Source organism: Quercus suber, unplaced genomic scaffold (assembly GCF_002906115.3).
Source record: "Quercus suber isolate HL8 unplaced genomic scaffold, Cork oak 2.0 scaffold_96, whole genome shotgun sequence".
Lineage (NCBI taxonomy): Eukaryota > Viridiplantae > Streptophyta > Magnoliopsida > Fagales > Fagaceae > Quercus > Quercus suber.
The window spans coordinates 761,736-828,997 of record NW_027069561.1 but is presented as its reverse complement, the minus strand read 5'-3'; the positions used below and the strand labels follow the sequence as shown (position 1 = coordinate 828,997).

The following is a 67,262-nucleotide window of genomic DNA, read 5'->3' as shown; positions in this document are numbered from 1 at the left end:
TTTATCATTGCTCTCAATTATGCTCTGCTCCACTAATATTTTTCGTTTTCCATTGTAATTTAGTCTTTACAAAAAACTGAGGCTACAAAAGTAGTTCCTTTTTCCCTATTTTATTTGTCATTATGATATGAAACTGTATTGACTTGAATGCTCTTGAATATTCTTGTCAAATTTGCATCATGCAGCCGGGAAAAATTTGGGGAGATGCATGCTAGATTGTGGTGGGAAGAGAACCGTGCGAGGATACATGAACAATACTTGTGATTGAGCAAACAGGGCGCCTGCTTGGTGCTTTCCAGGGTGTGGAGGTGTTGCTTATTAGAGTGTTTTTTCATTTATTTTGCCACACTAGTAAAAAGTTTCGTCTATAGATAATTAGGTATGCAAACAGGTGCTACTAGCACCACTTGATGTTTTGGGGGCTGCACACAACATTTGTAAGTGAGTCACGCTTATGATTTTTTCTTTCTTACTTTTCTTTTTCCCCTTGATTGCGTCAAATATTCTCATGGGATGTGGGTGGTAAAATTTATAATCGATAAGTCAATATCAATGAAAAAAATATGTTCACTTCTTTTTGAGTAAATTATTTCTGAATTTTATTGTTATGATTTTACACCAAGTTTCAAGTGGTACACTCCGCCCCTTTTCCAAGTTGGTCTTATTAGTTCGCATATTTTGCCTTCCTTATGAGCAAGCGAATGACTAAAAAGTAAAAGCACTTTGTAAACAAATAGGTTCCATATTTGCACCGAATTTTGTTGCAATTCTTCCTAGTCTCCCTGAGCTGGGAGTTGCTTGTGTTGTGAGTGGGTCAAAACTCAAATCTAGTTCATCACTTTCACCAATTCCTTTTTCCAAATCTTGGTGAAGCTAATGAGGACAATGATGGATGGACACTGAAAGGCAAAGATGCTGTTGTCCATTTGTCTATTCTATTATGCTCATCTCATCTCTTTTGGTCGCCAAAAGGGAAGTTGAAATCTTTCCCTCCATTTGGATTCATTTGAGAGCATTTTTTTTTCCTTTTCCCCTAAGCACCTGTTGTTTTACTCCAAGTACTCAACCAACTATGCTCCCCATCCATGTGCAGTTGAGTTCATAGTTTATACTTTATACTTTATGCCTTACCCGTAAGCAAGATGCTCATTTCATAAGATGCTTCACTTGGATTAGGAAAATTCCAATACCAAGCAATGGCAAAAACGCCCTGCCCACTTGACCTGCCTTGTTTTGCATGGATTTTTCCTGCCTCAAAGAGGTGATGGGATGGAGACAATTTTTGCTTGCCCTATCCCGCCTTGAACGTATGTGTGTGTATTATATCGTCTCCAAAACAAACAATTAGTTCTCATCTCTTACTACTCTCACTGTTTCTCTTTCCCTTAACGTTTCATCTTTATCTTGTCAATGTTGAAACCATCTCATTAGGATTAATGAAACAAAAAAGAACTCACCTCAAACCTAACCTACCCTCCTTCCATCCCACTTTTTTCTGTTTTGAAGAGGGGATGTGGCACCCATGATCTGAGGCCCTCTACAGCCCATTTTTATCCCCTAAATGCAAGCTTGGCCATGGGCTTGTATCATATTTAACCCATTTGGATAGGGCTGAAAATGAATTGAGTTCGATAAGTAATATGCTGGTAAAGCATTTGGTAAATAATTTATTTTTATTTATTTTCTTAAAAATGAAAATAAATTAACTTGGTAGAAAGTAGAGTTAAGCTTGGTTTATTTAGCTCACAAAAAAAAAAAAAAAAAAATCTGTGATTGGTTGAGATGATTACCAAACTAGCTCACAGAGGCAAGTACAGCCTGCTACAGTCTTCTTAGACTGCTAAAAGATTTAGTAAGCACCGTGTTAAAAAAAAAAAAAAAAATTTGGGGGGGGGGGGTGGGGGGGGGTGTAGGGGTTAAAGGGGAAGGAGGTGGTGGGCGTGGGGAGAAATGGACCGATAGAGGACTTTACTATCAGCCTCACTTTGCTAGAAAGTGGCATTGGGGGAGCATGGACCAAGACACCAAGCCCAGATACGAAGAGAGTCCCAAGGCCCCAGTTAGACCGAACTGTAAGCCAATTAGATCTTAATAATTAAAGAACATGCTCTTTCCTGAGTTGTAAAGAACATTGAACAGTCCCTGTATGGGCTTGGACCATTGGACCTACATTAGCCCATACTTACCCACCATTGCATCATTTTGTAACTGGGAAGTAATTTTCTGATAGTGATTGATACCGAGCAGCTGTATAGCAATAACTTCCTTGGAACTAGGAAGTAGTGATACAAAATCTACAACATCAACATTTGGAATTATATCACTATACACCCTTGTTGTGATGGTTACTTTATAAGTATAAATATTTGTGGGGTGTGAGGGGTAAGGGTTGAGGTTCAAGTCTCTAAGAGGGAGCTGTACACACATATACACTTAGCTTATGTTAAAGTAGAATTTCTATCTTATGTTAAAAAAAAAAAATTTATCTTTTATTAAAATATATCTATCTATCTATTTATCTATCTATAAGGGATATATACTTTTGTTATTTCCACTCATCATATTGCTTAATTTGGCATTTCTAATTCTACACAAACCAGTGAAATTTTATTTTATTTATATATATTTTGTGAGGACCAGATTTGAGCTCATAACCCACTATGTGAAGAGACTTAAGCCCAAAAAGCCCAAAACAATGAATTTATAGCGAAATGGGTTAGAAAAACTGGGTTATAGTATATCAACCATACATTAGAGTGGATTCAAGTAAGAGAATGAAAAGAAATAGAATTATATTGACTAAAAATAGTCCTCGGCTAGATCCGAAGTGAACTATTCTTGTTTATTATTCTCAAATTGGGTTACAAGTTTGATTCTTGATTCTTAAATGATCTAGTGTTTTTCCTTTCTCTTTTTTGCGATCCCCTCTTCTGGTTGCCACCTTTCCATTATATACTCCATTTCTCTTTTATCACCGCCTTCCACGTGTATGCAGGATGATCGGTGTTAATACTTGTCCATTAACCCCTCCTATAAGTCTTCATATGGTAGTCGTAAGGCTGAAATGCACTGTTCAGGTATCACTTTCACATTAATGCGGCCAGAGAGTTAGCTGTAGAATATTTAATGCGGGAGTAGTAGTTTTTGTAGATATTTGTTGCTTTCCTCTACTCCTCTCCTCTCCTCTCCAATGTTTGACTTTTAATTGTGATGCAAACTGGTAGGATGTTCAGGGAGGTGGGGCTTCCTACTGATCTCGGATCCATATTTCCGACATGACTTCTCTCCTCAGACATCTTTTGGATTATCATGTATAATCCTTATCTCTTCCTCTTCTATCATTCCCGTCATAACATTGTTTGACCATCCTCGGACAAGTAAATATCCTCGGATTGGACCATAAGCCCAATATATACAGTTTTAACAGTGCCTTCTGGCTATCCAGCCCCCACATATTCTAAAAAAAAAAAAATTCATAGATATCAAAAATTTATTTTTTCTCTATATATATTAAGAAGATTCAAAAAGGTAGTTATTGTCTCTTTAACTGTCAAAAATACCCCTAATTAATTAATTTATCATTATTTCATGGGGTTAAAATAGTAAATTGACAAATTTTAAAAACAAAAAACCTACTAAGTAAAAACTCTCCCCTAAATAAATTCATACTAATTTCTAAAATTAAAAAAAAAAAAAAATCATGCTACCAATGTAGACCAACCTACCCCACGTCGAAACACCACTACATGGAAGTTACTTACATACCTAAAACACTCAACCACTTGAAATATCTTCCCACCCACTACAAACAGAAAACCCTCCCCACGTTGATAATGATAAAACACTCCCCACCCACTACCAAAAAAAAGAAAAACTTCTCAATAGATGAACTTTTTTTTGGGGGGGGTTGTAAAAGGAGATAATATTAAAGAAGCTAATGCACAATCAGGTTCACAGGACAAAGCTTGGTTAAGTACTGACCGGATAAATCAAAATCAATAAAACTGAACAAGTCCTTAGGAGGACTATCATAGAAAATTAAAGCGGTTCTTTGTGTTCCTCCCATTCTAGCAAGCCTATCCGCACATCTATTAGCTTCACGATAGCAGTGTTTAACATGTATCCGAGGAATTTGAGAAGCCAAAAGCCTACAATCATCCACCAAAGAATGAACAAAAAGGTTAGAGTTGTTGAGATTAGATATGACATCAATAACTGCTCTAGCATCTAATTCAACTTCAACTACCTCAAGGTTTCGGTTAATGCATAGCATAAGCCCATCACACAAAGCCCACAGCTTCGCCAAACAATAGTTAAACTTCTCACAAACAAAAACTCTTCCCAGTAGTTTGTGAACTTCAACATACCATTTGAATGCTATTTTGGTGTTCAATTTTTGAAGTAGGTCTCTTGAAATTTTGGCTGTATTAATAGTTTGCAAATGCGTAATATTATTAGACAAATATGTAAATCTCAAATTAGAATAATTGGCAAATTATAACACTAAACCCGAAAAAAAAAAAAAAAAAAAACCTTATGCGCGTGAAGTGCATGCAATGAAGCTAGTTGTAATTAAAGAGATGAAAAATAAAAAGTCTCAAACTATAAATGTCCATAAAGTCATGACTAATTTTTTAAATCTTTTCTCTCTTGCAACCAATAATAGTAGAATATCATCTATGTCTTTGTAAGTTGTAACTGAGAGTAATTATTGAGATTGGTGTCAATGTGACCGTTATTATTCTAAGTGATAAGTTGTTATTAATTGTAATTTGAACACACTATTGAATTTTTTTCCCCCTAATAACAAAAAGTAATAACATGCTATTTAAAATTTAATTTGCTGTAAAAATATATCATTTCTCATTATTTTAGCTTTTTTTTACAGGTATTATTTTAGGCTTTTTAGCTTTGTAATTAATAAAAATTTAAGTAATCCACCACTATAAGTTTGGTTGACAAATTAGACACTTATTATCCCATTGTCATATCATATCAATCAAAATTGTGATGTTACACTGTATGATTTGAGGTTAATAAAAGGGAAATGAAAGAATTTGAGACAAAGGAAAGCAAATCAATTATTTGGTTGAGTTGATATGACAATGGGATAAATGTCTTCTTTGTCAACTATTTTCTCTTAAAAAAATAAATTATTTGGTTGTGATAGACAGTGGTAGAGGAAAAGGAAACTAGAGGGATTTATTTTACTCTCTCGCCCACCATTATCTTTCCTTTCCAATTTGTGAGGAAAAGGAGAGAAAAGAAAGAGTTTTTTGGGTGTGGCTTGTTATGGGCATTTACACTGGTGCTTCTAAAATAGAAAAAAGTTATGTAATTTATACAAATTTGCCCAAAATTACTCACATTAGTGGGTGTATAAATGTGAAAATTTACACATTTGTTATAGTAACAATGTAAATATACACAATTATTGTAACTGTGTATACTTTAATTTATTTTTTTTCCTCTCTCACCACTAGGGGTGGCAATTCGTGTTCACAGGTCGGTTTGTGTCGTGTCAAGTCATGAGTATTCGGTTATATGGGTTAATTTGAATCAGACTTGTTTAGTAAACGTGTCAAGAATCCTCAACCCTAACATAACATGTTTATTAAACAAGTTTAACTCAACACGACACGTTTAACTCGTTTAATTAACAAGTCATGTAAAGGTCAATACAAATGACTCATTTAATAACCTGTTTGATTAATAGGTTATATCTAACATTTTTTTTTAATAGAGAATTTCAACCTATGGCATCTGCTTCTAATGATAGCTCTTTATCATTAGACCAAAACATCAATCGGTTTTTGGTTTAAGTGAGGATTGAACCCTAAATCTCTTATTCAACTATTAGAAACTTTACCAATTGAGCTAACTGGAACTCACAGGTCATACATAACCTAAATAACTTGTTATCAATTCCCATATATCTAAAATTAAAATACAATTACAACCATAAATATAGTAATAAACATCTAAATACAATCATAAATTAAGTAATAATAACAAAAACTGATAACTTTATAAGGTAAATGGGTCAAATGGATTTGCATGTTGAACATGAACAAAACCCGTTTATTAAGTGGGATAGCTGTGTCAACCCAAATATGAATCAAACCCATTTAATCTCAACCCATGGCCTGTTTATAAACGAGTTAGTCGTGTTGAGTCCGTGAATGGTGTCAAGTTTTGCCACCTCTACTAGCCACTATTGCTAGATTCTCTCTTCCTTAATGTTCACAACTCTTGAAAGAACACAACCATCAACCCAACCACCACCACTACAACCCAGCATCACCCATTGGAAAACCAAAATCAACTTAAAATAAACTCAAATCCATCCCAAACTCAACTTAAATCAACCTAATACACTGAAAACATAGCACTATCCAACCATCGCCACCACTACAACCTAGCACCACTTACCGGAAAACCAAAATCAACCCAAACCTAACTCAAAATCAACCCAAATCCACCAGAAACCAGACCCAATGTAAAAACAGACGAATCTGTTGTCAAATTTACCACTATTATCGCTGAATTTGTAGCTAGATCTACCGTTGGATCTGCTATTGTTGTCTTTGCTGTCGATATCACTTTCATCTGTGTGTGTGTGTGTGTGTGTGTGTGTGTGTGTGTGTTTGGGTTTGGGGTGTGAGATAGGCAGAGAGTTAAGAAGGAGGGACGTTTGAGATATAGTTTAGAGAGAGAATGAGCATTAAGATGAGAGAGACTTAAATGAATGAAAGAGAGAGATATTAAAAAAAGAAATAAAAAAATATTATTTAAATAAATAAAATGTATAATAGATAATATGATATGAGTGTTTTTGAAAAGTGATTGTGTAAAATAGTAAAAATAGGTTCATATGTTAAAATAGACAGAAAAGTTTGGACAGACTGACGTGAATGCTTTAATAAGCCATTTTCTTTCACTTTCCTTTTTCTTTCCTTTGCTTTTCTCTTCTCTCCCCCTTTTTCTTTTGTTTTCCTCCCCTTTTGTTTTCCAAATACAATGTTAAATAATAAGGTGAAATAAAAAAACCAGCTTGAAGATTTTGGAGGTTAGGGCTACTACTAGGCACTACCCGATCTTTTCAAAAATATGCAATTTACCCTTTTAACACAAAATACACTTAATATTATTTGAAAATTCTCTTGCTCAACAAAGTATTTTTCTGCTTAATTTTCCGTCTTTGGTTGTTATTCATCTACTATTTACTACAAAGACACTCCATTATGCATATAATAACCACAATACGGTCATTGTGAGATTGCATTGTGACAATTAACTTGGCCACAAATTAGTTTTGGGGACAAACAATACTAAATGCAGTTTGTGATTTGGGGACAAATTGAATAGTTTTTGAAAGAAAAATTTGAATAGTGTTTGGCATTAACTCAAGGGAAAATAAAAGAGTAGTGTTACATACATACATAGAAAAATTTCCCAATATTTTCACAATAGTTGAGTTGACACGCTTTTACTGGTTCTCATCTAAGCTCACTGCTAACGTTACTTTTTTTACATACCACTAACAATCTGCCACATCAACAATTGTCAATTTTTTTGTGACTTTCTCAAAATAAAATAGAGTAATGGTACATTTATAACATTTTCACACAAAATTCTAAGTGGTTATTACTGGTTTAATTTTTTTTTTTTTTGTGACATTCTTAAGTTATTTTTGTTTCTAAATTATAGACTTACTGCTGATTTTACTTGTTGTAAAAATATTGTAGATGTGATATATATATTTATTTTGAGAACAAAGTTTGGCTACAAACTTTGTTGTAGTCTAGGCTACAAACTTAGTTGCAACTCCTACTAAAAAAATTAACATGATTACATACTTTGAAAATTTAATCGTTGAATTTCATGTTTTTTTTATGTTGTTAACACACATATCAAATTTCGTGTCAATTAGATATTATTTACTATTCAATTCATAAACTCATTTTTAATGCATAATTTTATACTACAAAAATTTGTAATTTAAACATTTGATTGATGACATAGCTATTGATCTTTGATCTTCTAAAATTTTTGCAAATATAAAGAATATAAGAAAAAAAAAATAATTTAATAGTAGATTTGTTAAAATTCACATAAGAAAAATATTGAGTGAAATTGTAACCTTAAAAGTTGGTAACTAAAGGTTTTATAATTTTATATTTATTCTATTCGGAAGTTTATATTATTTTATTAGTTTATATGTAAAAATAAGAACTCAAATATTAAATGTATTGTTAAATAAATTGATAAAATAGTGTAAACGATGTATTTCTTTAGAGCATTAGCATTGGGGAATGTTAATGCCAAATCTAAGGGAAATTTGAAATTTTAAGCCTTAGAACCATCTGCATTGGGGAATGCTAAATAGCAATATTGTAAATTTTGTTGTAATACTGCTACAGTGTAATTCTATGTTAGTATTGTAAAAAAATAATAATATTTTATTATATAAAGAGAGGAGATAGATGGAAGAAAAAAGATATAATTTTGAGATATATTATTTTATTATGTAAATATATTATTTTAATAAATAAAAGAGGAAAGTAAAAATTTGAGACGTAGAAGTATTATAAAATGGTATGATATAATGATAAAATAACTTTTTAGAATTATAAAATAAAATAACATTGAAATTTTTCAATGTTAATGCTTTTAAAAAGTCGGATGTGAATGCTATTATTCAATAAAATATCTAAACTTTCGGAAAAAATTTTGTGTTCCACTTCCGGTCCTTTGGCACTTGGCAGTGCTTCGAAAGGAGAACCCACACGCGCGGACGTCTTGTTCCTTAAAAAACACTCATAACACACACACTCACTCTCTCTGCTTTTTCGTAGTCCAAATCCAAGCGTGTGATTTGCCTGTCTCTCTTTCTCTCTCTCCCCAGCTACAGTGTTTGGTATTTCTCTTTCTCACCTATGCTTACTCAAACCCGTACACAAAAACACAAACACAGCACAAAACATGTTTTCAATAACTAAAAAGCACATTTCCATTCCCATTAATTGTTCTTTCACATGATCTACTTGCGTCCTATTAATGTCTCTTGCAGCTTTTGACGTTCTTAAAGCAAACACTACAGCTCTTCTCCACCCTTAAACTAACTAAACTAACACTTAAAACCCCCACTCTTGTCCTCTCCTTTGTCCTTATAAGTACTCTGTTTCCTCTGTAACCTTCTATTCTAGTACCATCTATGATTTACCACAATTCACACCAAAAAACCATGTATGGAAGGGAAAAAACACTTCGAGAAGACACATTCCCACAAAGTAGAAGAACCCCATCTTTCTCTTCTACTCTCCTAGACTCAATTTACCGTTCTATTGACGAATCCAACCCCAATCAACCCCATTTCAATGACTCAACCACTTTCAAAAAACAGAGCAATTCTAGCTCCAAGCGTGCCACTTGGGTTGTAGAGCAAGAGAAAGAGGTGTTGAATCTCCGAAGAACGGTCATGATCGAAGATTGGATGGAGAAGCAAAGCATTCACAGCTCTGTGCTGTTGAATTCAGCTTCAAGTTCCTCAGAGTCTAGCTCTGGCACTGCAGTGTTCTCATCCTCTGAAACAGAGTCAACCTACAAACATAAAGCGAAACCGAAATTGCAGAGCTCAAAGAAGCAAATGAACACGGATTATAGGAGTTCAGAGAAGCAGTCCAAGCCAAAGATTACTGAGGGTGGTCTTACAAAGACGAAATCAAAGGCATTGAAAATCTACGGTGAGTTAAAGAAAGTGAAGCAGCCAATTTCACCAGGTGGTCGCATTGCTAGCTTTCTCAATTCGATTTTCAATTCTGATAATGTAAAGAAAGCCAAAATGTGTTACGTCGGAGCTGCGAAAGATGTGAACTTGGAGCCTAATAAATCCAAATCTGCTTGCTCTTCTTCAGCTTCTTCATATTCGAGGTCTTGCTTGAGCAAAAACCCAGCTTCAAGACCAAAATTGAGCAATGGTATCAAAAGGTCTGTGAGATTTTATCCGGTTGGTGTGATTGTTGGTGAGGATTCTCAACCATGTGGGCATAAATGTATTTATGAAGAGGATCCAAGTCTAATGCCAATTCCAACACTCAGAAAAATTACCAATACTTGCTCGGTTAAGGAGGGTACAACAACTACAAGTGCATTTCATTTGCGAGGTTTTCATGAGAATGAGAGAGTTATTGATGATGATGATGATGATGAGGATGAAGATGCTGAGAGCTATTCGAGCTCAGATTTGTTTGAGCTTGATCACCTTGTTGGGATTGGCAGGTACAGAGAGGAGCTTCCTGTGTATGAAACTACTAGTTTGGTAACAAATCATGCCATTGCTAATGGGTTCATTTTGTAATTCATTGTCATGTCATCAATGTAAATTAATGGTTTGGGGAATTATATCAACTTTGGAAGTGTTAATTAGTTCTTTTTTACAGTGTGTTAGAATTCCTTGGTAGTTTTATAAGTTTTGTTTTGGAAGATTTATTATTATTTTTTTAAAAAAATTTTTGGGAAGAAAGTGACTAGTTTCTGAGAGCAATGTGAATAGTAATGGAGGCATTCAAAAGTTGAGTGTCAAATTCACAGGCTTAATTGTCAAAGCAATAGACAAAGATGAATTTTAAAGTGAAAAAGGAAAAGCTAACAGATGTCTTTCTCATGAGATTGGAGAAAGTTAAACTAAAGGCACTTACTTTTTCACTGGCTCAGCACATGGCATCAGCTTCACTAGTAATTTAGTCCCACTTTGAAATCATAGAATAAAAAATGATTGCAATGTACCAACTTTTTCCTTTCCTTTTTTTGTTGTTTGAATGAGTGCATTATTGGAAAATAAAGGATGAAGAAACGGTGAGCTTCAATGCAAGGCTTTTGCAAACCATAGGTCACTAAAATTAAAACATCACAAAACCATACACATAGAAACAGGTAGTGCATATTGATGTTCAAACTAGTTTGGTAAATCTTGACATTTATTCTTGTAGAACATGAAGTTAATTTTTTTCGAAATCTGGTAAATATGAGCAGTGCAAGCAAGTTTAGAGGCCAAAGAGACAGGACTTCCCCTCCCCTCCCCTCCCAATCTAATGGCATGTTTGGATGTTTAAAAAAAGAGGGGGAATAGAGTAGAGAGAAGGAGAGTCAATTACCTTGTTTGGAAGTTTTTTAAAGAATGAGGGGGAGGGGTTTGGAGGAGTTTGGAGGGGTTTGGACTCTCTCTAGCCCCCCAATTTTACTTCCCCCAAATTGGAGAGATTTGGAGGGGGAGTAGAGTACATAAACTATTGACCAAGTAAATTACCTAATTTACCCTTATTATATTAACAAAATTACACAAGGGGAAGGGCTAATTACTCCCTTCCCCCTTACTAATTTTAAAAACATCCAAATAAGGTGGAGGTGAATCATTTTCCTCTACTCTCCTCCCCACTACTCCCCTTCCCTCTACTCCCCTCTACTCTCCTCCCTCTCTAAACTTCCAAACAAGCCATAAAGTTTATCTATTGTCATTTGGCAATGCAAATTCTGAACCATACATATCAGAAGCAATCACAAAACTTAGCTTCATATCGACTTCTTCCTTTTTAATTATAACTGAACAATGATTCACTTGCTAAACATTATGCTTCAAACTTCAGCTATGATAAAATGGCACCATATCAATTATCTTAGTATCACAATCACCATAAAATCCAAATGAACAATATTTGACATTTGGCCGACAAGTAGGGTCTCACATAAGGAATCTCAGAAGTCAAAAATGTGGCCGGATCAGACATGATGGCAAAAATCTAAACTAACTTTTCCACCAAAGGAGAAAATTAAAGGTTTGTGACCAAGTATATATTCTAGGGATGATTTGGGACACCATTGGCCATCATGGTTGACTTGAATACCTTCCCTCAATTATCTAGTCAATCAAAATATCGAAGATTGAGAGAAAGAAATACGGTAATCAATATGTATGTAGCATAGAAAAAAGCATAAAGAAAAGACTTAGACATTAGATTCGTTTTGTACACCTTCTAGGGATACTGTCTAGGTGAGCAAATGATATGATTCTTTACTAAGTGAACGAAGAAGGTGAGTGGATGAATCTTATAGAAAATGACTGCTATTCTATTTGAAGTCTTCACAATGCAAAATCTAATAGTTTTTAATTTTTAGACTAATACCCTCAAACAGATGATAAAATAGGAAATTGAAAACACCCATATTGATCCCACTATACCTATTGCCAGTAAGAACTGGTGGGACATGTTTCTTACCAACCAAGCACAAATCTTCAAGCACATACATTGTAGATTTATAAGTAGTAAAACAAGTGCATGTGGTGCAATTATATACGTATTACTCAGAGGCCAGAGCTAAGGACCGCGCACCAGTAATCTAGCTAATGGGTTCGATCGCTCTCCGTGTATATGTTGGAATACGACGATGCATGTTTGTTCAGTGTTGTTACAAACTGCAAGTCTCATCACCAAGTATTGGCAACCTGTCATACCAAATGCAAATTATGAACCTAACTACCAAATGGGCCCATTCTTGAATTTTCAGATAATGACAGTGATAATGATTTTTGTAAACGAGGTGGAATCCCTTTTCAAATTGAAACGTTTTAGAGTCTAATTCGGTGGTGATGGATGGGAGATCAGGGTTTCATTTTCATTAAAGCAGCTAAGTCATTATGTTTTAGCACATTGGCTACTTGTTATTTGTTATGATGTTGATTGAATCATATTATCATATATAGGTGAAAGCATGGGTTTTGCACGTGCTCTGGTTCCTAAAACTGACAATTGAGGTGATAGTAGAATTTAGTAATGGTAAAAATTAGGTAAAAATAGTATTTACATCAAACATGTTGTTTCTAAATTGGTTTCTTAATCATGAAAACTTGCCATTTACACTTACACCAATGAATATGACAATAATATTAATCTGTTCTTTTCACCAATTTTAATTAGAAGCTTGTTATTAACCCATACAAAACAACATTGTTTTAGGGGAAAATAAAAAAGATAAAGAAAAATGACGTTATTTTTAGGGGTTTTACCGCAAAATTGTGATGAATTATAATAGAAGAAACACATTAATATCATTGTGATAAATTGGTAATGGATGGTATAAATTATAAATTTTGAAAGTTAAAAATATTGATTTAAAAGTCATCCTTAACTTGAAAAAAAAAAGTGGTATAGAAAGTTGAACTACTAATTTAAAAGTCATCCTTAAACTTAAACAATAAGTCATAAAACAAAATATTTTTCACAGGAATATATGTGGTATGTTGTGATTGATGCATAATAAAAATAATATATGTGATATTTTTTAAATAAGTTTGATAAAAATAATGTTTATCCAATCACAATAGACTGTATCACTAGTTATAAGACATATGTGATAAAATACAATATAATCCTTGAAATTTGGGCTAATACCATATATTATCAAGATTTTTCAAAAACATCTAATTTACTAAGTACAAACGACACTTAACTTCATTTGAAAGTTCTTGTTCATTGAAGTTCTTTGATTTCTTCTAATAACTTGTCTTAACAACATAAGTCTTATAGCAACTACATTATCACAACAAAGTTGCTAAAAAATATATAGTTTTTAGCAACTCAAAACACTACTTTATCCATTTTAATATCTCACTTTATAATACACATAACATCAAGGGTTTGTTCAGATACCGCTCATTGCTGAAAACTGAAAATACTGTAGCAAAATAATTTTTAAATGTGTGAATAGTACAGTAAAATCCATTTTTAATGAAAATTATGCTGAAAAAAGAGGTTTGTGGGTCCTGTAAATAGTGCACAGGACCCAGATTTGGACATAAATGCTAGACGCGATTGCTATCCAAACGCACAGCAAAAGTTTTATTTTAGCATTGAACACATTAAAATAATATAAATAATACAATAAAAGAATATATCCAACACAATGAACAACAACCACAACCATCAACACATTAAAATCGTTTTTTTTTTTTTTTTTTGAACTTTGGACCGGTTTGGTAATGTTGTTTAAGTTTTTTAGAAATATGTGTGGGTAAAAAAGTTTTATGGAAATATATGCTATATTGTTCAAACAACGAAATTTTTTTTTTTTAAATACCTCTACCAAACATCCATTTGTTGTCAAAAATGTTAACAATAATACTCTTATTGTAACATGTGTTTTTGAAATGAGTTGCTAAAAAATAGCAAAAACTGTTTTTAAAATACCTCTACCAAACATTCATCTGTTGTCAAAATTTTTAACAATAATACTCTTATTGTAACAAGTGTTTTTGAAATGAGTTGCTAAAAAATAGCGAAAACTGTTTTTAAAATACCTCTACCAAACACTCATTTGTTGTCAAAATTTTTAACAATAATACTCTTATTGTAACATGTGATTTTGAAATGAGTTGCTAAAAAATAGCGTTTTTATAATTTTACAATTCTTATTATGAATGCTCCTAAGAGTGAATTATGTGAACAAAAACAAATATCCTTGTTTTTTATTGTCTACAATGATAAATACGGTGTCTTTTTACCTTAAAAATAAAAAAATGAAAATGTTGAAGCGTGAGAAGAAAGAGAGTCAGAAGCAAGCGCACGTGACCACCTGGGGCTGGGGCTGTCTCTGTAGTGGTAGTCTCTAACTCTAATATTAGCTTTCGAAAAGGAAAAGCCCCCACGTGCGCTGGTGTTGCTCCTGTCCTAAGCTGTCAGATCAGTGATCAGGAGAGGTGAGGTGAAATTGCAGAAAAAAATCACCGCAGCTTTTTCACAAATTGATAGTTATTGATACTGATGAGATGAGATGAGAGGAAGGGACCGTCCGTAATAAAAGAAAGACAGAATCCAGGACTGGACTAGACCGGACGGACCTCTTTTTTCTAATATTTTTATTTTCTTTCGCGCGTGAGCATTGTGGGGATCTTTTTAACTAATGCGTCTTTGTCTGACCAAATTTCACCACCTTCCTCATTCTAGCTTTATTCTCCACCCAATTGGAATTTATCCAAGTAAACAAATCTCCATGTTTCTTTCCTTTATTTATTTATTTATATTTTCACAACAATGCTGATCCAATTAAATAAAAAAATTAGTTTGTTTAAAATCATTATTATATCTGTGAGTTTCAATTAGCTTAACTGGTAAAGTTTTTGATAATTGAATAAGAGATTTAAGATTTAATTCTTACTTACACCAAAAAATCAATTGGTGTTTTAGTCTGATGATAAAAGAGCTAGCCTACACTAAAAAACTGATTGATATCTCCACCTTATAATAAAAGAGTTAACATTAGAAGCAAAAGTCATAAATTGAAACTTTCTCAAACTCTTAAAAAAAAATCATTATTATACCTTTGATATGCTGAAGTAACCAAAATTGATGAATGAAATAATGTTAAGAGTAATTGATATATCTTTTGTCTTTTTGTTAACAAGTGATCATGCATAAATTATAGCGTATTTTCGTTCTCTTTGATTTGATAAAAAATTTTATGTGTTTTTTTTTAATGTTTGGTAATATAATATCATAAAGAAAAAAATTATTTAAAAGAAAACTATCTTTTAACTTTCTTTTGATATGGGATAAAACTGTTTTTAGCAAAAAAAATAATTAAAAAAAAAATACATGAGAGAGAGAATAATAGATATCACTTTCTTTTTTATTATATATATATATATATATAATTTTTTTTAAAAATACTCCACTAGAAAGATCCGGAAGTTGGTGCTTAGCTATTAGCTAGTGTCCTACTGATAAAGTGGAGAGACGTAATGCGTAGGGGCAGGGGATCTGTAATTTTGGGAATTCGCTTAGATTCATGCCTTGCAATGCAGCATGGGATTTAGCCTCTGTTTGCATATTAATTAAAAAAATATATATATATATATTTCACTATTTAACTTATTTTTGATATTATTTATAGTCTTATTGTACTTTTTGGTATTATTTATGTACCTTACTGTACTATTTCAGCTAACTATTAACTTTATTTATAGTACTTTCAACAATAAGTTTTCAATTTCAGCAAAATAAATAGTATCCAAACAGGGCCTTAGACAAGGGTGGCTCAATCTATTTGGAGACCTAAGGCAAAAACTGATTATTTTATTTTAAATATAAAATTACTATTAATTAACATGAATCACGTATAATTTTTTTTTAAAAAGTCTATAAGTATAAAAAATTTGACAAGACTTTTCACACTTGTTGATGTGGCAGATTGATAGTAGTAAGTAAAAGAGCGATGTCAGTGGTGGACCTAGATGAGAACTAGTAAGAATTTGCCAGCTCAACTATAGTGAAAAATGTTATGATATTTTTTGTGTTGCTTTTATTATTTTATTTTATTTTTAGAAGTGCTACATTCACAAAATTTTTTCATAACAAATCTAAGGTATTAAGTTGTTACTTGTTCTAATTTGAACCTACTACTAAAATTATTTTTTTGCCATTAATAACAACTTGCTACTTAGAATTTGTAGTAAAGTGTTGTGAAAAATGTTGTGAACGTAGCATTTTTCTCTTTTTTGTTTGTATTTCATTTGATAAAAAAATATCATTTTATTTATTGGCTAATATTTGGGCTTAATTTATACTATTACAATGATAGAAATAACACTTGTAGGGACTGGGTCTGAGCACTTCTTCAGTTGGACAAGTGGACTCAGATTCAGCTAGCTCCATACAATGAATTTGTAGAGAATGAGTTTAAGAACTAGGCCTTAGTGCATGGACAATGGTCAATATGATGTTCACCACCACCAAACCGAGACGAACCGAGATTATCTAAGGAAGTCTATCCTCGGCCCAATCCAAGGAGCTTTGTAGTAACTATTGAATGAACTTGGTTACATGAATCCTCCCTTCCCTCATTTGATCTGTTTTTCCTTATTATATAGTCTTCCTCCAACGATCTCTTTCTTCCACTTGTTGACCATCCATACCTCTTTCTGACTACCCGTCCCATCAGCTACCTTACCAAACCTCCTGTGAGTTGCAGCAACCAAGGCAGCACTGTTCAGGAGTCATGTCTACATTAATGCGGTCAGAACGTTAGTTGTGCGCATTCAATGTGGAGGTGACAGTTCCTCCTTGAATTGCTCCTCCACCATGCTTCCATGGGTGGTCCATCATATTTGTTTTTTTCCTGGGGTGCTTAGGGAGGCTACCTTTGATGGCCCGTTGCTTCCTCCTCCCATAGTCTTGGCTAGCTGAGGACAAGATTGTCCTCGGCACGGTTCCTAGACAATTTGGACTTTCCAACTCTGTCCTCGGACGTTTCTTCCTCCTCGGCATGGGCCTTGAGCTTAATGTGAAGTGGGCTGGGATCGTCGGATTCTTAGGCCCCACAACACTATTTGTTAAAATTTGGCAGCCTTTTTTTTTTTTTTTACTTAGGGTCTTAGGCAATTATACCAATTGCTTATACCATTAAATTGACACTGGGTTTAGATCAAGTTTGAAGAGGCTATTTTTGAATGCAATAAGGTAGGACTAGGATGTAATAAGCAAGTATAAGGATTAAGCAGATATAGTAAAATGCAGAATAGAGAGCTCTATGGGTTGTAGATAATTACGTTTTTTGGTTTTGATCAAATGTGCGTGTTTTAGTCTTGGTTGTAGCCAAAGGTTGATGTGGTTTCTAATATGTTTGTACTTGGTTTATTTTTTTTTTCTTTTTTTGAATAGATGTCTTGTTATAAAATTAATCTCATTCATTGATTAATTTTATAAAAAAAAAATCTATTAAAAAAAATCTCATTTATCAAAAAACAAGAAAGAAAGAATGATTTGTTTTCCTTCAATTTTAGATTTATACAACGTAAAAACGAAGTTACCAGTACGGCAGTACCCTTCAATTTTAGATAATTACATTTCCTGGTTTTGATCAAATGTGTGTTTTAGTTTTGGTTACAGCCAAAGGTTGATATGGACCATGGTTTCAAATATGTTTGTACTTGGTTTCTTTTTTCTTTTTTCTTTTTTTCTTTTTTTTTTTCTTTTAGTTTTGGTTACAGCCAAAGGTTGATATGGACCATGGTTTCAAATATGTTTGAACTTGGTTTCTTTTTTCTTTTTCTTTTTTTTTTCTTTTTTTTAATAGATGTTTTGTTATAAAATTAATCTCATTCATTGATTAATTTTATAACAAAACATCTACTCACAAAAAATCTCATTTATCAAAAAACAAAAAAAGGAAAGAATGATTTGTTTTCCTTCAATTTTAGATTTATACAATGTGAAAATGAAGTTACTAATACCCTTATACACCGTCGTCCAATGACATATGACTAACTAGACACGGGACTTAAGCATTAAACTCAAAAATTAAAAAAAAAAATCAATTTTGGACCGACTATATCAATTTAGTTTGTCGGTCTTGGGCTAGTCCTTTTGAGCTCAAAACAAGGACCATATGGGCTTTATTTTTAGAAAAATAATTCATGGAGATCTGAAATCGTTGTTGACGAGATGACTAAATTGTTTCTAGCCGTGCCATTATGAGTCGTGCAATATGTTAGTGGGCTTTAGACAGTCATATGGAAAGAGATTTCAATATTGGGCTTACGTTGGATCTGTCCCGCCCCCCCTTGTAACAAATCAAATACTATTTAACCTTGAGTCATTAGAGTCTAGTAAATGAAATTTTATTGTATACACGTAATACATGTAGTTGGAGCATTTCCATCAAACTCAACAAATCTCGTTTTTAACGAAAGTATAACTAAACTCACCTAAAACTGTCTTGCATCCTCATGCATCGGATTTGTAATTTGTCCAAAAATGATATAAACGAGAAGTGATGATGTGAAATATTGTTAGTTAGTTGTTTGTCTAGGTAGATAGATGATCATAATATCTCTCAAATAACTTGTAGATTCAAATTAGAAAGAAATGTGGAATCTAGACATTGGTGTGGTGCTAGCCGAAGACTCTTAGATGACAAAGTTAGAAATTGGTGGTTCAAATACTAGATTGTACTAAGAAAGCAATAAAATAGTTATTCTACTTGAGTCGCATTCCTTTTTTCTCTTCAGGTGGAGATTTGGCTTTATAGTATCTTCTTTTTTTCTCCCGTTGGAGCATTGAATTTTGTCTTTATGGAGTGAGCATCTGTTATCTTTATGATGGTATTTATGGGTGCCAATGGCTAGCCATTCATTGGCGAGTTCATGCTACTCATCATTTATTGCGAGTGTTTAATTATTTGTTGGTTCGTCCATCTTTAGTTTGACCATTATTATTTATGACTATCAACTATCAAGTAATATCTCAATGCACTTACTAAGACACATCGAATAAAAAAATATATGGATTTTACTAATGTATGCCCTTAGAACACATAATAGTAAACCAATTTTAGAAAAAATTTATTGAAAATTGAAACAGTTTTGACAACTTTTTCAATTCCCAATAAAACTTTTCTAAAAATAGATTTGTTAATGTGTGCTCTAAGAGCACACATTAACCGGATCCAAAAAATATATATTTTTAATTTCCTTAATCTTCTGACTCTCTCTCTCTCTCTGATTCTCTTTCTTGCAGCACGTAAATCAACATGAAAAATCCCACCTTTGATGTTTGATTTGGGTTGACTTGAGATAGGAGCCAAGTGTCAACATTTGCGGATCTATCAATGGAGCTTAAGTTGATTTGGGTCAATTGTGGAAGAAACAGAGCATCAATGACGAAGTTTTAGGTTGACAGCGAGTCTTTAGGTTTATATGGGGAACATTGAGACAGGGGGAAGAAAATAAATGAAATTTGGATAATAAAAAAATAGATTTAAATAGAATAGAGATAGAGTATTGAAGTTGATGGGATCTGTGAATAATAGATTAGTTAAAATTGAAAAAAGAAAGAAAAAAGAAAAAAAAAAGGGTTTCAAACCAAATTTGTTTGAAAGGGTATTGAACTTTTTGTGAATATTCTAAGAGCATTCGTAGCAGTTGGTGTAAAACTTATGCCATTTTGCCACACTAAATGCTTACTTTATTATTTTACCACATCATTTTACAATATTTTATTTATCAGATGTTTTATAATTCAATTCTATACATTAAAATAATATTTACTACACATTAAAATAATATATTATCCCCTCCCCATTATCATCAACAACAGCTACAGCAACAACAACCCACACCGCAGATCAACCGCCACAGCCTACAACCTCCGGCCACCCCCACAGATCAACCACCGACCACTAATATCGCCACTGCTACCAAAAAAAAAAAAAAAAACTCAAACAAACACTACAACCAATATCAGCCCCTACACCAAAAAAAAAAAAAACACCATCAACCAAAATCTCATACCTACAACCCCGATCTGAGACCATCCCAAATCTCATACCTATTTCAAATCTCACACCCACAAGCCGATCAACCTACCACCATCAACCAAAATTAGCCAACCACCAACAATCAAAACAACCAACCACCAAAAAAGAGAGAGAGAGAGATCGGCGAGATCGGAGTGGCCTCGCCCATGCCGCTTGCGCCTCCGACGGCGATGACAATGGCGATGATCTGATTGGAGTGGCGATGAGAGAAGAGCTGGGACCGATTGGAGTGGCGATGGCGATGGCGATGAGAGAAGAGCGATGATCCGATCAGAGTGACGATGATGATGGCGATGATCCAACCAGAGTGACGATGGCGATGATCTGCTTGCGCCTCACCCATTTTGTTCTTTCTCTGTTGAGGGAAGAGCTGGGTCTGATGTGAGAGAGGGAGCCGGTGAGTGAGAGAGAAGATAAAAGGAAAAATGAAGAAAGAGGATAGAGAAAAGAGAATATAAAACAATAAAATTTTTGCATAATCTGTTCATACCGTTGCAAATTTGCAATGGTACTGTAACCATGTTGTATAATTTTTGAGATTTGGCACATCTTATAAAACTTCATTTTTGTGTTTGGTGTGGCAAATGTGCCAAATATTTGGCATTTGGCACATTTGCCACACCTGCTGTATGGATGCTCTAATAATGACATTTCAAAAATTTTGATTTGTGGCAAAAACTATAAGCATATTGATGAACTAGAAATATATGGTTGTCATTATACGCAAATCGTCATTCACCCAGAGAAGATATTATGCATTTATTATGCATATTGATGACGAAACGTAATGGACAGAGCAACGGTCACAGAATGAGCTGTGATCTCCAGACAAAAATTCTATAACGCACTAGCCGTTAAGCATAAATGTAGCATATCATTGCCCATTAATGAGGCATATAACTATAAAAGAGAAGACAATAGAAGTTAAAGATACACACAAATACTTTACAAAATCGCTCTTTACTAATTTTCTCTCTAGAATCTTGCTTCCTTACTAATTTAAGCATCGCAGGCGGTTTGGCGTGTTACTCTTCCACCCAGTTCATTTTGTAGGATTCACATCTACAGAGACGACCCCATTCGCAGCATCGTCCATTCGCTACGACGAGGAGTTTAACTGTTGATTTTTGGCATCATCAGTTTGGCGCTGTCTGTGGGGAACGTTAATAATTCAAACCATCTTTTCCAGTGACAAAAGAGTTCCTCGAAGTACGAGATGGAAGCAGAAACTGGACCTCAGCCAGATGCTGTGTAACAACAAATCCAAGCCCTTTTGGCCAATGTGGAAGAACTGACTCGCCAAAATGAAGAACTACGAAAAACAATTGAGTCTCAAAATGCCAAACGTCAGTGGATAGGTGAAACCAAAATGAAGAAAAATCAAACTCTCAAGCCAATAGGCAAGACAGAACTTCAGGAGAAGATTCCACTAGGGTGGAGAATGAGCTCTGCAACATGAGAAATGAGGTGGACAAACTAAAAAGCGCTATGAAGGAAAAAGGTGGAGAGAATTTGGATGGGATGATTTGAAGGACGGACTTGCCATTCACCAATGAAGTGCTAAATCGTCCCCCCTGACCAAAATTCTGTTTCCTACAATTGGAGTCATATGACAGTTCCAAGGATCCCTTAGATCACATCGAATCATTCAGGACTCTGATGCTATTGCAGATGACCCTAGATGAAGTGATGTGTAGGGCATCCCTAACAATACTGAAAGGAGTAGCCATAGTATGATTTGAACTATTGCAGACTTCGAACAACTCAGCAAGGGTTTTGTTCGTCATTTCATTGGGGGGCAAAGACACAAAAAACCAACTGGCCATCTTCTCAACATTTAACAAGCAGAAGGAGAATCACTAAGACAGTACGTCACTCGATTCAATAAGGAACTGCTATAAGTAGATGAAGTTGAAGATCAAGTCTTCTTAACCACCTTCTAAGCAGGGTTGCTGCGAGGGGATTTCTTCTTCTCAATCACTATAAGTCCACCAAAAATAGTCACGGAGTTGCACTGTAAGGCTCAGAAGTATGTGAATGCTAAAGATGAGGTGCTCGTAAAGGAAATAAAGGGAAAGAGGAAGAGAGATGAATGAACAAGCAGCAATCGCGATAAGAAGAAGGAGACATAAAGTGTTGGGCAGGCCATAGGGAAAAAGAAGGAGCTTCCAGACAGGAAACCCAAGTTCACCAACTTCACTCTTCTAATAATGCCAATTGAGTAGGTCATTATGCAGATAAGAGACGATCATTCCCTACAATGGCCAAAGCCAATTAACACTCCATTAGAAAGAAGAGACAAGAGCAAGTACTGTAGATTCCACCAGGACCATGGGTATCGTACTGGTGAGTGCAGACATTTGAAAGACTAGGTGGAGACTTTAATCTAGCAAGGGAGTACGTCAGAAAGATAGAACCACATAGGTACCAACGAAGGGATGACTAGGACAAAACTCTGGAGATAGGGGATATCAAATCCCCTACAGGAGAAATAAAGATGATCTTGGGAGGACTAGTAGCAGGTGGAACGTTGAAGTCCCTGAAAAAGGCATAGGGAAAGGAAATAAATAGTGTCCATTCACGTCTCTCTCCAATGAAGATGCCAAAGAATGACGAGCCTGATATTGTCTTCTCAGAGAGAGATGGTCGCGGCATCAGGCAACCTCATGATGATCCACTAGTAATCATGCTTAGAGTGGAAGAATTCAACATCCACCGGGTGCTCATTGACAACAGAAGCTTAGCAGATATCATCTACTTGCCTGTGTTTCAGCAGCTGAAGTTGGATAAGAAAAGGATTAGGCCTTTCACCTCGCCTCTAGTAAGCTTCACAGGGGATAGAATCATCCCAAGGGGCATCGTCACTCTAACTGTGATTGTAGGAATTTACCCAGCACAAGTCAATAAGGAAAATGATTTCTTAATAGTTGGCCTTTCAACATACAACATCATCTTGGGAAGACCTGCACTCAACAGACTAAGAGCAATGATGTCAACATATCACTTGAAGGTGAAGTTTCCAATAACCCATGAAGTAGGAGAAATCAAAGGAAACTAAGTTCTGGTAAGAGAGTGCTATCAAGCTATCATAGCATCAAGAGAGAACCACACATGGGTAAACAATGAACCAGAACCCATTCCCGAATCACCAAAAACACCACAAGAAGTTGAGATCGTCCCAGGAGATTTGACAAAGGTATTGAAGATCGAAACAACACTCCTAACTTTTGAGAAAGAGAAAATGGTCTCCTTTTTAAGGGCAAACCAAGATGTTTTCGCGTGGAAAGACTCATATGCCTGGAATTGATAGAAAGATCATACAGCATTGTCTCTACGTTAACCCAGAATGCAAACTTGTACAGCAAAAGAGGAGAATATTTGCACTAGAATGCAACAAAGCTGTAATTGAAGAAGTAGAGAAGTTGCTAGAAGTTGATTGGTGAAAACCACATTTTCGTCCCTACATTTTTACGCGATTTCTACTTTGGTCCCTAACTTTTATTTTCACCGCTTTTAGTCCCTATCCTAAAAAACGTGTCTCATTTTTGTCCCTGTCATTACATCAGAGACGGAAAATGCACACGTGGCAAACGGAGTGCACTGTTAGGATACTAAAAGCTGACGTGGCCATTAAAATATTATTAAAAATAATTATTTGGTATTTTTAAATAACACATCAGCATTTTAATTAAAAAAAAATTAAAAAACCCAAAAAATAAAAAGCTAGGCCAAAAAATAAATAAAAATTTTAAAACAAACATTAACCTGAGATTCGGATCTAAAAAAAAAAAAAAAACCAAACCCCTGAGCTTGAACCCAACCCTAGAGCTTGAACCCAACCCCAGATTACAAGAACTTCAAAGAACACAACCCAGATTACACCCCTGAGCTTGAATAAATAAGAACTTAAACCCAGATTACAAGAACACAACCCCAGATCACAAGAACGAAGAACATAGAACTCAAAGATTTTCTTTTCCAACATTTCTCATAACACAAATTCAACTAAATACATAGAATTTCATCCCAAACATATCTCCAAAACTAGTAAATCAAAACCCAACCAAATCAACAACAAAACATCTAAATCATCCAACATAAAAAACAAAACAAAACCCAATCATCAAACCAAAATCCATAAATTCCAGATCATAAATCCTCAACAAACCTCAGAGAAAACCCAATCATCAACACCGATTCGTGCAGCGCTAGAGCCTTCGCCAGGCAGCGCGGTTCCTCCATCAAGCCAGCAGCCGCCGTGTGATGCGCGGGCCGTCGATGGTGGTTCGGGAGACCGCTGTGGAGCCGTTCGAGGAGCGCCAGAGCGACACTCGAAGCCTGTGGTGACCCTCAAATCTCGCCTTTGAGCTTTTTTAAAAAAAAAAATTTGGTGGGGTTGTTTGGTGGCTAAGAAAATGGGGGAAAATTTTCGGTGATAAGGATTTGGAGCTTGGGTTCTTGGTTATTTGTGATGTGGGTAATGGAAATGGTTAAGTATTTGTGAGGTTGATGTGGTTATATAGCTTAAATGACACTTTTTTTTTGTATGTGTTTTTGTTTGGTAGCAGAGAAAATGAGGTACAATTTTGAGGATTGGAATGTTAAAGCTTGGGTTTTTGGTTATTGTGATGTGGGTGCTTTTGATTTTGTTTTCTCTTCTTACCTGTGTGTTCTTCATTTCTGGGCTTGAGGATGTATCTTCTTACCTGTGTTTTTTGTTTTTTTGGAGAGAACGTGGAGTTGTTTGTTTTTATGGGTTTTGTGTGTGTGTTTGTTTATGAATTTTTTTTTTTTTTTTTTTTTTTTTTTTTTTTTTTTTTTTTTTTTTTTTTTTTTTTTTTTTAATTTCTGGGTTTCTGATGTCAGGGAAAGAACAATGGGTTACTAAATTTTTGATAAACACTGACTGGGTTTATTTACTTATTTTTGATAATAAAGGTTTTCAGCTAATATTGTGTTTGGTTGCAAACAAAACAATGAGTAGGTTTATGTTCTTGTATGTTCTTACTCAAAATAAAGCTAGATCTCAATTTATATTATTTTTGGTTCTTATTTCTATTTTTTTTTTCATTTAGTTAAAATTCATAAATTATTTTTTGTTTTTAAAAAATGACGTGGCATTTTTAAAATGCTAAATAATATATTATATTATTATTTTAATGCTGGCGTCAGCATTTAGTGTGCTAGCTATGCACTCCGTCTGCCACTTAGGATTTTGCCGTTAGGGCACTAACAGGAAGGACTAAAATAGATGGCGTTTTTCAGAATAGGGACTAAAAACAGTAAAAATAAAATGTAGGGACTAAAATGGGAATCGCCTAAAAATATAGGGACTAAAATGTGCTTTTCGCCAAATTGATTTCATCAGGGAAGTCTTCTATCCAGATTGGCTAGCAAATGTGGTCATGGTAAAGAAGAGTAATGGTAAGTGGAGAATGTGCGTCGATTTCACAAACCTGAATAAGGCTTGCCCAAAAGACAACTTCCTCCTGCCACGGATTGACCAGTTGGTAGATTCAATTGCTGGACACAAGCTCTTGAGTTTTATGGATGCATTCTCTGGATACAACCAGATTCTTATGAACAAAGGCGATCAAGAGAAGACCTCGCTCGTCACTAGCCAAGGGTTATACTGCTACAAGGTTATGCCCTTTGGACTGAAGAACGAAGGAGCCACCTACCAAAGATTGGTGAACCGTACGATCTCTCGCCAAATCGAGAGAAATGTGGAGGTGTACATGAATGATATGCTGGTGAAAAGTAAGGACGAAGCCAACCACTTGGACGATTTAAAAGAGACCTTCAGCACACTAAGAAAGTACAATATGAAGTTAAACCCTGCAAAATGCGTTTTTACTGTTGCTTCAAGAAAATTCTTGGGATTCATGGTGTCCCAACGAGGTATAGAGGCAAATCCAGATAAAGTAAAAGCAATAATTGAGGTCAAATCACCAAAGACAGTGAAGGAGGTGTAGAGCTTGACAGGAAAGGTTGCAGCCCTAAACGGATTCGTCTCTAGGGCAATGGCCAAGTGCATGCCATTCTTCAAGGTATTGAAAAGAGCTTTTTAGTGGATTGAAAAATGTGAGGAAGCCCTTGCTAAGTTAAAAGAGTACTTGACAAAGCCACCTCTACTAAGCCCCTCGGTGATGGAAGAAAAGTTGTACCTCTACTTAGCAGTATCTAACATTGCAGTAAGTTCGACATTGATTAGAGAAGAAGGGAACATCTAGAAGCCAGTTTATTATACAAGCTAGGCATTTCAAGGAGTAGAAGCAAGTTCCCCAAGGATGGAAAAGATAGCTTTCGAATTTTTGGTTGCCTCTAGAAAACTCTGTCCTTACTTCTAAGCATGCCCCATCGTCATCATGACAGACTAACCCGTAAGAAAGATTATGAACAAGATAGATGTAGTAGAATGACTCATTCAATGGGCAATTGAATTAGGCTAATTAGACATCAAATATCGGCCTCGAGCAGCAATCAAAGCCTAGGTACTGGCGGACTTCATTGCAGAATTCACTTACCCCTGTAAGGAAGAAGAATCCCCTATGGAAATATGGATGGTCCAAACAGATGGGTCAGCCACGAAGAAAATGGGAGGAGCAGGAGTAGTTCTTATACCTCTAGAAGGAGAAACGTTGAAATATGCAGTCAAATTGCAGTTCCCAGCAACAAACAACGAGGCAGAGTACGAGACATTGCTGACAAGGCTAAACCTAGCAAAAGCTCTAGGAGTAAAGAGTCTCATCGTCCAAGCTGATTCTCAGCTAATAATAGGACTAGTGAAGGGAGATTATGAGGCCAAAGAGGAAAAGATGCAGAAGTACTTAAAGATCGTCCAATGACTCTCACAGCACTTTAACAGTTTAAATTTTATGCAAATCCGTCAAGCCAAAAATGCAAAAGCTAATTTACTAGCAAGATTGACATCGTCAGGCGATTATAATGCGACCTCTGAACTATGTGTAGAAATAAGGGGGCAGCCAAGTACAGAAGGTGAACAAGTAATGACGATAAAAGAACAAGATGAGTGGATGGCTCCCATCGTCCGTTACTTGAAAGAAGGATGGCTCCCTGAAGATAAAACAGAAGCAAGGAAGATGCAGATCAGAGCAGTTCGCTTCATCATTATTGACAACGTGCTATACAGAAGAGGATATTCGCTCACATATCTAAAATGTGCCAGTTTAGAAGAAGCAGATTATGTGCTCCGTGAGATACAGGAGGGAACCTGTGGAAACCACGCTGGGGCAAGATTCTTAGTAGGAAAGGCCCTCAGAGCAGGATATTAATGGCCAACCTTATAGAAAGATGCATACAACATCATCAGAGTGTGTGACAAGTGTCAGCGCTTCGCAAATGTCCAAACGAGACCAAGAGAGACGATGACACCCATCTCCTTACCATGGCCCTTTGCCTAATGGAGAATTGATATTATGGGTCCATTCCTTCTAGGGAAGAAGCAACTCAAATTTCTAATAGGTGCAATTGATTACTTCACAAAATAGGTAGAAGTAGAGCCAGTGATGACGATAACAGAGGCTAAAGTCACAAGCGTTGTGGAAAAAACATCATTTGCAGGTTTGGAGTCCCATATGTCATAATATCAGAAAATGGAAAGCAGTTTAACAACCCCAAGATTCAAAAATTTTGCCAAGACTTAGGAGTCAAGAATCACTATTATTCTCCAAGACACCTTCAGGCCAACGGCCAGACAAAAGTGACGAATAGAAGCTTGCTCAAAATGATCAAAACTAGGCTTGAGGGGGTAAAGGGGGCATAACCTGAAGAACTACAAAATGTTCTTTGGGCATATATGACGACCACAAGAGTTCCAATAGGAAAAACACTATTCAGACTGGCATTTGGAAATGAGGCTGTCATACAAGTGGAAGTAGGATTGACAAGCTACCGAGTCAAAACATATGAAGACCAGAAGAATCAACAGGAGCTTAACAGCAATCTGGACCTAATTGACGAAGTCAGAGAAGAAGTTATGAAGCGAATGGCAAAGCATAAGGAAGCAATGACCAGATACTATAATAGAAAGGTTAAGGTGAGAAGGTTCAACATAGGAGACCTCGTCCTTAGGAAGGTGTCATAGGCAACAAAGGACCCATCCCAAGGAAAACTAGGACTAGCCTGGGAAGGCCCATACGAGGTAATCCGTCATTCCAGAAAAGGCTCCTACTACCTGAAGTCTCTAGACGGCCAGGAACTGCCTTGACCATGGAATATAGAACACTTGAAGAAATACTACCAATAAGGAATGCTTTACATTTCAAGTTACTTAATCTTCATATCAGTATGTGTGACGACCATCACTTTCATCATTCATAAGATCAGTCATTCATAAGATCAATAATACATGAAAGCATTATCCATGCTTATTCATCAATGATTATCCATGATCTGTCATGTGCAATATGTATTTATCAATGGTTATCCATGATCTATCACTATCAAAGTGTGTGCAACGTTTAGGAGTCGTCCTTGGGAGACATCTCAAGGACCTTCATCATTAAAATTTCAAATCAAAAGCTATTCACACACAACCAACGGCATCATAGCCATCGAAGTTGTTGATACACAATTACCAAAGTTGACTAAATCAGAGTTGTTTAAACACAACCAATATAATCGTCATTCAAGACAAAACAAAAAATGGTTAACCTAAAAGACGATCCAATACCACGACTCCAAGTCACAAGTAAGGTGAAACATTGTCATTCAAACATGACTTAATAAAAAGCTGTTCAAACACAGCTAAAAAATACCAAGTTGTTCAAACACAACTAACATCGTCATTCAAACATGACTCAATAAGAAGTAGTTTAAACACAGCTAAAATGTACTAAGTTGTTCAAACACAACTAAGATCATCATTCAAACATGACTCGAGAAAAAGCTGTTCAAACATAGCTAAAAAATACTAAGTTGTTCAAACACAACTAACATTGTTATTCAACCATGACTTAATAAAAAGCTGTTTAAACACAGATAAAACATACTAAGTTGTTTAAACACAACTAAGATCATCATTCAAACATGACTCGAGAAAAAGCTATTTAAACACAGCTAAAAAATACTAAGTGATTCAAACACAACTAAGATTGTCATTCAAACACGACTCGAAAAAAAAAAAGTTGTTCAAACACAGCTAAAAATACTAAGTTGTTTAAACACAACTAAGATCGTCATTCAAACATGACTAAATAAAAAGCTGTTTAAACACAGCTAAAAAGTACCAAGTTGTTCAAACACAACTAAGACAGTCATTCAAATATGACTCAATAAAAAAAAAATCATTCCAACATAATCGAAGGTAAAAAGTTGTTCATATACAAGCTAAGTACGAAAGAGTTGCTCAAATGCAAGCTAAACATAAAGGTTGTCTCAACACAACTAACATTGTCATAAAGGGTTGTCTAAGCACAAAAGAGTTGTTTACTACAGCTAAAAGCAAGAAATCCATAAACTTATCTATCATCGTCAAAGGAATTGTTTAGTTGCCCAAAACAACGAATTGTTTAGTTGCCCAAAACAACGAGCCCAAAGAGAAATATTGTTCTTGCCTTGCAAAGAAATGAAAAAAAAAAAAAAAGATTATTGCTCATCAGGGACAGGGTCTGCAGGGGTTATAACAGTGGCCTCCTTCATTCATTTAGCAATGTCCGTGGCTTCCTCCGTCACGTTCTCCGTTGTAGCCTTAGAGGACATGAGCTCTTTCTTGACATCGTCCATAGCCAAGGCAAAAGGGTCCAAGTCAAGGTGGTGCTTTGTCATCCACTTCACGAGAAGATCAAAGCCCTTCACATAGTACTTGCATAATTCATCAAAGTACTCGTCAGAGTCTTTAAAATCTTGTACCATCGTGGCCCCAACGTTCTGCACCTTCAGCTCGAGGTCACCAATCTGCTTGTCCTTCAGCTTGCAGAAGTCCTTCTCCACTTGTAGGCTCTTTTCTAAGGTTGCCACGCGCTCCTTGTCATTCTTAGCTTCAATAGTGAAAATAGCAACCTTGTTCTTAAGCGTCTCATTTTCAGTGGATAAAGACTTGACCAAAGGCTCAGATGTGGCCACCTTCTTTTCTAAATCCAAGAGCTTCCCAGAGACGAATAGGGACTCCCCCTACAAAGAAATTTTCTTTCAGCAGAAGTAAAGCAAAGGAAAAAGAAAAAGTAGAGACGACCAACGACACATACCTGCACAAGCTTTTGGATGTGAGATGACATCACCTCACTGGATGACTTCGCCATTAGAAGGCTCAGATCATCCACAGAAAGTGCCTCATGGGCCTTTAAAGTTGCTGTGTTAGTGTCATCCCATAAGTTAAGAAGGAAAGATTTACCACCAGCCTTTTTCTTCTTCCTAATCTCCTTTCCACCAGAGGCAATCATCTCTAGTGACGAAGTAGGAGAGGCAGGGCGTTTAGCAGGTGAGTGCGTAAGAGGAATTGTCGTCACAGGGTCTTTCTTAGAAACGTCACCAGTCTTCTTCTTGGATAAGAGACCACTGACAGTTTCACCTTTGGCCTTCTTCTCTTAGGCCTCAGCTAATTTTTTCTTGCTAAATCTAGTCATTTATTCCTGAAAGGACGAGGCAAAAAGTATTAAAAAAGAAAAAGAAAAAAAAAGGAAGAAGGCAGAAACAAGTACTCTTTCTCACAACTTCCAAATTCTTCTGAACCTTAATTGATGGTTCCGGACCTAAAAAGTGTAAAAACAAGGATCGAGGAGAAACAAGTTCGTCAAAATCCTTGACGGACTCAAGATACTCCTTTGCTTTCTCAGTGCGACCTTGGTTACTCTTCTTTAGATGAGGACGCTGGGAAATTGCAAAACAAGAGTACCAGTAAGCCATCTATCATCATTACTCATAAAAAAAAGGGGGAAAAGCAATTGAAAAGACGAGAAAGACGCACCAGATATAGGAACTCCTTAACTACGAAAAAACTTGGGAGGTTCGTCCAAGTCCTCACCAAGGACAAACTCGCAATCACTTCCCTAGATAAAAAAGAAATTTGGCTTTGAGTTTCGGAGAGAAGATGGGTAATGAAGGATTAACCTAGATGCCCTATCCCTAAACTCATAATAGTCGAGGTCCTTAGATTTCCTCAGACGATAAAAATGGAGAAACTCATCCCTCCTAATGATATCACCATCATTGGCGGACATCCACCCCACCCTGCAAGAAACAAGGATTCGCCAAGAGTTAGGAACTAGCTGTGTTGAAGCGAGATGCAAATAAGAAAAAGTTTCCTAACGAAGGGATGAGTAGGAAAACAAAGGCCACTGGTAAAATCGGCCTCGTAAAAACAAACCTTATCGGCGTAAGAGTGACAAGCCCTCTCTTCGTCACTCGGGCTCCTAAGTTTTACAGAGTTGGGAAACTAGAACCTATCCCTGATTCGCTACTCGTCTTTTCTCGTAAGGGAACATGAGATGTTCCAGGCTTTATAAGGGGTGGAAACAAAAGTGGCCTCCGAGACCACATGATCATCAGATAAGGATAACCCAGTCTCTAGGTCACTAGACCTTACCTCAGACATCCTCAGCAACCTAGCTACTTCAGCAGAATGGGAGACTAAAGAAAACAAAGAACAAATCACAAAAGTATATGGACAGTGCTTCCCTACGAAGGAACTGACCCTCTCAAGACGCTCCCCCTCTATGGACTCAAGTAATCTACCTAAATGAGCAAAAAAGAAAGCTATTGAAGGACAATCTGCTTTAATAGCAAAATAATCTACCATGGAAGAATCAGAAAAGAAGAAGAAGCACGAAGGACTTACCAGGAAATGCAGAACAGGGAAAGGAAGCTTGGAGGAGAGACAAACCCTAGAACAAAAAATTGAATAAGGAAAAATACAGAAGAAAGGAAAGAGGAGGGAAAAATGCAAAATAAGCGGCCAAAACTCACGCAGGAAAATCGAGACATGTTCGCACGTCGAGCACATCCTAGTCGTACACGTGGCACCCAACCACTAAGACATCAAGTCGTCATAAATGTGCTGTACACGAAATATGAAGCGTCAGATGAATTTGTTTTTATCTCATCTAAAGGACGAGAAAACAAACGAAGGAGGCAGCTGATGAACTAGAAATTTATAGTTGTCGTTATACGCAGATTGTCATTCACCTAGAGAAGACGTTACGTATTTATTATGCACATTGATGATGAAGCGTAACAGGCGGAGCAATGATTACAGAATGAATTGTGATCTCCAGACAAAGATTTTGTAACGCACTAGCCGTTGAGCATAAATGCAGCACATCATTGCCCATTAATGAGACACATAACTATAAAAGAGAAGACAATAGAAGTTAAAGGTACATATAAATACTCTATGAAATCACTCTCTACTAATTTTCTCTCTAGAATCTTGCTCCCTTATTGACTTAAGCATTGGAGGTGGTTTGGCTAACGCCACACTAGCTTGTTACTCTTCCACCCAGTTCATTTTGCAGGATTCTTATCTACAGAGACGACCCCATTCGCAACATCTTCCAACCACTATGACGAGGAGTTCAACTATTGATTTTTTGCATCATCACACATCAAGTGATTAATTCTATAGGAGGCGTTTCACATGCATGTCATAGAACTATGTTAGTTAAGAACAACACAATCTTTTTTGTTTTGAAACTTTTCGATTAGGAAAACATTATTCAAATGGGACCAAATATATTTCATTAAATTTTTAGCGTTAGCCTTCAAAAATACGTGCACATACCCGTGTTTATATACATATATACGAGTTAGGTTTAAATCACTCTGGTATAACATTATTTGTTATAATTTGAAAAAAAAAATTACACTACTTAAATTTGTATACTCAAATATGTATTTATTGTATGCAAATTGAGACAAATCCATTAAAATAAATAACCCTATTATAAAGTGTTTTATTTTATTTTGTTTTGTTTTCCAAAACTGTATTCACCACTATCTTCGAAGCTTTACGTGTGAAAAACGAATAGCACAGCGCCGCAACCTGTTGTATTAAGCAAACGAAGAAATTGGGCCCTACCACTTCAGCTCACCACGTGTGAACGACCTAAACGACTGTAAACCGCGTAAAAGCGTTGGACGATCAAAAGGCCTCTCTTCCTCTATAAGCATCGGATCATATCAGATCAGATCGAATTTGCTTCTTCAAAGACATTATATTCAACAAAACACAAACTCCAAATTCTTCAAATTCACAGTTTAGTTTTCGATCATCGTCATGAGTTTTCTTTTCGGGAAGCGAAAAACTCCCGCAGGTTTCTTCCTCGGACCTTGTTCTTTTTTTTTTTGTTTTATTGTTTAGTTTGTTAATGAAATGATTTATAGAAACAATATAAAGTTTGATAAATTGTACAAATTCATTGTTATCTTATATAGAATTGCGTGTCTGTGATAGTTTGCAATTAGATACATGTTTTAATTTTGATTCGGAGTCAACTTTGCGATCGTTGTTAGGTTTTTGAAAAGCTTGACTACTTTTTCAACGAGTGAATTGGTGGATTGTGAAATTAATCTTTTGTTCAAGCTGGATTTAATTTGATTGAGAGAAAAAAGATTGAGCAAAATCATAGTTAATTGAATTCATAATTTGTTTGATTGTGATTATCATTATTTGGAGCATATTTATTTAATTTGATTGGATTGAAGAGAAGATTAAACAGATTTAAAGGTAATTGAAGTGTATATATATATATATATATATTATTTTATTGTGATTGTCTTTTATTTGGGTATGTTTAATTTGATTGGAAAAAAGAAAATATAATTTCTTCGGTTGTGATTATCGATTATTGAAGTATTATGTTGTGTATTAAGATTAAGCAAACTCATAGGTAATTTATTTGACGAGTATATTGAAGATTGCTTCACTGCTACACCTCACAATCTATTAATAATAAGCATGGTTTGCAAAGTAATAACAATATCATTGCATATGAGTTCTATTCTATCCGATAATGGATTTCAGAATTTTGTGAATTGCAAGCGTCCTATTCATGTACACGCTCACATAAATTGTGTTGTATAGTCTATGGCTTCATTTTGGGTTGTTGTTTATGTGCCTAGGTATAATTTGGAGCAGTGCATTGTGTTTGTAGTTATGATTAGCTTTAGTTTTAACTGATATATTGTTTGTAGACTCAAGTATGCATGGTTTCAATTTTTTTTTCTCTTCAGAACTTCTGCGGGAGAATAAGAGGATGCTGGACAAATCTATTAGAGAAATTGAACGGGAGAGACAAGGTCTACAAGCACAGGAGAAGAAACTAATTATGGAGATAAAGAAAAGTGCCAAGCAAGGGCAGATGGTATGTCATAGTTTCCTACTACTTGTGTGTACTCCTTGTTTCATCGGAATAGCATCTCTAGTTTTATTTATCTCCATATATGTACTGGTTGAGCTACTCCTTATTTTACCATACTGGTCTGTGAAGCAGATGAGGAATCCAAATACTGCTCAACTGTGACATAGGCAATCTCAGTGCAAGAATTCCATTTTACGGAGTTAATATCTTATATACATTGGCTTGACAAGTCTATGCTTGTTAGGATTTTTAAAATCTTTCGTTACCTTATTTTCTGTTATTTCTGAGTTTGCTTTCATGGTGGAATGGACGTCATATTGAGTTTTAATTGCTCCATCTTTGGTTGAGGTGAATGTTCAAGCATGCTGGTTCTGTTATAGTGTCTTAGATATTCATAAAGTGATTCTCTTAATTCTTAACTTAAGAAAGAGGATAAAAAAAAGGAACAACAAATTAATATGACATATGGTGCTTCTCTAGGTGAACAGTATGTCACATGAATTTTCTTAATCTCTTTTCTGAGTGTGTATTGTTGGATTCTCCCTCCCCCCCCACCCCCCTCTGGTTATAAGATAAAAGAATCTTTTATTGACATATTAGTGTCCTAAAACCCAGGAGTAATGCGATGTCTGTTTGACATAAAAAATGAGCTTTGTTGTCTGATTAGTCATCAATTCCTACAAAATTCAATACAAAAAAGGAGGTGAATTTCTAGCTTTAAGTGTATTTTGGATCTTTCAAGCAAAAGCAGAAGTTCATATCTTCTTCTAAAACATGATCTCTCTCTCTCTGGATTGGTAAGTTTCATATGCACCTATTGGGTTTTGAACCCATAACCTCGTCTTTCACTTTGTTCTTATTTGGGGAGGAAGTGCCATTTGTGTTAGGACTCATTGGATCTCATGTTTCTAGTTCACTGCCACTTTCATCTTCCACTTGCTTTCCTTAATGTATTTGTGGGTATTATCCTTTAATTTTATCTAACTCTGAGAAAGAAGTGGGTCCAATTTATTATTGTTTTTCCATTTGTGAAATATTGAGAACATTTTTTGGTCACAAATCTGTCTGTACCAGAATTGCCTAATTTATGGCCGATATTGAACCTGGTTTACGTTTTTTTTTTTTTTTTTTTTTTCAATGGAGGCCGATAAAACAGGCTTGGACCTTTAGTACTTTTTTTTGTGAACTTTGTTGATATCCATTTTGGCGACACATTTTCTACAAGCCGATTTAACCAAGCTCGACCTCCTTGTGGGTACAATTAATGTATTATATTATATTTTATTCTTTAAATCATGACTTAAGTGAGGAAATGTGATTTGGGGGGGGGGGGTATAGGTTGGTTTCTTTTAGACATTTTGCATGAGCCAGTCCATGCATGCTAACAAGTGGGCAAGGACACTAGTAGCAGTTAGGCTCATGGAAGAAGTCTTGTACCTGAAATTTTCACCCCAAAAGAGCTTGTATGCTTTTGCTGACTTTGGCCCAACTTTTCTACTCTACACTTTTTTTGCCTAAAACGCATAGCCCTAATTGGCTAGCTTTGTCTACTACAGCAACCAAATGTAGACTCCAAGGGCCTGCTATGTCTAGGAAACATTAGCCCACGAATTTAGGCCACTTCATTTCCCAAATTATGCAAAAAAAACAAGCCAACCCTTTTACCTAATTAAAAAAAAAAAAAAAAAAAATCTGACTCTAACCTCTTTGATTGAGACCTTGGGGTTCAAAACCTCTTTTATCAATAAAAAACCAATCACTTAGAGTATCCTAAACTCAATATAAAAGACCCCAATCAAATTCAAAATGAAAGAAGGACGTTTTAGCAACAAAGCTGAAACTTCATAGCTAAAGCCCATTCAAACAACAATGATTCTTATAATTCCAAATCTTGGGGGTGGAAATATGGGTAAAAGGGAACCTTCCCTTTCTACCTCACAACCTCTCTCAATTTCCTCTTTTCGCTAATTGTGGTTCGAAATTTCGAACCTGTTGTGTTTCAATGCATTTTTCAATATTTTTGTTATTGGTATTTTGATTTCTCTTTTATTAAAGCATCATTAGCCTTTGTTTTCTAAACATTGTGAATTTTGGATTCGCCACTCTCCACAAATAATTACTTTAAAGAACCCAATGGGAGATTTGGGCTGTTCTCTCATTTTTTGGCTATTGTCGCAAAAACGTTCCCTAACAAACTTTTTTATTTTTGAGAAAAAACGTTTTTTGTTAACTTAAATCTTGAAAAATATTTGGACCACAACAACAAATATTTCTCAACTGAACGGAAGTTATGGCATTTCAAAATTATAAAACTTTTAAATACTTTAATACAAAGTGGAGCTACATATTTCATGATCACAACTCATTTACTCATATAGCCGCCTTCATAAATGATGAAGCAGAAAACTGCCGCTCGTTAGTATGTCTTTCTGTTCGTCAGTATGTTCCTCATCACTGGTATGGACAACCATCAATCCCTATATCAAAGAGACAATGTAAGAGGGCACCTAGGGTCCTGGGGGAGCCTTCGATGCTTAAATTAGTTTATCTCCCTAAAAAGCAGAGTAATGTGAGAGATAGTCTGAGTATCTTGTGTAAGTGTCCCCTTGCTTACTTGTTGTTGTTCCCTTATATAGCATGTCTGTGAATAAATGCTCAGGGCATTTATTGTGCCAGACATTGGAGGCTTTGAATAGCCTGTTGAATGCCATTACCTCCTTGTTTAGAGTCTTGTAACGGTTTTACAATGATCAGCTTAGCTGTCTAAGGCTATCTACTAGAGTCCGTAATGTTCAAACCTTGTTAGGAAAAGGTTTTAAGGCCAGATCATTAATGCGTGTAACTGCCGTCAGTGTTACTGATGACCCATTTTACTGATGGTTTGTAATCTTACAGATAACCAAATTCAATGAAGGTCTGTGGATCAAAATGTGGCTCTTCAGCTACCCCTTTATTCCTTAGTTGTTCCTTCTTTGAGACGAGTAGAGGAATAACTCTACCGTTTTTTTATTGCTTTTCCTTTTCCCGAAATTTTCGTCCCATCACATTAATGGAGACACAATTTTTTGTCTAGTACTAGCCACGTGTTGTTCATGCCTTGGTTGTGCGTGTGAGGGGTTCTTATGTGTTTTGGGCCTTTGGCGCCATAAACCAAGCTTTCCTTTTTAGAGAAAAGAAGAACTCTTCACCTTCTTCCTTCCTCTCTCTACGCTGATTCCATATTTGAGGTCTGAAGTATCAAAACTCCTTACTTCTCAAAATCTTGGTAAGATTCTCCTTCTTAGATTTCATTTATGGTTGATTTGTCTTTGGTTCAATGTGAGTGTCCTTCTGTTTCCTTCTTCTTTGCTAGATTAGGAGTTTTTATTGAGAAGTCTGGTGGAAAACATCCTCAAGTTGGGTCGTTTCTTCCCCATGATTGTGCTGCTTTTAGGCCAGTGCTTCTTGATTTTTACCCCTTGATTCATCATTCCTTGATTTCTTATCACGTAGATAGGTAATAGAGAAATTGAGGCTAGGGTTGGTGAGTCCGAGTCTAGTTCCTCTTCTAGCAGTGACTCTGTTTTTGAAATTACTCCTGCGAAGCCATCCTCTTCTTTGAAACCTTCAGTTCCTTCTAAACTTCTCAAGTCTTCAACTCCTTCTTCGCGTACTCACTCTTCCTTGCAAGCTTCTTCATCCTCGTCTGTGACTCCATTCCATGTTCTTTCTGAGGAATGTTTCTTAGACGGCAAGGATTTGGAATTTATTAGGGGGAGACTCCAAATTCCTGGTGAGGTCGTCTTTAGGTTACCTCACACTGGTGAGAAAGCTTATAGTTTTACTCATTGGGGGGGGGGGNAGAAGAGAACCTAGACGTTGGTGTGCTATAAAGGTAAGGATGAGAAGAGGGCAAAAGTGATAAGGATGAGAAGAGGTCATGAATGAGGGGTAGGTGAGGGTATTTGTGTAAAAGTGCTTTAACAACACTTTTCTCTCCACATTTTCCTCCCAATTTGGGAGGATTAAAAAAGTGGACACAGGGGAGAAAACTTTCTCCCTTGTTTTCTGTCTCTCCTATTTTCCTTCCCCAACCAAACAGTGGAAAACAATATTTTTCACCATATTTTTCTCTTCCTATTTTCCATCCTCCATGTTTTCACCCCAACCAAACACACCCTTAGACAAGTCCACTGCACTGAACCCCAGCCAAATCCCCCAATATACAAGGGAAGACATTCTATATGACTTCAAGAGCATAGCAGTACTTGCAGTTGAAAAATAGTTACTCCACATAAAAAAAAACCTACTCTGCTTGCTAGTCTTGAAAATTCAAGGTTTTAAACCCTAAAGTCACTACCAATTGTCAATATATAAATTTTTTATTCCGCGCTGTATCTTTTTTATGAGCAAAATCGGAAAGCAATAGTTATCCAATATCCCAAGTATCATGCAAATTTAGATATAATTTCAACATTCTGCAGAGGTTTGAACCCCAATAGAATCACGCCAGTGATCACCTCCGTGCCTGCACAGGCACATTTGGCCAATACTTCTCATATCATTATTCATTCATTTCCTGATGTATAAAATTTACTAAGTATGATTTTATTTAAAACTCCACAGTGATTCAAACCATGAGTTGATATATTCTCGCACAATTTTCATAAATATCATACAGCCAAATGGACTTTCATTTTATACAACAGATCTGAAGTTCATATTATACAAAATACTTCACTTACATTCTTCTTAAATTATCTAACCTTGCCTGTAACTCGCTATCTATTCCAGTGTCATCAGTACTAGCTGTTTCCACTTGTGGAACCTTAGTCTTGGTTGGCGGTGCAGCAACAGCAGATGATGGTGCATTAACAAGCTGTGCATCAAATTAAGACAGGTTAAGACATTGTAATTATAATCCAATAGTTTGATTTACACACACAAGGATAACAGCCTTGTTTGCAAAGTCAATCACGAGGACAAAGAAGGGGAAAACTGATAGAATTACCTCTTGATTAACATCAATCCCAATCTCATCAAGAACTTGACTGACTAGTTCTTCTGTTTCTTCCTCTTCCTCATCCCCTTCCAAAGCATCATCAATGGCATCTCCCATCACTTCTGTTGTTAATTCCATTCTCTCATTCTGCCTCTCAAATTCTTGCATAATTTTCTGCAATGATGGTAAGTTCATCTGTCTATTCATCTGGCCCATTGCCTTTGTCACACCTTTCATTGCCTCCCCCATCGCTTGTGTTGATTTCAATGTCTAGAAGTAAACCCAAAGTTTAGAATTACAATGGGATAAACACAACATTCTGTCAACTCATGAGATCAAACAAGACCCAAACCATCAGGCTCAAAGAAAGACTGAGATACACATTACTATAGATACACATTACAATAGATATAGATATTTTAATATGATACATCCCTAGCAAGAAAATGTTGGTTTCATAGCCAACCAGAATTTTTCTTAGATGTTCTTTTTTCTTTTTTTGATTGGCAAGTATAACTTAAACACCCATACAGGACATATATCACTTCTTCTTCTTTTTTTAATTATTTTTAAATTAGGTAGTCAGCTGTCCTCACTAGTGGTAACCGGAAAACCTCAATTAGTTATATAGCATAAGGCTAATAGTTCCCCCCTATAGAAAGTAAAAAAAAAAAACACAATTATCTTCTGCTACCACGTTTACAAAAGAATAAGAAAACAACAGGCTCTCAGATATAGTAGACAAAGAAGTATAGACAAATAGAGGAAATACAAGCCATCAATATGAAACAATACAAGCATATCACAGAAAGCATTAAATGAAATACCTGAATTCTGAGGGATACACCCTGTAGTTGCGATTTAAGCTTATAGAATTTTTCAATCTGATGACGCGTTCTAACAAGATCTTTTGCCATCACCTTCACAGCTCCCTGGAAGAAAATTACATCAAATTAAGGATAATTTTAGTCAGGTGGCCTTTTTTTTTTTTTTTTTTTTTAAATACTTTTCTTTACTCTATCAAAATTATACTAATCACAAACTTGTGTAATATAATGAAAATTTTTAAAATGTATAATTCATATATTTATTTATGTATGCAATATATGCATTTTTTTTTTCATGGGATCGTAGGGGTGACAGGCCCAGAAGTGTATATTGAGCCGAGGACACTTAATAGTCCGAAGACAGGTAAACATTATCGTGGAAGTGCACATTAGTGAATAAAGAAAGGGGTCTGTTCATGAGGGTTCAAAAAGGAGGTCTGAGGACGAATGCCACCTTGGCTTAACAGAGTAGAGGTCAGAAGGGTGGACTTGCCATCAAGAGCAACATTCTGGGCAGTTCTACTGGTTAGGATAAGCATCAGGAAGGGATAAGGCAATGGGAAAGTAAGAAATATCTAAGGGAAAGCTGCTGCCACCACATTGAATGCTCTATAACTAACTCTCTAACCGCATTAATGTGGAGGTGATACCTGAATAGTGATATTCAACCTTTCAGTTACCTTTAAAAACTTTAGGAAGGAGCTGATGGGACGAGGATAAAAGTTAGCCATCTAATCAACACGTGGACAGCTGGGATAGAGCGAAGAAGGGTAATATAAAGAAGAAAAATCCCATTGTAGAGGGGATCGAAGAATTGATAGTAAAAATACTGTAGCACTAAGAGTTGTAGTTGTAATTAAGTCAAAGAGCAATATATTCAAGAACTACTCTTCTTGAACTTTGTTGAGGAAGAATTTCTTTGCAAAAACTTGTTTTTCTTTGTCCTTCCTTGCTTTCTTACCATCTTTAGTCCATTGTGAATGTTGTCCAATTCATTGAAGCCTAGTTTTTAGCTCATTCTTTACAAATTCTTTGTATTGGGCTCTTTGGGCCTTAATCCTTTTACTTTTGAGCTTAGGATCCAAAACCTGCCCTTACAATTGGCACTGTTTGTGGGAAACTTGAGCTTTGGTGAGTTCAACATCCAACTATAGTGGGTTCAAGGCTAAACCGGGAGGAGTCTGTTTGTTCCTAATGCCAAGACCGGTTTCTCAATCTTGAGCGAAGAAGGGGCCGGGAGGTTAGCGTGCATACCACGCATACTAGTAGGAGTCAGTCTCAAAGTGAGAGTCACCTCTGCCATGAAGAGAACACTAGAAGTATGTAGTTGGAGATTGAGTGCTTGCAGAAGAGGCTGCGCCACGAGCGACGGAGAAGGACTCCTTCAAATTCTAACCCTTCTTCTAATGATGATAGATATGGCAGTTATAGGCCCACGTCAAGGACTCCCCTTAGTGAGTCTTTCTTCTGTGATGAGGATCACTATTATAAGCGCAGAAATAAGAGCTCGTCTCGCAAAGGTCTAGGGAACGATGCTATGAGTAGGTCATTGAACTAAATTTCCAAATCACCTTTTACATGCAGAATTGAAGGAGGAAAACTTCCCCGGCGGTTTACTCAACCAACATTTACCATGTACAATGGTTGAACAGACCATGTGGAGCATGTGAGCCACTTTAACTAGAGAATGCTTGTTCACTCCAAGAATGAAGCCTTGATGTGCAAGGTGTTTCCATCTAGTTTGGGGCTTGTAGTGATGAGATGGTTTGATGGCCTGGGTGAAGGCTTTATTAATTCCTTTAAAAAGCTTACTCGGGCGTTTGGATCGTTTTGTCACTTGCAGCAAAGTTCCTCAGCCTTTGAACTCTTTAGTGTCCATGACCATGTGAGAGAGAAAGACCCTGAAAACATACTCTGACATATACTGGGAGATGTTCAATGAGACCGATGAGAATTTCGATGATGTGGCCATAGGGACTTTCAAGGTCGGCCTGCTTGCCGAGCATGATTTGAGAAAGTCTTTGACAAGGAAGCCTGTTAGGAGTGAGCGTCAGCTCATGAATCGTATTAACGAGAATAAATGGGTCGAGGAGGATCAATAGCAAAGAAAGGGAAAAGCTAAGGTGGTCCCCTAGGATTGCAGGGATTTTAGGTTGGACTGGTACAATAATAATCGACCTTGGAAAGATTTTGCTGGGCATTCTGTCTCAACTATTGCTTAAGTGGTTAGCACTGTATTCCGAGAACCTATGCACCAGATTTTAGGAAAAATTAAGAACAAGCTATACTTTAGATGGCCAAATAAGATGGGGCAAGACCCCACGAAATGCAACCAGAGCCTTCATTGTCGATATCACCAGGAACAAAGGCACACTACAAAAGATTGCAAGACTTTGTGGAGTCATTTGGAGTAATTGGTTAAGATTCGAAAGCTACAGCAATTCCTGTATCAACCCAACGGACAACGTAGTTAGGCAGGGTTGGGGGCTCAGAGAGATGCTTCTACAAGACCACTTCTAGGTATAATCAGTGTCATTCTTATTGCTCTAAGAAAGACTGGTTCTCAGCCATCCAGGGTGATGTCTATAGCTCAGCCATCTGCAAAGGTCTCGTCCGCTGATCCGAAGAGGAGTAGAATGGAAGTTTAGCCAGCTTTGAGCTTTTTAGATGAGGATAAGGTTGGAACCTTGCAGCCATATAATGATGGCCTGGTAGTCACCTTCAAGATAGGTGGGTATGATGTGAAGAGGGTGTTGGTAGATCAAGGCAGCGGCACAAAGATCATGTACCCTAACCTATTTAAGGGGTTGAAGCTAAGGATTGAGGACATAGCCTGCTATGATTCCCTTCTAATAGGGTTTGATGGGAAGATTGTCTTTTCGAAAGGCCAAATTCAACTACCTGTTCAAACAGGGACAGAGGTTGTAGAGGTGAACTTCATCATGGCAGATGCTTACTCCCCCTATACTGCTATTATGGCAAAACCCTGCTTCACGCCATGGGAGTCTTATCTTCCACACTGCACTTGAAAGTGAAGTATCCTTCCAGGGACTAGGTTGAGAAGCTGGTTGGGAGCCAGAGTATGGCTAGGTAGTGCTTGATGGCCGCAATTAGACATTAGACTGGGGTTGAATCCTTAGCCTCTGTTGAATAGGGTTTATAGCAATCAAAGTGCCAATGTTGTCCATGGATGTGGTGATAGAAGGGGCAAAGTGTGTGGAATTAGAAAATTTTATTATTGGTGATGATAAGAAGAAATTTTTCTAGGCCAGAGTCTAGCTGCCTCCTCAGGAGAAGGAAGAGCTGATAGTTTTTCTTAGGAAAAATATTGATGTATTTGTGTAGGATGCTTACGAGGCTCTTGGGGTGGATCCAAATTTCATTTACCATCACCTAAAAGTTAACCCTTTTGTCATTCCTAAAAGGCAACCACCTCAGCGCTCATTTAAGGAACATTCTGATGCTGTCAAAAAGGAGGTGGCTAAGCTTAAGTGGGTCGGGACCATAAATGAGGTTTTTTTTTTTTATCCTGAATGGTTGGCCAATATGGTGGTGGTGAGGAAGAAAAGTGGGACGTGGCGAGTATGTGTAAACTTCATGGATTTAGATAAAGCTTGCCCAAAGGATCCCTTCCTTATGCCTTGAATAGATTAATTGGTGGATGCAACTGTAGGCTATCCTTAGATGAGCTTCTTAAATTCCTTTAAAAGCTATAATTAGATACTGCTAGCTCTAGACGATCAGGAAAAGACTGCTTTTGTTACACCCATTGAGAATTACCATTACAAAGTGATGCCCTTTGGATTGAAGAATGCAGGGTCTACTTACCAGAGAATGATGACTAGGATGTTTGAGCCTCAGTTAGGTAAAAATATTGAGATTTATATAGATGATATGGTGGTAAAGAGTAAAGTGGAGTCCGAGCATGTAGATGACCTTGGGAGTATTTTTGAAATACTGAGGAAACACAAATTGCGCCTTAATGCTTTTAAGTGTTCTTTTGGCGTCAGTTCTGGCAAATTTTTGGGTTATATGGTCACCCATCACAGAATTGAAGTTGACCCTAATCAGATTAGAGCAATTAACAATCTACAGCCTCCTTGAAATCCCAAAGAGGTTTAGAAGTTGACAAGAATGATTGTTGCGTTGAATCGATTCATTTCTCGGTCAACCAATAGATGTAGGTCCTTCTTCTAGTTGTTGCATAAGTGGAAAGGATTCGAGTGGACCGAAGAATATTCCTCGGCCTTCTAGCAGTTGAAGGAATATCTTTCTCAACCACCCATTATGTCCATGCCCGAGGAGGAGGAGGTTCTATTTGCTTACATTGCTGTAACCTCTCATATGGTGAGTTTGGTACTGATACAGGTTAATGATGGGGTACAAAGACCCATTTATTATGTGAGCAAATCATTGCATGAGGTAGATGTTCATTATTTACCATTGGAGAAGGCCATCTTGGTAGTGGTACATGCTATATGGAAGCTCCCTCATTACTTCTAGGCTCACACTATTGTGGTTCTTACCTAACTTCCTTTTCAATCACTGCTTCATAAAGCTGATTATATGGGAAGGATTGCAAAATGGGCAACGATCCTGGGAGTTTTTGATATTAAGTATATACCTCGCACCTCTATAAAGGGCCAGGTCCTTGCAGATTTGGTGGTTGAGTTTGCTGAGCCTCCAGTGGAAGAAAATGACAAGAAGCAAAATATAAATGAAAAATCAGTTGGGATGATCTCCTTACGGGAACCTCTATCTTGGAAGGTACATGTTGATGGGGCATCAAATCAAAGGAGATCTAGAGTGGGGCTTGTTATAGTATCCCTTAAAAGGATCATCATTGAGAAATCCTTAAGGTTGGGCTTTTCAACCACGAACAATGAGGCTGAGTATGGGGCTTTATTGATGGGAATGGCTATGGTTCCGAAAATGGGAGGAAAAATAGTGGAGGTATTTCCAGATTTGAGATTGGTTATAGGCCAAGTAAAGGGAGAATTGGAGGCTAGGTATTTGAGAATGCAGGAGTATCTAAAGCAAGTTAGGTACTTGCAATCAGGGTTTAAGTCTTTTTCCTTATGGCAAATTCCCAGAAGCAGAAACATGCATGCTGACTCTTTTGCCACTCTTGCAACCTCCTAGGCATAGAGTATACCTCAGGTTATCCTGGTCAAAGATCTGTGTAAGCCTACTGAAACGAAAGGGGAGAAGGTCCATATTCACCAAATTAGGGTAGGGCCTAATTGGATGGATCTATTGTGCTGTTCCTTAAGGATGGTATCTTGCCCGAGGAGAAATGGGAGGCTGATAAAGTGCGAAGAAAGGCTCCTCGATTCTGGTTTTTCGAGGATCAAAGGTTATACAAGCACTCTTTTTTTGGACTATATTTGCTATGTGTCCATCTTGAGGTAGCAGAACCACTCCTTAAGGAGTTACATGAAGGGTTTGTGGAAGTCATACAGGAGGTAAATCACTATCTCACCAAGCCCTCACTCAAGGGTATTGGTGGCCAAATATGCAAAAGGAAGCACAAGAATACGTGAAGAAGTGTGACCACTGTTAAAGATTTGCTCCAAATATTCATTAACCAGGGCGTGTCCTCAATCCTCTGTCTAGTCCCTGGCCTTTTGCTCAATGAGGCTTAGATATTGTTGGGTCATTCCCTAAGGCAATGGGGAATAGAAGATGGTTGTTGGTTGGCACTAATTACTTCACCAAGTGGGTTAAAACTGAGCTACTGGCAAATATCAGGGATGTGAATGCCAAGAGATTTGTGTGGAAAAATATTATCACTCGGTTTGAGATCCCTTATACCCTCATCTCAGACAATAGGCTTCAGCTTGATAGCAAAGCCTTCAAGAGGTACTATTGTGAGTTGGGCATCAAGAATAGGTACTCAACTCCGACTTATCCACAAGGGAATAGATAGGCCGAGGCTATCAATAAGGTTATAATGAATGGACTCAAGAAGAAGTTGAATGATGCAAAAAGTAAATAGGTGGAGGAGCTGTCACATGTTTTTTGGACGTATCAGACTACCCCTCGTAGGTCAACAAGGGAGATGCCCTTTTCAATGACTTATGCGGCTGAGGCTGTGATTCCTTTAGAGACGGGATTCCCAACGCTGAGGATAAGCTTGTTCACTCCAGATAGCAATGACAACCTACTAGAGAAGAGTTTGGATTTAATTGAAGAGCGGAGGGAAAATGCTATGGTTCAATTAGCATATTATTAATAGAAACTTAAACAGGGGTATGACTCAAGTGTGAAGTTGAGACCACTGGCTCCTAGGGACTTGGTATTAAGGAAGATTGTGGGTACTACAAAAAACCCAGCATAGGGAAAGTTAAGGCCTAATTGGGAAATACCATATCGTATCACCTCGGTAGCTAGTATAGGGATTTATTTCCTTGAAGATTTAGATGAGAATGTCATACCATGTCCCTGAAATGTAAATAATCTACGAATGTATTATGGTTAATGAAAGACAACTCTGCCATGTTTTTATTTTTGATGTCATGTATTGTGTTTATTATTTGTTTAAGTATCAAACAAAACATTGGTCATGCCTGGCTCCTCGGATCACATACCTTGGGTAAATTGGTATTCTTTGTTATTAATTTAAGTATCAAACAGAACATTGGTCATGCCTGGCTCCTCAGACAACATACCTTGGGTAAATTGATATTCTCTATTATTTGTTTAAGTATCAAACAAAACATTGGTTATGCCTAGCTCTTCGGACTACATACCTTGGGTAAATTTATATTCCCTATTATTTGTTTAAGTATCAAACAGAACATTGGTCATGTCTGGCTCCCCGAATCATATACCTTGGGTAAATTAATATTTTTTATTATTTGTTTAAGTATTAAAAAAAAAAAAAAAAACCTTGGTCATGCCTGGCTCTTCGGACCACATACCTTAGGTAAATTGATATTCCCTATTAGTTGTTATGTATCAAACAGAACCTTGGTCATGTCTGGCTCCTCGAACCACATACCTTGGGTAAATTAATACTTCCTATTATTTGTCTAAGTATTAAACAGAACCATGGTCAAGTCTGGCTCCTCAGACCACATACCTGAGGTAAATTAATACTTCTTGTTGTCTGACTAAGTATTAAACAGAACCTTGGTTATGCCTGGCTCCTCGAACCACATACCTTGGGTAAATTAGTACTCTTCATTATTTGTTTAAGTGTTAAACAAAAACTTGGTTATGCCTAGTTCCTTGGACCACATGCCTTAGGTAAATTAGCACTGCTAAATATCTAACTAAGTGTTATTTGAGTAAGTATTAAACTGAACCTTGGTTATGCCTAACTCCTCAGACCACATACCTTGGGTAAATTAATACTCTTCATTATTTGTTTAAGTGTTAAACAAACTTTGGTTATGCTTGGTTCCTCGGACCACATGCCTTGGGTAAATTAGCACTGCTAAACATCTAACTAAGTGTTAAACAAAACCATGGCTATGCCTGGTTCCTCGAACCACATGCCTTGGATTAATTAACATTTCTGTGACTATTAGAATACTAAACAGAACCTTGGCCATGTCAGGTTTCTTGAATTACAAACCTTAGGTAAATTAGTAATCAGCCCAGTCATGGTGAGTAACCAAGACTCTTTTTGTAGCAACTTAAGTGAAAGGACGCTCTTGAGCATCACTTAAAGCATTTGCAAGTACATCCATGATCTGTTCATAAGCTAATTGTCACCTACAACTCCTTAGATCTATTATTAAATGGAAGGTTATGTGAAGCCTTGAATGGATAGACGCTTCACCATTATTTGAAGTTAAAGAAGAATCTAGCAATGTAAGGATCCTTTGAGTTAACTATACTTAAGGTATGTCTTGAAGTTTAATTACGCTTTGTTGAACATCATGGGCTAGGAGAACTTAGCCCAAGATGTTGCCATTTTATGGGGTGTAACAGCCAGACCCCCATTTACTTTAACAACTGTTAAAATTAAGAGTGTGGGAATGTTTCGAATTAGATTGTAACTTTGCACAAATGCAATTAAGTGTGAAAGAATGTAACGATTTTCGTTAAAGTTTAGTCTCAAAAAAGGAAAAATAGATACACTTTACGGAAGATAAACAACAAATTAAATAGAAAGAAAAGTACATGTAAAAAAAAAAAAAAAAAAACCCTATTTTAAGAGCTACTTAATTTTAAGGACGAGCTTGTCTTTTGCTAGGGCCTTGGTAGATTGGGCAGGTGTTGCTACTGAAGATGCTAGGCCTTTATGCTTGGAATCCTTCTTGGTAGGAATGGGAAAGGTTGTCAGGACCAGCTTTTGGCTTTAGGAGACCACCTTCTCCTTGAAGGAATCATTAGGAGCGGTTGGAGGCTTGGCAGCCTCAGGAACCACTCCTTTGGTTATATCTTTTTCCTTCTCGGTAGCCTTAACTTGTTCTACCTCCTTGGGAGGATCAGTGGGAGAAAGGAGGATTTTGGCAGGACTATCCTTATCATCCTCTGCTTCTTTGGAGACAGTGTCAACCTTGGGGTCGGAGGAGCTTGGAAGGACTTACTCTTGGATTGCAGGGGGATAGTAGACATACTCTACTCTCCTAAGTGCAGAGGAGGCCTCAACCCCAGCCAGGTTGAGGGCCTCGTTCCACACTTGGAGGCAGTAGGTTCTACACACCCCCGAGACCTCAGCCCTGAGTGCCTCTTCGATCTCTATTACCCCCACATCGTAGCTGTCCTATTCAGCTTGGTCCTTAGCCTTCTCAGCCTCCTCTAGTTTCTTCTTTAGGACCTTTATGTGCTCTTTAGCTGTAGCAAGCTTATCATCGGCCTGACGGAGTTGCTTGCGCTAAGTCTCTACCTACTTCTTCGCCCCTTACAGAACAGCCTCAGTGCTTTTCTTCTCCCTATCAGCCTCAGTGAGCTTGGTATTCAGCTCTTGAATCTTTTTCTCTGCCACCTTAAAGGCATCCACAGTAGCAATATGCATGGCCTCTTCGTCCTTCATCTGCTTGTGGGAGCTGTTCACCAACTCCTCGGCTCTATGCACAGCTTGGATAGCCTTTTGAGGAAAGGAGTATAATGGTTAGAGAAAACAATCATAATTTTGAATATGAGAAAGCTAGTTAATAGACTTACCAGGGTGAGGTCCCTCTTCAAGCTTAGGAACACTTTGTGTTTCCTCATTGACCTCAAGTTGGCCATGTCCTCGGGGAGTAGAAGGGCTTGCTTTACGTCATCGGCCATATATCGTACCTTCCCTTACTGGAAGTCCTTCATAGAAGCACTTGCTGGGAGGGGAGCTCTGTCTAACATGAAGGAGGGGTTCTAGGCTGGCATCATGATTTAGCAATCATGCCTTCTCTCCACTATTGATCCTTCACTTGAGGACCTTGTTTGAGTAGTTTTAGCCGCTTTGGCCCCCTTCTGGGGCTTAGCCTCCTTGGAGGGGTGGTCTTTTCCTTCTTCTACCCCCTTCTTGCCCTTCAGATCTCTCTTCCTCTTCTTGTCAGTAGGGTCAGGTTGGAGAGTTTGGGCTGATGAAGGAGTGGGAGGCTTAGTCTGGGCTGCCTTTCTTGGCACGTTGTCTCCAACATAGGACTTTAACAACTCTTGAAGGCTTGATCTTTTCTAGTGCTGTAGCACCATAGTGTCTGGAATAGCAAAAGCTTCTTAGGTATGGCTTACTTGAGTTGGAGGAAGATGGCTGGAGCCACTAACTTGGATTTCTGGGGACTGGGGCTGGCTGAAGACCTCAAAGTCGTCCTCGAAGTGTGGGACTTCAACCACTTCTTCTTCTTCTTTGATTACTGGTTGGGAAGGAGTTCCTTCCTCCTCAACTGTGAATTGGAAGGGTAGCTCTACTTGCTGTACACGTTCTTGAGTTTTGAGAGTGCAAGAGGTAAAGTAGTTGAAGCTTTTAAGCAATATATATATGAGAGAGAAATGCAAGTAGGAAAACTCCCGCTCAAGTTCCCATAAAATCTCCAGTCGTTGGATCTCCATTGTACCATAGAACATGGGGAACATGGAGCCACGAAAATTAATTACAAGCACGTCCCAAATGCCGAAGCGTCATGAGCTTGCTTTGGGTAGTTACAAAGACACTTGCACAAACAGAGGAAGAATATTAGAAGAGTAGAAAATTTGTTGTAATATTGAAATCCTCATTTTTCCTGAGAAAAAAAGAGAAGAATTTTGAGGGACTATTGTAGGGGTGACAGGTCCAAAAGTGTAGGGTCATTGCTCCTGTCCGAGGACACTTAATAGTCCGAAGACGAGTAAACGTTATCGTGGAAGTGCACATTAGTGTATAAAGAAAGGGGTCTGGTCATGAGGGTTCAGGAAGGAGGTTCGAGGATGAACGCCACCTTAGCTTAATAGAGCAGAGGTCAGAAGGGTGGACCTCTCATCAAGAGCAACGTTCTAGGCAGTTCTACTACTTAGGATAAGCATCAGGAAAGGATAAGGCAATGGGAAAGTAAGAAATATCTAAAGGAAAGCTGTTGTCACCGCATTGAATGCTTTGTAGTTAACTCTCTGGCTACATTAATGTGGAAATGATCCCTGAATAGCGATATTCAGCCTTACAACTACCTCTAAAAATTTCAGGAAGGAGCTAATGGGACAAGGATAAAATTTAACCATTTGATCAACACATGGATGGCTGGTATGGAATGAAGAAGGGTAATATAAAGAAGAAAAATCCCATTGTAGAGGGGATCAGAAAATTGATAGTAAAAATACTATAGCACTAAGAGTTGTAGTTGTAATAAAGTCAAAGAGAAATATATTCAAGAACTACTCTTCTCGGACTTTGCCGAGGAAGAATTTCTTTGCAAAAACTTGTTTTTCTTTGTCTTTTCCTTGCTTTCTTACCATTTTTAGTCCATTGTGAATGTTGTCCAATTCATTGAAGCCTAATTTTTAGCCTACTCTCTACAAATTCTTTGTATTAGGCTCTTTGGGTCTTAATCCTTTTACCTTTTGGACTTAGGATCCAAAACCTACCCTTACAAGAGCAATATCATAATGTTAATAACAACTATAAATGCTATTTCAACTACTAAAAAAAAAAAAAGTTTGTAATGTGGAAATGATCTCTGAACAGCGATATTCAGCCTTACAACTACCTCTAAAAATTTCAAGAATGAGCTAATGGGACAAGGATAAAAGTTAGCCATCTGATCAACACATGGACGGCTGGGATGGAGTGAAGAAGGGTAATATAAAGAAGAAAAATCCCATTGTAGAGGGGATAGGAATATTGATAGTAAAAATACTTTAGCTCTAAGAGTTGTAGTTGTAATCAAGTCAAAGAGCAATATATTCAAGAATTACTCTTCTCGGACTTTGCCGAGGAAGAATTTCTTTGCAAAAACTTGTTTTTCTTTGTCTTTTCCTTGCTTTCTTACCATCTTTAGTCCATTGTGAATTTTGTCCAATTCATTGAAGCCTAGTTTTTGGCCCACTCTCTACAAATTCTTTGTATTAGGCTCTTTGGGTCTTAATCCTTTTACCTTTTGGACTTAGGATCCAAAACCTAACCTTACAAGAACAATATCATAATGTTAATAACAACTGTAAATGCTATTTGAACTGGAAAAAAAAAAGTTTGTAATTGCTATTAGTAATAGAGAAAAGTTAACGAATGCTTTAAGGAATAGAAATTCTACGTCCACAACACTTTCACAACAAATTTTAGGTGGTAGGTTGTTATAGGCTATTACTAGTGGGCAAACAAGTAATTTCAATGGTAAATTCAAAATAAAAACCTGTTAAAATTTGCCGCTTAGAATTTGTTGTGAAAATATTGTGGACATATAACTCTTCTCTTTAAGGAAATTGGTTTAGGATATATTTTTAAAAAAAATTATAGGAAAAAAAAATAATTTTTTTGACAATTTTTTATATTTTATATAAAAATGGTGTTAAAACTTTCATAAAATGATTTATTAACAATTGCGGCACTTGTTAATAGGTCCTTAGTAATATATTAATTGTAGCCAAGTGACAGCTTTATCATGGCATTAATTTTTCTTAAACCAAATTCACTTGCCTTTGTAGAAATTTCTAGTTGTTATTGTTTCACAATGTTTCCCCTTGAACTCAATGACGTATTATATTTTTGTTTCTATGATATATGAGAGCGGAGCTTCATCCATTAGCTTTGTTGTTTTTACAAATCGCTTACTGGGCTTTGTCATTGTTAACGTGTATAGTTTTGTGGGCTTTAGGTCCAACTAGATTACTTGTATAGCACACATTCTTGTACTACACTCTTACTTGTACTGCACTCATATGCCTCATATATAAACGCACTCATGTATATTCTTTCACTATGAAATACAATACTACAGATTTCAATATTTCTAACATGGTATCAGAGTCATTGTTCTAACATTTTCATTGCAGTCTTGTCTCTATTAGTCTTATTCCATATTCGCAATTGCTTCCGCTGTTACAACTGCTGTTGCAGCCATTCGCCGTTAAACCTCTGACGCATCTCAATCATCGTCTCTGGTTTGGACCTACAGTCGCCGTCGTTCAGAGTCTCGAGACCACTACCATACCATTGCCGCCATGATCCTTGCTCCGATTGTGTTTTTGCAGGCATCACTAAGATCGTCCACCGCCGATCTACCATTTAGTGAAAACCTGACCACCACCGGAGGTTCCATGCGCTGCTCAAAGAATCTGTGCATAAGATCACGCGTTCCACGCGCCGTCTGTCTTCTTCACACGCTGCCACGTGCCAGGTCTACACCTGCTGACGTCAGCCCTAGGTGACGTCATCACTGCCACGTCAGCCCTAGCTGACGTCATCACTCTGCGTCATTGCTTACGTCATCATAGTCAGCCACTTACATCAGCAAACGTCAGCTGCTTACGTCATCTTGTTGACGTCATCCTAGTTAGCTGACCGCGCCGTTGACCATTGACTTTGACTTTGACTTTTGACTTTTTGCAATCTAGGTGCTCCTTACCCAGTTTTTTGCATAGATTTCATTTTTGCAGTCCGTCTTTGCATATTTTGCTTCTAAATGAAGAATAAAGACAAGTCTTCTTCTTGTTGTAATAATCGTAGCCAACAATCCAGCAAACGTTTTTGCAATTTTTGCAAACGTCTTGGCCACAATATTGAGACTTGCTATCGTCACAACAAATCAGCTGTTTCACTTTCTGCTGCTACTGTTGCTAACACTGAGAGTGTCCAACCAACGGCTCCCATCTCTGCACAGTCTAAATCTTCAAGACGCACTTTCACCATATCCACAAATGACCTTAAAAACATCATCGCCAATGTCATTTGTATGGTTGGTAATGCATCTTATTCCTCTTCTCTCTCAGCTTTATCTGGTACGTCTCCTTCCTTTTGGCTTATGGATTCCACTTGTTGCAATCACATGACACCTCACTCGTCCTTATTTTCTGAACTCAAACCTACACCACACCCATTTAATATTCGCACAGCAAATGGTTCCACAATGTCTGGCCATAATATAGGTTCTGTTTCGACCTCCAACCTCTCGGTTCCTGGGGTCTTTAATGTTCTTGACCTTTCTTACAATTTATTTTCTATGGGATAATTAGCCGAGTTAGGTTATCGCATTATATTTTATTATTTTGGGTGTATTGTGTAGGATCTGAGGACGGGACAAGAGCTTAGGACCAATCCCAGAGTTGGGCGTATGTTTTCCGTGAACAACCTTTGTCTTCCACTTGTTGCTCCTGTTTCTATTGCTGCAGCTACTACAATTTCTTCAATTTTTTCCCTTGCACTTTGGCATGCTCGACTTGGTCATGCATCTTCCTCTCGGGTACAACAATTGGCTTCTAGTGGTTTGTTAGGTTCAGTGTCTACAGAAAATTTTGATTGTGTTTCATGTCAGTTAGGAAAACAACCGGCTTTGCCTTTCAATGTTAGTGAATCCAGATCCACTAATATCTTTGACCTTATTTATTCTGATGTTTGGAAGCCTTCCTCTGTCTCTAGTATTGGTGGGTCTCAATATGTTGTTGTCTTTGTTGATGATTACTCTCGCTATAGCTGGATTTTTAATATGAAACATCGTTTTAAATTATTGGAAGTATATTCTAATTTTGCAAAAATGGTTGAAACTCAATTTTCTACACGCATCAAAATTTTTTGATCTGATAATGCTCTTGAATACACTTAATATGCTTTCCAAGCTGTTTTGCATTCCTATGGCACTATTCATCAATTAATTTGTCCAGGTACCTCTCAACAAAATGGTAGAGCCGAACAAAAACTTCGTCATATTCTTGACACTATTCGTGCTCTCCTTCTCTTTGTCAAAGTTCCTGCTCCTTTCTGGGGTGAAGCTGTTTTTTATGTTGTTCATACTATTAATCGCATTCCGAGTCCTGTTATCCAAAATCAAACTCCATATGAGCGCCTTTTTGGGTCACCTCCAGACTATCACCACCTTCGCTCCTTCGGTTCTGCTTGTTTCGTTCTTCTTCAGTCATATGAGCATAATAAACTTGAGCCTCAGTCAAGGCTTTGTTGTTTTCTTGGCTATAGCGAAACTCAAAAGAGGTATCGGTGTTATGATCCTGTGTCTCATCGTCTTCGAGTTTCTCGCAATGTTGTCTTTTGGGAACATCGCCTCTTTGTCGAGCTCTCTCACTTCTGTGCCTTCCTGTCTTCCACCTCTGTCTTAGAACTTTTTCCAGATAAGACACATATTCCTTCTGTAGCTGCTCCTGATTCTCCTGTAGACTTCTCTGTCCAACTACCAGATATCGCTGATTCCTTTCCTAGGTCACCCTTTAATGAACAAGTAGAAGATGAACAGGTTGAAGACGAGCTACTTGACCCCAACCTTGAGCTTAGGTCCCTTGCTTCTGCTCCGCCTGAAGATCTTACGTAAGACATTCCACCTAGTCACTCAACTCGAATAAGATCTATTTCTGCACATTTACTTGACTATCATTGTTACACTGCCCTTGCTACACTACACGAGCCTCACACCTATCGTGAGGCTTCCACTGACCCTTTATGGCAAATTACAATGAAAGAGGAACTTGATGCATTATCTAAAAACTATACTTGGGATTTGGTGACACTCTCCGCCTGAAGATCTTACACAAGACATTCCACCTAGTCACTCAACTCGGATAAGATCTATTTCTGCACATTTACTTGACTATCATTGTTACACTACCCTTGCTACACTACACGAGCCTCACACCTATCGTGAGGCTTCCACTGACCCTTTATGGCAAATTACAATGAAAGAGGAACTTGATGCATTATCTAAAAACTATACTTGGGATTTGGTGACACTCTCCCCCGAGAAATATGTGGTTGGTTGTAAGTGGATCTACAAGATTAAGACTCACTCTGATGAGTCCATTGAGCTTGTCTTGTTGCAAAAGGTTTTACACAGGAGTATGGGATTGATTATGAAGAGACCTTTGCTCCGGTTGCTCATATCTCATCTGTTCGTGCCTTCTTAGCTTTTGCTGCTACCAGTAAATGGGACCTTTTTCAAATGGATGTCAAAAATGCATTCCTTAATGGGGTTTTAAGTGAAGAAGTGTATATGCAACCTCCTCCTAGTCTCTCTGTTGACTCAAAAAAGGTTTGTCACCTTCGACGTGCACTTTATGGCCTTAAACAAGCTCCACGAGCTTGGTTTGCCAAATTTAGCTCTACCATCTCTCGCTTGGGTTACATGGCTAGTCATTATGATTCTGCCTTATTTCTTCGTTGCACTGACAAAAGCACTATTCTACTTCTCCTATATGTGGATGATATGATCATAACTGGTGATGACCTCAGTGGCATTCAAGAACTTAAGGCTTTTCTCAGTTAGCAGTTTGAGATGAAAGATCTTGAACATCTCAGCTACTTCTTGAGTATTGAAATCACTCATTTTACATATGGACTTTATATTACTCAAGCCAAGTATGCCTCTAAACTCTTGTCTCGAGCTGGACTCACTGATAGTAAGACTGTTGACACTTCAGTTGAGTTTAATGCGCATCTGACTCCCTCAAGGGGGAAACCATTGTCTAATCCCTTTCTTTACAGACACTTAGTTGGCAGTCTAGTTTATCTCACTGTCACTTGTCTAGACATTTCCTATGCTGTTCACCAGGTGAGACAGTACCTGTCTGCTCCATGATCGACTCACTATGCTGTTGTTCTATGCATTCTTCGATACCTAAAGGTCACTCTCTTTCATGGTCTTTTCTACTCTGCTCAGTCTCCTCTTATTCTCCGTGAATTTTCTAATGCTGATTGGGCAGGAGATCCCGCTGATTGCAGGTCCACCACTAGTTATTGCCTTCTTCGTGGTTCTTCTCTGATCTCTTGGTGAAGCAAGAAACAAACTCATGTGGTCCGCTCCAGTATTGAAGCAGAATATCGTGCCCATGTTGATACCACATCTGGGCTTCTTTGGCTACGATGGCTTCTCAAAGACTTAGGTGTGTTTACATTCTCTGCTACTCCTCTCTATTGTGACAACCAGAATGTCATTCATATTGCTCACAATGATGTCTTCCATGAACGGACTAAACTCATCGAGATCAATTGTCACTTTATCCGTTATCATTTTGTCCATGGTGCTCTCAAGCTGATCTCAGTCTCCTTTAAAGATCAACTTGCAAATATCTTCACCAAGTCATATCCTAAGGGACACCTTCATACTTTGGTTGACAACCTCAAATTGGTTTCACATCTACCTTGAGTTTGAGGGGGGTTGTTAACGTGTATAGTGTTGTGGGTCTTAGGCCCAACTAGACTATTTGTATAGCACATATTCTTGTACTACACTCTTACTTGTACTGCACTCATATGCCTCTTATATAAAGGCAATCATGTATATTCTTTCACCTCAAACTATCCTTCTTGCAGAAGCTAGAGTTGCGAATCTAATTGACACGTCTTCCTTTCAGCCGGGATGAAAAAGGACCTTGATTGATTCGGTTTTCTATCCCTTTGAAACTGATATCATTAAATCTATCCCCTTGAATTTCAGACTACCTCTTGACTCGTTGATTTGGATAAAAAATAAGGCTGAAAGTTTCACAATTCATAGTGCTTATTATCTCTAAAGGGAGTTGGAGAATGCTTCCTATGGAAACTTGGCATCTTTTTCACATTCAAGTCGCAGCCATTCATTTTGGTATAGCATCTGGTCTTCCTTGATTCCTCCAAAGATCAAATCTTTCATTTGGAGAGCTTGTATTGACAACCTTTCTCTACGTACCAAGCTTTTTGATAGACGTATATCCAGCTCTTAATTGTGTGCTTTGCTCCGAGGCAGCGGAATCTTGTAGTCATCTCCTTTGGAAATGTTCCTTTGCTCAAGCTGTTTGGTTTCAAGCTCCTTTTAGGAACTCTTTCAATTTTCCCTCGCATTCCCAGTTCACAGATATCATGGATGCTGCCTTACATAAGTTGCTCTCTCCGGAATTTGAAATTTTGTGTGTAGCGTGTTGGATGATATGGAACTGTTGGAACAAATTCATCTTTGAAAACAAAACTCCCTGTTCAAATGGTTTGTGGTCTCTAGCTTCGGTGTATGTGATGGAATTCATGGAGGTTAATAAGATTGACCCGGTGGTACCAAGAGCACCTAACAGGAAATGGTCCCCTCCTCTGCCAGATTCAGTTTTCAAATTAAACCTTGCTCTTTCACAGTCTCGGTCTAAAGCTTCAGTTGGTGTGGGTTTTCTAATTTGTAATTCAGAAGGGGAAGTTCTGGCAACATCTTGTGAGCATATCAGGAAGGAGCTACATTCTCTTTGGGTTGCAACTGCTGTCATGCGTAAGGCCCTATTGTTTTGTTAAAACACTTGCTTTTCCAAGGTCATTGTTGAGAGTAACTTTACTGAGCTGGTGGATTTCATTAATTCAGATAGGATCTGCACTCTAGAAGTGGCTTGGATTTTGGAGGATATAAAGCTTATATGTGAGCAATGTGTTAGTATATCCTTTGTTTCTGTCCCTTTAAAATGTAATTGTGTTGCTTTAGCTCTAGCTAGTGTTGTTGCAAAAGAATGGGAATGCTATTGTTTGGTTAGAAGAATGCCCCTCTTTTCTCTTTCCCATTGTACAACATGATATTAATTGAATAAAGCCTACTATCGTTTTGTTTTCAAAAAAAAAAAAAAAGTTTATGTTAATTATATATTAGTTTTTTTTTATATAACTTTATCCCAAAAAAAAAATAGTTTTTTTGAGAAGCCCAAAAAAATAGTTAATGTTATTAGATTGTTATTAGATTTTTTTTTTTTTTTTTTAGTTTACGTTAAAGTTATTTATTCCAAAAGGAAAAATTTTGAGAAGAAAAAAAAAAAATTTTAAATTTGTTACTTTATTATTAGGAAATAGATGACGTAGGATAAATGTTTATCCCAAAAAAAAAAACACATGTAAGCTAGTAAATTATTATTATATAAAATTAAAAAGAAGAAGAAGAAGAAGAAGTTCATTGGAACACTTATTGTTACTTTATCCAAAGAAGTTGATAAAGATTAAAAACTTTTTTTTAATCAAAAAACTTAAGTGAATGAATTTATTGAAAATTATAAAATCTAAAAAAGATACAGAAACCAATAATCGACTTACATACATTAGGAATCTTAAAAAAAAAAAAAAAGTTGCTTATCGAAATTTTTTTAAAAAAAAGTATATTAAAAAAACATAAATATAAATATAAGCAATTAAAAAACATTCAACATCCATACCCACAAAACACGAAAAGGAAAAGAAAAGCCTAAATATTAGCTCTATCTGCCAAGAAGAAAAGAAAACCCTAGAAAAGGAAAAAAAATAAAACATTGACTATCTATTTTGTTGTTTTATTATGTTTGGACTAAAAAATTAATTTATTAGTTAATTAGAGATGAAAGCTCAATTTCTTATATAATTTCTAAACAATCAAACTAACATTATTAAAAAAAAAAAAATCAAATCAATTGACAATCCATAAAAATTCTCTAAATTGGATCAAACTTAAGGAAATCAACTTAAACAAATATACAAAATATATTCAATTTTATGGGGAAAAAAAAAGTAGAGTAAACAAATACGTACTTGTAAGGTTATAGGTAGAAGAAGAGAATAATAGATATTGTAGGTAGAAGAAGAGAAGAATAGCGCAAAAGAACCATATGATGGGTATTAATAATGAATTATTTCATATATACACACACACACACTCCACATTGAAGAATTTTATATGAACAAAAAGTCTAAATCTAATTAAACCATCATGTAATATGCCAATTTCTGGGTCTTTTAATATTTGGCAAATATTTAATTTTGTTTTGATTTGGTTTAATATTTAGCACCACGTGACCCAACTACTGCTGGGTCTTTTTAGCACCACATGAAGTAATTAACATAACCATATGCACGGCTTTTAATTGTTATGATTTTTGTTTTTATTCACTTAGAAATACAGCAAGTATAATTTAACTTTAATCAAATTAAGATTTTTATCCACTTAGAAATTATAGTTGAAGAAAAATTATATCCACTTATAAATTATAGTTGAAGAAAACTTATATATATTTATCCACTTAGAAATTATAGTTGAAAAGAACAAATTAAACGCTACATTGCTGTATTTTTATCCACTTAAAATACTTATATATCCACATTGAAGAATATTAATTGAATAGAAACAAAGTTACACTACATTGGGCCTTGTAGCCTAGTGGCACCCAGTGTCCTTGTATACCTAGAGATCGGAGGTTCGAGCCCCCGCATTTACCCAGAAAAAAAAAAAAAAAAAATTTAATTGCACACAACCTTGAAATTCGGTATAATTTTGAATTGGTGATTTCACAATTTAACTGAAATTTTGTCTTCAAAAACATGAGTTCAACTAACATGGTGTACACACTCCAAATACACACTAGTATGTAATAATTAGAGCTCTTGTAATTGGTTTTCCAATATGCTTATTTTTGCCATATCAAAGAAAACTTTTAGAAACTGTTTGAGAGAAAAACTATTTGCTTTAATTGATTAGAATGAAGAAGTGATTAAGTTACACTAAGGCTCTGCCTTATATACATGTTTACAGAGTAAAGAGGGAAACAAAACTACTCTAACTAACTTTTAACAAACTAACAAATCCTAATATTACAGCTGTACAACACTTAAACACTCTCACATGTCAACTATCTCACGTGCCAATCACTTAAGTAAAACGCCACCATTGTCCTTTGACTTTCCTTTCTTTCTTTGCTTGTAAACTATGTCGTTTTGATCTAGCTTTGCATCACTACAACTGTGCTCTTCTTCTTTCTTCTTTTCTGTATTATTTTCCTTCATGTCTTCTTTCTCAATTGCATTCTCAACACTCCCCCTCAAGTCATGATTCACAAGATCATTGACTTGACTAGTTGAAGTCTTCAGACTTGGTGAGTAGATATCAATTAAACACAAACAATTGACCAATCTACTAAAGGCTGGAAGTCTTAAAGCTTTGGTAAAGATGTCTGCTGTTTGAAATTGGCTTGAAACATAGACGGTTTTAATCACACCCTCTATTATTTTGTCTCTTACCAAATGACAGTCAACTTCTATGTGTTTTGTTCTCTCATGGAAAACCAGATTAGCTATAATATGTAATGCAGCCTGGTTGTAACAAAAGAGCTAAGCACTACTTGGATGATCAACCTTTAAGTCTCTTAATAATTAAAGAACCCACATAATTTCATAGGTTGTAGTAGCAATTGCCCTGTACTCTACCTCAGCTGAAGACCTAGAGATTGTACTTTGCTTTTTGGACCTCCAAGAGACTAAGGAATCTCCTAAAAACACATTATAACCCGTGATGGACCTTCTGGTATCAGGGCAACCTGCCCAATCACCATCACAGAAGGCTTTCACTTGCATTGTTGAATTGCTAGAGAAGAACAATCCTTTACCTGAAGTACCCTTCAAATACTGCAGCACTCTATTGACTGCCAACATATGAGGCTCTCTTGGTTCAGCCAGAAACTGACTCAACCTATGCACTGCATAAGTGATGTCAGGTCTGGTCAGAGTAAGATAGAATAACCTTCCAATCAGCTTTCTGTACTAACTTGCATCTGGAAGCAGCTTTCCCACATCCTTTTAAAGATGCAAATTTTGTTCCATTAGAGTTCTAAGTGGTTTAGACCCCAAGAAGTCTTTATCTTGCAAAATCTCCAAACAATACTTCCTTTGGTTCAGACTTATACCCTTGTCACTTCTAGCAACCTCAAGACCCAAAAAATACTTCAAGGAACCCAAGTCTTTTAGGCCAAACTTAGTGTCAAGTAAATGCTTCAAATCAGAAATGCAGCCAGAGTCATTGCCAGTGAGCAAAATATCATCTACATACACTAATAAAGCAGTGAAAAAAGCACCTTTAGTATAGGTAAAAAGGGAGTAATCTGCCTAAGATTGGACAAAACCAAAATTCAACAAAGTGTAAGAAAATTTTGCAAACCACTACCTTGAGGCATGTTTCAAACCATAGAGACTCTTGTTGAGTTTGCAAACCAAAAGACCAAAATTGGAAGTAGAAGCACACTCCCTCTTGCTGTGAAAACCAAGTGGAAGGCTTATATAAACTTCTTCATCCAAATCACCATGAAGGAAGGCATTGTTCACATCCATTTGGTAAAGAACCCACCCTTTCACAGCAATTAAAGATAAGATCATTCTGACAAAAACCGACTTAGCTACAGGAGAAAATGTGTCAGTATAATCAAGGCCTTCCCTTTGTGTATACCCTTTAGCAACTAAACAAGCCTTATGCCTCTCAATAGAGCCATCAGACTTGTACTTAGTCCTATAGACACACTTGCAGCCAACAGAAACCTTACCAAGAGGGAGAGTGGTTAAAGTCCAAGTGTTGGTGGGTTATAGAGCTACAATCTCCTTATCCATAGTAGCTCTCCAATTAGGAGATTGGATAGCCTCATGGAAGGAAGTGGGGTCAGGGGAGGTGGAATCAACTGCCATGATAAACTGCTTGTAATGCTTAGTGAGGTTAGAATAAGTAAGACAAGCAAATACGTCATAAGGTAGGCCAAAGGAAGGTTTAGAAAACAAAGGTGTGGAAGTGACAGACTTGCAGGAATAGTCTTTTAGGTAGGATGGAGGGTTGTGTGGTTTGGTGGATTTTCTGAGGGGCAAAGGAGAGGTTGGCCTAGAGACAGACATAGGAACAAGATCATGCTCAGAATCAACAACAATAGGAGTAACATATGGAAGTGGAGAATGTGATGGGGAACTAGGAATCTAATTTGCAGAAACAGTGTCTGCAGAATCAAGGAATGTAGCTCTACTGTCATTTAAAAAAAATGGAATCTGAAATGCTCAGGAACTGAATGAGGGAAAACAAATGAAGTTGAAGTAGAATCAAAAGAGGGAGAATCAGAATGGATTGAGGAAGAAGAAGAACTAGATGCAAAAGGGAAGATATGTTCATAAAAGATCACATCTCTAGAAACAAATATGGAGTTGGTGTCCAAATCCATGACCTTGTACCCTTTAATACCATGTGGATGTCCTAGAAAAACACATTTCTTAGCTCTTGGTGCAAACTTGTGTCTATTTTGACAAAGAGTAGAAGTGAAGCATAGAGAACCAAAAGTTCTAATGTGGCCATATGAAGGAGGTGATTGAAAAAGCATTTCAAAAGGAGTTTTATTTTGCAAATGTTTTAAAGGCAACTTATTGATGAGATAAACTGCAGTAAGAATGCAGTCACCCCACATCTTCAAGGGCAAGCAAGAGTGAAACCTCAAAGCTCTTGCAACATTTAAAATGTGTTGATGCTTTCTCTTAACAATTGCATTTTGTTGAGGAGTCTCCACACAAGTTAATTGATGCAAGATACCTTTTGATTTGAAAAAATCCTCCATAAAGAATTGGCGAAAAGCACATTTTCGTCCCTACATTTTCACACGATTTCTATTTTGGTCCCTAAATTTTTTTTTTACCGCTTTTAGTCCCTATCCTGGAAAACGCGTTTTGTTTTTGTCCCTGCCGTTACATTAGAAACGGAAATTGCACAGGTGGCAAACGGAAGATGACGTGGCCATTAAAATAATAATAAAAAATATTATTTGACATTAAAAAATGCCACGTCAGCACCTAAATTAAAAAAAATTAATTTATTAATTTTAACTAAAGAAAAAAAAATTAAAAACTAAAAAAAAATTAAAAACAGAAAATGAGAAAACAACAAACCAAATTTACATACTTTTCTTTTCGTTAATTTTTTGGAAGAACATGTTCATGTTCTTTGTGATCTTTCCCAGAACATGATTTTACATGTTCTTTGGAAGAACTTGTTTTATTTTCTTTTCTTTGTCTTTCTTGTATTTTCTTTACAACCAAACACACTAAAATTCAAAACACAAACTCAGATTTAAGAACACAAACCCAGAAATTAAAAAAAAAAAAACCCAACCAAACCCTTCACTCTATCCATCACTCTCTCTCTCTCTCACACACACACACACAGAGCTTCTGAAAATGGCTTCCAGTTCCTTTGTCTTTCTCACTGCCACATTTCTTATCCTGTGCACCCTCACCAAAGCCACGAAACCAGGCCGCCGAGACTCGACTGATGAGGACGATGACGAGATGAGGTGGCCGAGGAGTCGTTTCGTGGTCGGGATGGCGTCGTTGCTCCATACCCAGACACCCATGGCCAGAGACTCCAAGCTCCATGGCCGAAGAAGCCGAGACTCCATAGGCCCATGGCCGAAGACTCCAAGCTCTACCTCTCATGACCACGAGCCGCCGAGACTCGATTGATGAGGACGATGACGAGATGAGGTGGTCGAGGAGTCGTTTCGTGGTCGGGGATGGCGTCGTTGCTCCATACCCAGAGACCCATGGCCGGAGACAGCAAGCTCCAAACCCAGATCTCTTTCCCTCCAAACTCTTTCTTTCATAAATCTCTCTCTCTCTCTCTCTCTCTCTCTCTCTCTCTCTCTAAAACCAGAAGAGAAAGAGCCTCTCTGTTCTTCTTCGTTGCTTCTATCAGGTAAGCTTTTTTTCTCTAAGATTCAAGTTTAATCTCTTTTTCTTCATCGTTTTCGTCACTTTGATCTATATCTGAAGTTTTGATCTAATTAATTTTTTTTTCTTTAGTTAAAATTAATAAATTAATTTTTTTTAATTTAGGTGCTGACGTGGCATTTTTTAATGTCAAATAATATTTTTTATTATTATTTTAATGGCCACGTCATCTTCCGTTTGCCACCTGTGCAATTTCCGTTTCTAATGTAACGGCAGGGACAAAAAGGAAACGCGTTTTCCAGGATAGGGACTAAAAGCGGTAAAAAAAAAATTTAGGGACCAAAATAGAAATCGCGTGAAAATGTAGGGACGAAAATGTGCTTTTCGCCTAAAGAATTTTGTGCCATTATCACTTCTAAGACACTTAATTTTTGCACCAAATTGAGTTTCAACCATGTTAGAAAACTGTTCAATAAGAGCTTGTGTTTCTGACTTTGATTTAAGTAAATAAACCCAAGTACATCTAGAGTAATCATCCACAATGGTAAGAAAATATTTGTAACCTTCAATAGTTGGAACTGAAAATGGTCCCCAAAGGTCACAATGCACAAGATCAAAAAGACAATGAGATACATGAGTACTAATAGGAAAAATATAACCTCTTTGGTTTGGCAAAATGACAAATGTCACAACAAACTGCTTTATTAGAATTTAAACCAGATACAAACTTATTGAGTAATGACATTTTGGCATAAGAAGGATGCCCTAAACGAAAATGCCACAAATCAACATTATTGATACAAGTAGTATTGATAGAAGGAATTGAAATTAATATCTATGAAGAAGCAGCAAGAACAAATGATGATGGAAGACTTTGTTGTAGTAGATAAAGGCCTTTTGATGCTTTACCCAGTCCAATCATGTTCCAATTGGCCAGGTCCTAGATAAAGCAAAAAGAACCAAAGAATATAAGACAACAAAACAATGTTTTAGTGAGTTGACTAGCTGATATGGGATTAAAATTAAAGGAAGGAACACAAAGAACTCCATAAAGAGTAAGTTGATATGAGATATGAACTGTGCCTATGTGAGTAACTAAAGCCTTTTCTCCATTGGGCAAGTAGACAAAAGTGTTAATTGTGGAGGCAATAAAGGATACGCATGACACTGAATGGACCATATGGTTTGAAGCACCAGTGTCAATAATCCAATCATTGGATTTATGAGCATGCCTATCAATTATATGAGCAGAAAAAATGGAATGGGAAAAATTGGGAGGCAACAAGAAAAGGTTACCTGAAAAATTAACAAAATAAGGCATGGAAGAGTTAGGGCCTGCAATAGCAACAACACTACTCAGTGGAGACAAAACTGAGGCAGCTTGGTGAGAAGGCTAAGAGGCATTAGACTGACAGGCAAGGAAGGAAAGCAGTTGTTCACATTGACTCTTAGTTATGGGACAATGAGGTGCACTGAATTGAGACTATGGCATGGACAATTAAGGTTGTAGGGTACAATGCATCAGATCAGGTTGATTAGGAAAGCTTTGCATAGGTTGAGAAGCAACATTCCCAAAACCACCATTGTTGCAAAGAAAACTTCCAAAAGAGCCACTACTAGAAACCTGATTAGCAAATGCCTTCCCTTTATGCTTTTATCCTGGAGGGTACCTATGTAATTTGTAGCACTTATCTGCTACATGACCAACAATCCCACAGTAAGTGCACACAGGCCTCTCCTTCTTTGAATTGCCATTCTTTCCACCCTCATTGCCATGAGTCACACCCTGATTCCACCCTTGATGACCCTAATTCCACCCTTGATGACCTTGAAACCCCTTAGGATTAGAATTACTAGCATATAAAGTTGTTGGTTCAATGACTAAATTAGGTTGATCAACTTACCTACGTTTTTCTTCTTATAAGATCAAAGAATAGGCTTTGTTCAAAGCAGGTAGCGGCTCAGTGATCAAGATTTGACTAGTAACAGTGGAATAACTGTCATTGAGTCCCATAAGAAATCGAAAAACTTGATCATTTTGCTGAGCATTTAGTTGATTTATTTGAGAACCACAAGTACAAGCAAAGAAAGATTGATAATGCACAAGTTCATCCCATAAAATCTTAAATTTGGTGAAATAAAAACTCACCGATAAGGAACCTTGTGAAAGCTTCGAAATTTCCTTCTAAATCTCAAAAAATCTTGGAACATTTGGCTATGAAAACCTATCACACATATCAATCCACAAATCCCTTGCAGTGTGAATGTACATGACACTGGTAGCTAGATCCTTGCTCAAAGAATTCACCATCCATGAAAGAATTGTGGTGTTTGCTCTGTGCCATGCATTGTACAAAGGATGAGAGAGATCAGGTGTAGGAATTGAACCATCAAGAAAGCCAAATTTGTTTCTACCACTAAGAGATAGAAACACAGCCCTCGACCAACTGAGGTAATTTTCTGGGCCAATCAATAGTTGGGAAACTAGAACAATATCAGATGGTGGAATGAAATAAGGGCTCCAAGGGTTGGTATTCACATCATCCATTGAAGGAGCTTGATTGGATGATCTACGATTTGCAGTATTAGAAGTGTTTGTGGGAAGAGTTTTAGAATCTGAAGTAGTGTTAGAGACGGAAGCCATTGATGAGCTATTCAAGCTCTGATACCATATCAAAGAAAACTTCTAGAAACTGTTTGAGAGAAAAACTATTTGCTTTAATTGATTAGAATGAAGAAGTGATTAAGTTACACTAAGGCTCTGCCTTATATACACATTTACA

The 67,262-nt window shown here is 36.8% G+C and overlaps 2 protein-coding genes across 2 annotated transcripts; one reads left to right on the top strand and one right to left on the bottom strand.

Moving 5' to 3' along the window:
- Positions 1-8,864: 8,864 nt before the first annotated feature.
- Positions 8,865-10,425, top strand: LOC112023489 (protein BIG GRAIN 1-like A). The gene has a single exon (XM_024056088.2). It carries the CDS (start codon positions 9,218-9,220, stop codon positions 10,358-10,360), a length of 1,143 nt encoding a protein of 380 aa, XP_023911856.1. The 5' UTR covers positions 8,865-9,217; the 3' UTR covers positions 10,361-10,425.
- A 28,865-nt stretch (positions 10,426-39,290) lies between these two features.
- Positions 39,291-40,629, bottom strand: LOC112023518 (vacuolar protein sorting-associated protein 2 homolog 1). Its single transcript, XM_024056121.2, has 3 exons — positions 40,494-40,629; positions 39,676-39,936; positions 39,291-39,543 (listed from the first exon to the last, which is right to left on the bottom strand). Exons 1-3 carry the CDS (start codon positions 40,581-40,583, stop codon positions 39,406-39,408), a joined length of 489 nt encoding a protein of 162 aa, XP_023911889.2. The 5' UTR covers positions 40,584-40,629; the 3' UTR covers positions 39,291-39,405.
- Positions 40,630-67,262: the final 26,633 nt, after the last annotated feature.

Coding starts and splice junctions, on each gene's coding strand:
- LOC112023489 (XM_024056088.2), top strand. CDS start 9,218: ATGATTTACCACAATTCACACCAAAAAACCATGTATGGAAGGGAAAAA.
- LOC112023518 (XM_024056121.2), bottom strand. CDS start 40,583: ATGGCAAAAGATCTTGTTAGAACGCGTCATCAGATTGAAAAATTCTAT. Junction 39,937..40,493: donor GTGTATCCCTCAGAATTCAG/GTATTTCATTTA, acceptor GTTTACTTCTAG/ACATTGAAATCAACACAAGC. Junction 39,544..39,675: donor GGATTGATGTTAATCAAGAG/GTAATTCTATCA, acceptor TTTGATGCACAG/CTTGTTAATGCACCATCATC.